At 42.6% G+C, this 59,705-nt stretch overlaps 4 protein-coding genes and 1 long non-coding RNA gene across 9 annotated transcripts; 2 read left to right on the top strand and 3 right to left on the bottom strand.

The window, feature by feature from the left end:
* Window positions 1–8,217: 8,217 nt before the first annotated feature.
* LOC133893610 (protein THYLAKOID ASSEMBLY 8-like, chloroplastic) lies at window positions 8,218–10,763 on the bottom strand. 2 transcript variants are annotated; one of them, XM_062334677.1, is made up of 2 exons: window positions 10,289–10,763; window positions 8,218–9,096 (listed from the first exon to the last, which is right to left on the bottom strand). In XM_062334677.1, exons 1-2 carry the CDS (start codon window positions 10,667–10,669, stop codon window positions 8,692–8,694), a joined length of 786 nt encoding a protein of 261 aa, XP_062190661.1. In that variant the 5' UTR covers window positions 10,670–10,763; the 3' UTR covers window positions 8,218–8,691. The 2 variants fall into 2 exon arrangements, with proteins under 2 accessions (XP_062190661.1, XP_062190662.1); XM_062334678.1 differs by having other exon boundaries at window positions 8,218–9,081.
* An 11,073-nt stretch (window positions 10,764–21,836) lies between these two features.
* LOC133892078 (transcription factor UDT1-like) lies at window positions 21,837–23,708 on the top strand. The gene is made up of 4 exons (XM_062332825.1): window positions 21,837–22,293; window positions 22,522–22,692; window positions 23,114–23,287; window positions 23,407–23,708. The coding sequence occupies exons 1-4, from the start codon at window positions 22,054–22,056 to the stop codon at window positions 23,482–23,484; spliced, it is 663 nt and encodes a 220-aa protein (XP_062188809.1). The 5' UTR covers window positions 21,837–22,053; the 3' UTR covers window positions 23,485–23,708.
* LOC133892079 (uncharacterized) lies at window positions 22,556–24,448 on the bottom strand. The gene is made up of 3 exons (XR_009904355.1): window positions 24,191–24,448; window positions 23,028–23,670; window positions 22,556–22,672 (listed from the first exon to the last, which is right to left on the bottom strand). It is a non-coding gene; the product is annotated as an uncharacterized LOC133892079 (long non-coding RNA).
* Window positions 24,449–25,248: 800 nt separating this feature from the next.
* Window positions 25,249–31,145, top strand: LOC133892723 (probable V-type proton ATPase subunit H). 2 transcript variants are annotated; one of them, XM_062333659.1, is made up of 12 exons: window positions 25,249–25,359; window positions 25,522–25,586; window positions 26,506–26,631; window positions 27,184–27,286; window positions 27,368–27,440; window positions 28,224–28,289; window positions 28,374–28,491; window positions 28,589–28,750; window positions 28,921–29,046; window positions 29,130–29,255; window positions 30,140–30,319; window positions 30,585–31,145. In XM_062333659.1, exons 2-12 carry the CDS (start codon window positions 25,557–25,559, stop codon window positions 30,831–30,833), a joined length of 1,359 nt encoding a protein of 452 aa, XP_062189643.1. In that variant the 5' UTR covers window positions 25,249–25,359; window positions 25,522–25,556; the 3' UTR covers window positions 30,834–31,145. The 2 variants fall into 2 exon arrangements, with proteins under 2 accessions (XP_062189643.1, XP_062189644.1); XM_062333660.1 differs by having other exon boundaries at window positions 25,310–25,453.
* An 18,128-nt stretch (window positions 31,146–49,273) lies between these two features.
* LOC133891901 (uncharacterized) lies at window positions 49,274–53,244 on the bottom strand. Of its 3 annotated transcripts, none has more exons than XM_062332604.1 (2): window positions 51,906–53,244; window positions 49,274–49,587 (listed from the first exon to the last, which is right to left on the bottom strand). In XM_062332604.1, the coding sequence occupies exon 1, from the start codon at window positions 53,125–53,127 to the stop codon at window positions 51,910–51,912; it is 1,218 nt and encodes a 405-aa protein (XP_062188588.1). In that variant the 5' UTR covers window positions 53,128–53,244; the 3' UTR covers window positions 49,274–49,587; window positions 51,906–51,909. The 3 variants fall into 3 exon arrangements, with proteins under 3 accessions (XP_062188588.1, XP_062188587.1, XP_062188589.1); XM_062332603.1 differs by having other exon boundaries at window positions 49,274–49,581; XM_062332605.1 differs by lacking the exon at window positions 49,274–49,587 and adding an exon at window positions 49,637–50,903.
* Between the last annotated feature and the right edge of the window lie 6,461 nt (window positions 53,245–59,705).

Below are 59,705 nucleotides of genomic sequence, written 5' to 3'. Positions count from 1 at the left end.
GCTTCTAGGAATCAATGGGGCCAGTACTAAGGTGGATGGGGCTATGGATGCATCAGCAAGTGACATCTGGATACTGGATACCTCTGAATGGTATGGAAGAAGCATAACTGCAACAACAGCTCACCGCATCAGCAATGTCAAATATTTAACTATAGATTATATACACATATAAAATATATCATATATGAATAAGCTATGTCGTGTGTATACTTAACAACTTCGGATACTTCCAGAGATCCAAAAGACATATACTAGGAAGGTCTCGATTAGTTACTCAACTCGAGAACATCTAGTATCCCAGCTAAATTTATGGTACCTAAGCCTCTTTTTCCAGAGGAACATAACTCATCTGCAACTCAACGAAAGCCCTAGGATTACAGGAGATACTCGGTGACTTTATCATTAGTCAAGTTTAGATCTCATCTACTCTTTATAATAGATCTAAACACATTGCTTGTACTCGAGTGAATACAGATACATCATCAACCACACAAGACGTAGGGTATTATTTCAATCGGGAGCCCGAACCTGTATACATCGTGTGTGTCTCATCTCTTGTTCGATTATTAGATCACTAAGACAACCCCGTTATTCTTACAAATATATTGTTTGGGAAAAACCCTCGACAGTTGGCGCGTTAGGTAGGGGTCTTCTACTTTTCAGGATCGACTATGTCTCGAGTGCACATTCACACCGGGTTCTCCGATGCCGGCTTCTATGATCGCTTTGAGTCACCAACGATAGCTCTCGAATTGCCTATGGCCGGATCAGAGATCACGTTCAGAACTATGGTTTTTCGTTGGGGCAATCAGGGTGGACTGATCTACACCAGTATTCTCGAGGTATACCGCGAGGTGGGACACCTTGAATGCAATCCTAAGGAGCCCAATATTCTACAGTTCATAAACACTGACATCGACACGAGTGGTGACAATGGCTCCGTTGACAGCCAGAGAAGCCGAACAGATCGATTCGTATTTATGGCTAGAGGAACTGAGGTCCCACCTGCCGATCTGATGATGGTAAATCCAAACGCCATGGTGCATAATGGCACGACAATCCCCGAGGATCCAACAGCGGCGATCGCCAATGCTGGCAACGTTGGAGATATAACACCAGGGACATTTGCAGCTGGAGCTCTATACGCTCCTAAAACCATCGATCATCAACAAACCACAGGAAGACTGGCATCTTCTTGTCTTCAACGATGACTTCCAATAGGCACGCCTTCACCAGCACCGGTCCTGAGATCGAGGAGCGAACTTCCTCAAGGCAGCCATCATGAGACTTCGTCGGCTCGACTGCAGCCGAGCCTCGGCAGTGACATTTTTAGCACTCCGGATGCTAATGCCTAAGGCCATCTCCAGCAGATACTCTAAAATTTTATCCCCTATAACACTATTACAGCATCCCCTAACACTATTGTAGTATCTTCTATTTTTTCATCTCCAACAGCTATCCTATTTCTTACCTTCTATTACTCTCCTCTTCTATTCGAACCCACAACCATACTCTCATAAACAGTGTTGAGGAGTCTCTATCCGACTGCAAATTTGGCGTCTCCAGCATCCAACCAGCTTCCCTGTAGCAACCGTTTATACGGTTTGCTGTCTCTGTTGGAGTTGCTTCCGGCGGCAGCAAGCGGCAAATCGGCCAGGAACAGTGATGCGGTCTGCCGATGGCTCCTCAATTGGAGTTGGCCTAAGGAGCCCATCTGATTCTGAGATCTCTTCTGGAGTTGGATCCGGCGAATCCTTTAACCCCTATGGTTAATCAGGTAAGGACCCTACTCTATACGGCTCAGATCCAAGTTGCTCGAGCGAACAATCCTAGCACATATAGGTCCCCCAGCCAGCAAGGTGCTGGTTCGAGGAGCCACGGACGCGAACGCTCTCAAGTAGAAGGGTCGCAAGCAGGCAGCTCAGGAGGTCAACCCTGAGTACAACCCTGTAGGTTGAATAGCAACTGCCTCGTCCATGAGCGTAGAAATTAGAGAGACCTAAGGAACCTCATCCACCACAATAGATGTGACTTACGGGAGGTTATCAATAACAACCGTGAGGAGCACCATGAGGATGATCGATGCTACAACGATCGTAGATCTCTAGGACAGAACGATCGACGTGATTCCCTTGTTCAAAGGGACGGGCAAGACAATCCTCCTCCTTCGCCTCCTGAGGAATTCGATGGAGGTTGCGAAGCCTTCATCCCAGAGCTCCGCTCGATACAGTGGCCCGAGAAATTCAAGGCAGGCCCGATCCAGAAGTACGACGGGAAGCTCAAACCTAACGAGTAGTTGCAGATCTATACCACCGTTATCCGAGCTACGGATGGCGATAACAAGGTAATGGTCAATTACCTACTAACCACGCTTGATGGACCGGCAAGGTCTTGGTTGTTGAACCTACCTCCCAACTAGATCCGATCATGGGCCGAGTTAAAGGCTCGGTTCATAGCCAACTTCCAGGGTACTTTCGAGCGCCCAGGGTACTTCCAGGGTACTTCTCCATCAACTGAACTAAGGAAAGGACAAGTTCCTCTGAGACTTCATCCAACGATTCAATGACATGCAAAACACGATCTCGGATATTTCTGACAAATCGGTCATCATAGCCTTCAAGAGAGCGTCAAGAACACAGATCTGGTTGGAAAGCTTGCTACTCGGAAGATCCAAACAGTCAAGGAGCTCTTTGAGTTGATCGACAAATCTGCAAAGGAAGTCGAAGTTCAAGCACATGCCAAAAACCCTCAGCCTGGCAAGGACAATCCCGAGTCCTCAAAGAATAAAGGGGAGAAGGGCAAGCCTGGTGACAAACACAAGGGTCCGAACACGACCGTAACCGCAGTCAATAAGAGCAAGTTGCACAACACCGGTGACAGTAAAGGCCTGAGTCGAGGTGGCAAGAAGTGGTGCCCTATTCATCAGACCAATCAGCATCACTTCGACAAATACTACGTCCTCAAAAAGAAGGTCGAAGAAAAGCTCAAAGTCGCCGCTATCGAGCACCACGGCAAACAAGCTAAGCCAGACGCTAAAAGGTGACGAGCCCGAGTTTCACGAGCCTGGCCAAAGTTTGGCACACATCTTCGGAGGATCCGCCACGTACGAGTCAAAAAGACAATACAAGGAGGTCGAATGAGAAGTCAACCTGGCTCTCACCGAGCCTACTCAATACGTCAGGTGGTCAGAAGTACTGATTACCTTCAACCAAGTCGACCATCCGCCCGCGGTCTCACATCCTGGTCAATATCTAGTCGTGGTACAGCCGACTATCCTCAACATCAAAGTTTCTTAAACCTTGGTTGATGGGAGTAGTTCGCTTAACCTCATCTTCGCCAAGACTTTAGACAAGATGGGAATTGAGAGGTCAGAGCTCAAGAAGGGAGTTGAGCCTTTCCACGACATAACCCTCGATTCATCGACGATTCCCCTTTTCCAGATCAAGTTGTCAGTCACATTTGGCACGCCCGACAAATTCTGCACAAAGAAGCTTACCTTCGACGTCGTTGATTTTGAGATGGCATACAGTGTAATCCTAAGCCGCTCAATGCTGGGTAAGTTATGCATACCAGACACTCAAAATCCCGGGCCCTAAAGGGGTCATAACTGTCAAAGGAGATCAATGAGCAGTAGCCAAGTGCGACAAGTAGAGCCTAGATATGGTCGTACACTTTTGTCCATCGCCAATTACTTCAAAAGGTGCAGAGTACAAGCACCAGAAGCATCAAGCCACAGGTGACTCCAGGCTTGTAAGCCTTGCTAGCACATCACAGTCCAACGATGCCACAAAGGAAGAGACCAACGATAGCGCCAAGGACAAAAGAACTTATGGTGGTGTCAAGGCAGTGCCCCTCGACTCGTCTGAACCAACCAAGACGGTCAAGGTTGGGGCTGGTCTTGACCCCAAATAGGAACTCGAGCTTGTTGTTTTCCTCCGGACAAACCAAGATGTGTTTGCATGGTAACCGTCCGTTATGTTCAGGGCCCCTAGGGAAGGAATCGAGCATCGACTAGTTGTTAAATCTGATGCCAAACCTATGGTGCAGAAGCAGCGAAGATATGCTGAGGATAGGAAGCAAGCCATCAAGGAAGAAGTCGACAAACTCCTAAAGGCGGGCTTTATTCGAGAAGTTCGTCATCCTACGTGGCTCACGAATCATGTCCTCGTCAAGAAGGCTAATGGTAGGTGGAGAATCTGTGTCAACTTCACCGACCTCAACAAAGCCTGCCTCAAGGATCCTTTTCCTCTCCCACGCATCGACCAGATAGTCGACTCCATGGCAGGTTGTGCATTGTTGTGTTTTCTAGATACCTATTCGGGGTATCACTAAATCAGTATGGGAGTTGAGAACGAGGAGAAAACTACTTTTACTACTTCTTTTGGTGTATTTTGTTATGTAAAGTTGTCTTTTGATTTGAAGAATGCCAGTGCTACGTATCAAAGATGTATTCAAAATTATCTATAACCCCATATTGGGCGTAATGTAGAAGCTTATGTCAATAATAATGTAGTTAAGTCTAGAACTGAAGATGCATTGATTAACGACCTCAAAGAAACATTCGACAACCTCAGGAAGTATCGCATGATACTTAACCCTGAAAAGTGCATGTTCGGCGTGCCGTCTGGTAAGCTTCTAGGCTTTCTGATGTCAAGTCGAGGCATTGAGGCTAATCCACGCAAAATTGAGGCTCTCGACCAGATGCGGTCACCTCGAACACTGAAGGAGGTTTAAAAACTAACAAGATGTATATCATACTTTAGCCGTTTCATTTCTAGGATGGACGAACAAGGGATGCCATTCTTCAAGCTGCTGAAGAAACACGACGGTTCGAGTGAACGAACGAAGTGAAGAACACTTTCAAGGACTTAAAAAGGTATTTATCATCTCCATTAATTCTTACCCTTCATAATGAAACAGAGGAGCTCTTTTTACACATTGCAGCTACCTTACTAACAGGACCACTGGTGAAACTCCGTTCTTTTTAGTCTACGGAGCAGAAGCACTGCTCTTGACCGAATTGCAGTTTGGGTCCCCTTGAGTGGAAAATTACTTAGAAGAGGGGCAAGAGCTATTACGAGTGGATGAAATTAATTTATCGAGGAGTACTGTGATCAAGCATCCATTCGAGCAGCTAAGTATCAGCAAGCGTTGGGTAGATATCACAGTCAGAAAGTCCAGCCCAGAAGACTTGCTACTGGAGATCTTGTCCCGCGAAAGGTGCAGAAACAGGCTCGACGCCATAAGTTATCACATAACTGGGAAGGATCCTACATAATAGTTGAAGTTACTCGACCTGGATTAGTACGGTTATCTACTCCAAATGGTGAGATACTCGACAACTCATGGCACATCGATCAATTCTGACAGTTTCATTCATAAATAAGGTAAGTTGTAGGTAAGTCGATTACATTTAATCAGATTAACTAACCTATTACATACTTTTTCTTTTTCTCTTGACCTATGTGGCAAAAATTGAAGATCAACCACCTTCAAGAGTTCAGAAACGTGTGGACCCCTATTCGCCCTTGAACGAGTCGAGAAACCTTTTATACTCTTCCTTAGGGCAGCAGCTGATAACCCTAAGAATCGGATGCCGGCCAGCATAAGGGCCAAGAAAAATGGCCGACGCGAGGACCCTGTTGGAGCTGCTGACCGGCTTCGGTGAGCCTAGTGGACCATCCGTGGGTCGAGGAGGTGATCTGGCGGTTGTCAATCAAGAAGACAACCGCACTTTCTTTGCCGGAGGCTCGGGGGCTTCATCGTCGAAAACTTCGTCAACAGCCTGGTTGATGATCTCGTCAAGATCACCACCAGCTTTACCCCTCTCTTGTGTCATTCGCATCGCTTGTCACGCGGCATAAGCGGCAATGAAGCGTTGTACCTGCTGGGAGAGAGGCCGGCCATCCCCAAGTGATTATCTGTGTTCTCTTCCTCTAGGCCCCTCACTCGATTCTTCCTCGTTGGAAGAAATGGTGATGTCGTTGGGTGGAACCATGGCAAGAGGCTTTGGGTAGAAAATTCCCTTTTTTCTAAATCCCGAGCTCAGCTCGCGAGACAGCGGTGGAGTGAAGGCCATAGCTTCAAACTCTACAAGTTCTATCGGGCAAGGAAAAGGAAGAAAAGGAGGAGACGGAATGGAAATAAACAACATCAAGTTCCCTCTATTTATAGCTATGGGAACAGATCGTACTATGTAAACAGACCCGAGAATCGGATGCCGGCCAGAATAAGAGCCAGAAAAAATGGCCGATGTGAGGACCCAGTTAGAGCTGCTGATCGGCGCCGGTGAGCCTGGCGGACCCTCCGCGGGCCATGGAGGCGATCTGACGGTTGTCGACAGAGAAGACCATCATATTTTCTTCGTGGTCGAGGGCTCGGGGGTTTCATCGCTGAAAACTTCATTAGCAGCCTGATCGATGATCTCGTCATGATCACCACCAACTTCTTACATGCATGTTGTTCATGTTCATGGTACTCCAGCTGTTTCTTCTCCTAGATCCAACCACGAATCTAAGAAGCGTCCCATTCTGGATTGAATGGAACTGTGGTCAAGACGCAGGACCAGTGCATGCTCGAGCTGTAAACAGCAGGCGAACACGCATGCACGAATGGTCATAATGTCAACTTATCAAGAAGGATTAACACGGGGACAGAATCAAAACAGCACGGATGAAGCTTCTTCTTCACCCGGGACACACGCATCGCTGCGACCGACCAATTCATGACAACCAGCCCTCTCATGCAACCAAAACTGCAGAGATCTTCAGACGCATCGCCCAATTCTTTATGCGCAGGAAGCCAAATATTCAGATTGTTTTCTCTGAACCAGGACGGAAGAGAAAAAATGAGCATGAGCTATCCATCGTTGTTTCAGGGCCAATGATCCTAACATTATTTACCTTCTCATCATCATATGATTCTGACATTATTAATCCGCTCATCATATGATCCTGACATTGTTAACCTCCTCACCATACGACATAAATCGAAGTGATTGCTCTAGTTAAGATCTCCATTTGGGAGCAGATCTCCTCAGAGCATCTGCAATTTCAGTGTTTTGTATCTTGGTCATCCAAGAGATTCCTCGATGCTGCTGAGTCAGACATAAGTTAACATATTTTTGCCTTGGGTTGTTGCAGTAGTGCTTGTTGACAATGAGTTCGAATGCAGTGCGCTCGTCAGGCCCAAGTATATTTGACACAAGTAGGTGTACTTTCACTGTACTTCTAATCTTCTGCTGGTGTGGATCATGTGCTCAACTTGGCCTCGTCTCTGGTTATATCAGTCAGGTGAACTCTCAGTGTCAACGGTAGGGAACTCAATAGATCTGAAGATAGCTGCTTCACTGTCAGATGAATGTTACAGCTAAGGTGTGCTTCTGGACTTCAGTGTCAATGGTAGGGAACTCAATAAACTGGCTGATTTTCAAAAAGCTTGCAGGGAAACTCCCTTGGATTCGGTAGATGTTTCCTTTTCATATTTGAAGAACACTGGAACTATCCTCTTGAAGTCTTGCTTACAAGAATTATGTGTGATTCGTCAAGAATAGTAGAAATTTGTTCATCGATTGGACAAACTGTACCTAAGACAGCAATAAAACATCACCGAGCCCCAGAATGGCAAAGCCAGTCATTGACAGTGACTGGCCAATAATCAGCTCGATCGGGTACAGCGATCATTCAGTGCGACATGGAGAATAATAATGATCAGGATTCTGGAGCATAACTAACAGAGCACACTAAAAGAGCATGGATACAGTACTTTAGCTCACCTTTTGGTAGGTCCATATTTGTTTGATACAGCACTTAAGCCCGGCTTTTGGTGGTCTGAAGGAGTAAGTAAAGTATGTGTGTCATTACTAAATTCACTTCTACAAATAATATCCATAGTTACCATGTTTGTTTGATCATTGATGCTGATCTTAATCACAGTTTCAGCTGCCGAAACTATTATCATCACCAAAAAAAAAAAAAAACCTTTCTTAGGCTAGTATCGTGCCATATCCATTTGCTTCACTTCTATTCTTAGTCCCAATTCACCAGAGCCCAATTGACCATAGTCAAAAACTCAAAAAGTTCATGACAGGGAAATGAGATACCTTCATGTTCATCAAAAGTAGGTCCCTCAAGTGGTTAGGGAAGGAACAACATGAATGTGGCCAGTACAATGTTCTAACAACCTAATCGTACAAGTGGACCCAAACAAGAGCATATCTTTCTGTTACTTCTCAGAAGATCACGCATTAGTCATTACAGACACAAAGTTGCGGTGGTTCAGGCGAATAAATGGCCTGATCTTTTACAAGATTGCCTTAACAATAGAATTTGTGTAACGATATGGACTAATACAGAGATTGCCTTAACAATAGAATTTGTGTAACGATATGGACTAATACAGAGATTGCACAAATAATAGAATTTCTGTAACCATATGGGTAACTCATCTGTCCATTAGAAATCAGAATGATCCTTTTGTTTCAGTCCAGCCAATTTATTGCCTCTATGCAACATGATCATACAATCCATAAACACATTCATATCTCTTTACATGACCTGAGTATTTGTTTCCCGCAGCAGGAATCAAATTCTGGCAAACGTTCTTGAGGAACATGTAAAATAATATGTGGATAAAGTGACTGATCTGAATTTGAAAGCTCAGCAGGTTAATGCATCCATAAAAACCTGTACCTCAGCACATGCCAAATATTTCTTCTGGAGGATCATATATATGCCTCTCTGGGAACAATTCTTCGAAATCTTGCTTCACTCTGTTTCTTAGCAGTGGGTGAGGTAGAAGACCCTTCAACAGTACCCGGAAAGGCAATTCTTCCGGCGGATCAGGTGACTGTTTCATGTCCTCATAAATATTCATCGCATCTGATGGCGAACCATATCTCAAGAATCCTCTTATGACTTCAGCATAAGTCTGCGAGTCAGGAAACAGGTCTTCATCTCTCATGTTCCCCCATATTACCATTGCTTCCTCCATCTTCTTGCACTTGGCTAGTGCAACAATCAAGTCCTTGTACATGTAAATATCTGGCTTATACCAGTCCTCCTTTTGTATGATCCTAAACATCTGCAAAGCAAAGGTCTAGAAACTAGTAAGTCCAACAATGGCAACTAGGCAAGCATCAGAAAATACTATTTCGAAATCTGAATGAAAGTGAAGTTGAACATCTGACTATATTTAGTATGAATTTAGTATTCGTTATAAAACTATTTTAGGTGTTGCCAAAAAAATTCTGGATCAACCAGCATGCAATAATTTGCACATCCATTGGGATTCAATCAAAAAATATGACCAAGCATCTCCCTGGAAATGATGAACTTGGCTAACCCCCCATGATATTACAGTGTTCTTTTTGCATCACAGAGCAATGTATCTCTATGTGTTCAGAAATATCTGCATTTATTTCATCTAAATTTATCATTTGAAAACCTACTCAGCCTATTGTTCCAAATTCAATCCACAGCACAAACCTCTCTCTCAAAAAGAGGGGGAAAAGAGAAAGAAAACACTCCAGATGGAAGCAAGCATGCACAAACATAAGAGTATACTACAAGAATTTTAACACCTTTGGAAAAAAAAACATCTTGCATCTGAAAAGTACAAAAAAGAAATAAATGCAGTTGACGTAAAGAAAAATAACTTTGGATATAGCACACAACTCAGAAAAGACCAAATCAACCTATTCCTGATATATGAATCATAAGAGGCATGATTCATTTCTCTTGAGCAATCAAAAGACTTATAACCATAATCAAAAGCTAATGTCCACCTTCTTAGAGCAAACCAATTGCACCAATCTTGCCTGACCAATTCACCACCAATTCAAGGTGTGTAGTCTTACATGATACTACTTCTGACATTCATTCCTAAATGTCCAAATCCACCCTTTTCAAGCAATCAAACAAACAAACATTTCAATAAAATTCAACAGATAAAATCTGACGAATTTATGCCCCCATTGAGAAAGTGAATTCATGGTGACACAATGAGGGTCCAAATTTAACACATATTGCCCCTGTAATGCATTTCTTGCAACTCCACGTTTATCAGTGTTAACTAAGCAACAAACAGTTCAGCAAATTGCTCATATGGCACCACAGAATTTCATTTTGCGGGTCAAAACGTATCTCTGTATCCCCTCAATACCTTGCACTACACCACAAAATTCACCCCTTATAGTGAATTAAAACGACCACTTGAGCAAAATCAAGCTCCCAACCAGCCCTCCACCCAAGAGACCTCACAAAAGAGAGAGGCAGGGAACAGGCCTCACCTTGACGGCCAGATCGACCTCCTCCTGGCGCTCCAGCTCGCCGAGCACGGCGAGCTTGTCGGCCTTGAGCAGCCGCGCGACGTGCCGCCGCACGAACTCCGCCAGCTTCTCCTCGTCCCCCTTGAATCGCTTCAAGCCCTGGATCGCGAACAGGGCCTCCTTCCCGATCAGCTTCTTGCTCCGCCACAGCGGCCCGCGCGGCCGCCCGTCGTGGAACGCGCGCCGCCAAGCGCCGCCGGGTGACGGCGCCGGCCACAGAGAGGGTCCCGGGAGGAGGCCGTGGGGGGAGGAGGAGGCGGCGGAGAAGGGTGGTGGGATCTTGGGGCTTCGGCGGCGGAGGTGGAGGAGGAGGCGGGCGAGGTGGGCTCGAGGCGTCGCCATGGCGGCGGCAAAACCCTCGTCGTCGTGCCCGTTGGTTGGTTGGGACTTGGGTTTAGAGTTCGAGCCGTGGCGGCGGCGGCGAGACTACAGTTGGGTCTAAGAACATCCTTAACCATATTCTTTTGGTTTCGTTTCCTTCTCTATTCGCTTTCTTATTCTTATTCTATTTATTTTTTTTCATCTTCAACAACTTACTTTTAAATAAAATCACGAATAAAAAGAAGAGAGAATATCGTCCTAAAGAAAATGACTTTGAAAATTCTTTCGTAACCATACAAGAAAATCGTTGAAGCGTTAAAGGTAACGAAAATTCCTTCACGACAGGATTTTCGTACCCAAAGTAAAATCATAGGGCATAGTCTAACACTGGTCTTGACTCCGGTTTAGATCGGATTTTAGATTTCCAGCCCAATTGGATTTCTAGTTTTTTGTTGAGATGGAAATTAGATTTCTCCTTTGATCGGGAGCAGCTGTTTGACGAGAAAATTACACCATGATCTCTAAACTTGAATAAAATATTTAGAGTGTATTTGGTTTATAGCCAAACCTAACCTTACCAAAAATTTGGTCATGCCCTTTGGCCTCTGTTTGGATTAGAACCAACATTTGGCTCGCCCAGTTCATTTTCCGTCCACCCGGAGCAAAAATATGGGCGGTGAAATCGTCCGCCAAAGAATTGGTAGCCAACTCACACGTCGTCCACTGATCATCTAATCATCACCTATAAAAACAACGCTACTACTCACTTGCTCACTTCCCCTCTTTTCCACTTGGTTCTCAGCTAACTCCACCTTAATCGAGCATGAGTGCTGGTTGGGGTTGCCATCCGGCGGTGCTCCCGATTGAGCGGAGGCTCCTGAATCTAGTGCTCAAGTGGATCTGAGGACAAAGGAAAAGGTCAGTAAAAAAAGCTAGGTTTCCTCCTACGATTTCATCATAATCCCACCCTCAAATTTGATGTGTACCTAGCAAGGTTTCCCTCCTGCGATTTCATATCAATCCCCTCCCAAAATTTGTTTTGTACCTACTTCTTTCTAGCATTTTTGGATGGACTTGTAGTCGATTATTTCCCAGATTCTTAGTACAAGGCTCATATTGGTTATAATGATATTATTACTAATTCTCGTGCTCTCCTTACTGAACATGTGCATGGCCATGACTTTTACTGACGATTAAACCTATCTTGTTTGGATGCATTGTTCTGAATAGTCTTTGTTCCGAATGATCTTTCCTTGCTGATTCAAATATATTTCTTTCTCCAATTAGTCACGAGTTTGTTCTTTGTGGTACTTTGCTAATTCAATCTAATCCATGGTTCGATTGAGTTCTTTAATTTTTTTCAGAGAGCTTCTTTCATTATTTGCTTGTGCTAGAAATGGAATAAGTTGGTGCTCTAAGTTTCTGAAGTGAACTCTTAATAGGCAGACAATCATTTTATCGATTGAATCCAGTCAGGATCTTAGTCCCACTTCTCGTTGCTACTGTAGTCGATTATAAATTGTAAATTTAGCTAATCTGCTTCTTGATTAGTATTATTAATTGTCTCTCCAGTTGAAGTTTTGTTTCATTTGCCAGATGGACAAGGAGCAACAACAATTATATTATTATTACTGCATGTGTTATATGATGTGGAGGCAAAGGGCTTTAACTGTTCTTGTTCTTCTATTAGCTCTATGGTGGAGGAATAGTGATGGTAGGAGGAGTAGGGGTTGACGTGCAAAATATGGTCCATTAGTTGATAGGGATGTTAGTAGGACTAACACACTTACTAGGTTGACCAATGCCTCGGATTCAACATGCATTAAACAATTAAGGATATCTCAATCTGTATTTCATAAGCTATGTACCAGGCTTAAAGAAAAGGGGGCTTTTGTTAGACACATTTCATGTTTCAGTAGAGGAACAAGTAGCAATATTTCTATACGTGGTGGGATAGCACCACACAAATGCATCTGTAGGGTTTTCATTTTGGCGATTTGGTGAGATAGTAAGTAGGTACTTCAACGTAGTCTTGCATGCAACGGGTCAGTTAGCACACGATCTCATTTTAGATCAACGGACACACACACAAAGATCACAACTAGCCCAAACAGATTATATCCCTACTTTGAGGGAACTGTCAACCAAAAGATTATTTTTCAGAGTTGCCCTTACTTAAGTTTGATGTGGATTTTTTTTTCCTCTGTAAATAGCGATGCATAGGAGCACTATATGGCACTCGTATAAGGGCATGTGTGCCCGCTAACATGGTGGTAATATTTAGGTGACACAAGTCATACCCTTCTCAAAATGTGCTAGCAGTCGTTGACTTCTACCCTTGATTCACTTATGTCCTAGTAGGGTGAGAGGGCTCTGCACATGATTCTCTTGTGTTACAAGATGCCCCCTCTCTCTCACCTAGCAGGCCTAAAAATACCTAAAGGTATAAAGAGAAAATAACAGTTCATGTTAGACTGACTCCTACATCAAATTGACTTTCACTCATTGTTAAAAAAATATATGCAGGAAAAATTTATTTGGCCGATGCTAGGTATGCTGTGAGGCCAAGGATATTGCCTCCCTACCATGGTGTGCGGTACCACTTAAATGAGTTTGCATGATCTCATGATCCAAATACACCTAAAGAGTTATTCAACTATCGCCATTCATCACTTAGGACCATAATGGAACAAGCATTTGTTACTCTTAAAAATCGCTTCAGGATTCTTAGTCAGAAACCATTCGTGCCTCTAAAATCCCAAGTTAAGATTGTGGTTGTTTGCTACTTTGCACAATTGGATCTTGGAAAACCGACTAGATGAATATGTTTGGGATGAGTCCACATGGTATTCTCACTTGCCTAGAAGTAGTGGACGGGTACATGATTAGGATGTTGACATACGTGAGTGGGCTGCTAGGCATGACTTCATAGCTCAACAGATGTGACAGGATAGAGAGAGTGATCGTAATTGTGATGCTATTAGGACAAGAGTTGTGCTATGATCATGCTTCGGTTTTTATTTCCTTGTTGTATAAGATTTATGTACCTTATGACATTGTAATATTTAATGTATCAGACTACTTGTATTGGATTCATGTGCTTGATCACTACCTTTGCATTTTGATAAATGGTTCTGTTTTCTTTAACCCATGGCATATGTGTAGATATGGGGAAGCGAAAGATCATTGTAAAGAGCGAGGAGGACTCTAGCTCTCGTGATAAGTGCATAACCTGGAGCGATGACACAACAAAGTACATGCTTGAGTGGTACATTGAGCTGCGTAAGGACAAATATGCAACTTTCAAGATTAAAAAACAACACCATGTTCAGTGCGTAGATGCTTTAATGCCAAGTTTGTTCTTGGTGCCACTCAAAACCAAGTGGATTGACACTACCGATCATGCAAGGAAAAGTGGGGTTGGATCCATCAAACTATGGAAAATAGTGGCATTGAGTTTGAGGCTACAATATGCAAGTTCACTCTTTATGAGTCAGAGAAGAAAAATCTGAGTGTAAGTATTTAAAAATATCTTTTTAGCAACTCAGCTATGTCTTAAGTCTTACAATAAAAATATTTTTTATGATATCTTTGATTGCCTTTGTGTAATAGAAAACAGCAATCAACTACCTTACTAGGTCTATTTGGTTCTTTCATCTATTGGAAGAGTTGTTGTCTTATCAGTCCCAAGCTGATGGCTCACTTGCAGCAGACCGTACCACTATCAATGTTACTAATGACAGTGATGACAACGAGGGTGTAAAGGAACTTGAGGGCTATACACATATAGGCAATAGTGATGAAGATGCTGACTCCGACAGCATTGTGCATCACAGTCCTAAGACTGACTTGGATGGCAAGCCCTCAAGCAAGAAGTGTAAGCATGAGAAATCACCTAGCAAGAAGTTAGCGAAGAGCAAAATATCTAATAGTGACACGACAACTAGTATTGTGATGTTGCTTGACTCTCTTACAAAGCCCCCTACTATTCATGTGCAACATGTTGTGCCTGCAGACCCTTATGCAAATCTTTGGAAGAGGATAAATGATCTTACCATCACATCTAAGGACAAACATGAGATTGTGGCCCATCTATCTAGGCCAAATCAACATGTCCTTTGCAGCTACCTCAGTTGTTCACCTGATTCAATGCTAGATGAGTGGGTCATTATCCTCTTTGAGCATCAACATGGAGGGGCTATGGGTGGCAGCACTGCTTTCTAATTTGATATAAGTTGGTCAAGCTTTTGAGAGTCTTTTGTGTAGCAGATGACATGGGGATGGTTGGTGGTGATGCACTTGTGTTAGTGGGACACCATATTTTGTTTATATTAGTTAGGGATGGCTATGATGCCTTAAATAGTCCTAGATGGAATGCTGATTTGGATGTGAACTTCACTTTTGCTTCATGGAGGTGTGATGCATGTAGTAGTATTTGAGCTTCTAAATATATGGAATCTCAACTGATTGAATGTGAACTTGAATCTGAAAGCTAATTTTAAGGATATTATTGATCCAATTGTATGACACGTATTCTTGTTAAGATTGCTTGTTCTCTTGTAATGCTTAAGACCATGTCATGCATACATGGTATTGTAAAGGAGGTAACCTCACCTATCCATCATTTGGGGTCAGGGTACTACAAATTGGATCCAATTCAAACACTAGCCAAAGAAAGTTGCCAAAAGTTGGCAAGCAAGTTGGCTCCAAACCAAATGGAGGGCAAACTATTTTGCCAAGGTTGTCGAAACCATGGTGGCTGCAAACCAAACACTTATCTCTTACCAAATTTTTGGTCATGTCATTGATTTGGTCATGACAAAATTTTGTTAAGGCAATTTGGGGCACAAACAAAACAATCCCTTATTAGCTATGAGAAACTTGCGAAAACACTCAATGGCTCCTAAAAATGCCATTTTTATTGGTGTGGCAAGAAAAAAAAGTTGGTTTGGATGACATGGACATGGATGAGATGGTCAAAACCAACACCACAACGACACTAAGTGATGTGGAAGGAGCTTCTTGCATTTTCACTAGATGGAAGTCAGGTTGCCAGCGGTGCATCCACCGGGGGTTGAGGTGCTCAAGCCGCTTACCCCGGGCGCACTTAAGAGTCCCCAGGCCTTCCCTTTCATTCTTTCAATTTTTAGTCATAGAAGAGGAGAAGGAAAAAAAAAGAAAAATAGGAGGGGAGGAGGAAGAAGAAGAGAGGGCTCTGGATTCACCATTGAAGGTTGCCACTAGAGCAACCACAAAACAATGGAGAGCAAGCCATGGGTATGGCAAAAAACCAAGAATGTCACATGTTTCTTGTAAGCGTGTCAGTGTATTCATCTGATAATGTTATGCCATGCTAGTGCGGCTGTTGTCTTCTCTAGCGGGATAGTGGCAACGACATCTTCAATGGTGTGCGGTAGGCTTCCTCTAGTTTTGTCTTCTCCTATGTCGGCACCGGTGTCCCAAGAAGATACAAAGTGTTCACATTCACTCATATGTATATGCTATATCAATTTATGAAAGATACAAGGGCTATACAACGAATGAATACATCTGAATCTCAAAGAAGCACGATGTTGGATGATGATAGTGCGCAACTGCCCTTTTGTTCACAAAGATTCGTTGCAGTACTAGAGATATAAGTGAAACTAAGGTACAAATTCTCATACCAATGCTATGATTCACCGCACTTTTGCTAAAGTTTAGCATGGCATATGTACCCATTCAAATTATGCTACTATACAGAGATCTTGCTGTATCATCTGTGAACACAAATATATGAAAATTATCAGGATTCATTATATGAAAATTATATTGCTAGATTTGTCTCTAAAATTATTTCATAAAGTATAATATTATTTTCACATATTGACATAAAGTTACATAGAGTAACGATCAAAATCGTCTCTCCGAGACCGTTAAAAGTCAAAGCCATCAAATAAAAAAGAACAAAGGGAATAATTGTGAGGATTTGGTATTTGAAGCTACTGAATTTGAAAATGGAGCAAAGACATCTCCAACGAAGGCAATATTAATTGGTACTCCTACAAAGTGTGTATGATCACGGAGGGCAGTAAGTTTGATCTGCCAAAATGCTCCAAACCAACGTTTGTACCTAGGGCCGGTCCTGCGATTTTGGTGACCTGGGCAAAAATTAAAAATGGGCCCCATTGAATTGAAATATCAATATATATATAATATAAGATAATATTCGGTTGGTAAAAAAATGTTTCCGATAAATAGTTAAAGTATATAAAAAAAAGACACTCACGTCAAATGTTTTCTAGAGACCATTTAAACAATTTCTTTTAATATTTGTAGATGCAAAGTCATTGATAATAGTATCAATATCAATTTCATCCACCAATTAGCACATGGTGACGTGGAACTCCCAATAATTTGTATCCCCGAGATCCTAACCCATGCCGTAAATTAATGGCTTACAACTTACTGCAAAAGTGCAAATCTTACCAATTAGGCCTAGTCACCGGCAAAGATAATGTTATTGCTTCAAAAGTGCAATCGATCAAGTCATCACGTGTTGAGTGCTAACGTGCTAATTGTTAAATTGTACATGCCATCAAATGCAATCTAAAGACCGGCCCTACTTGCATGGCCTGCTTCAAAGGTGCTACAAATATAGGCCTTTGACTAAGGTATTGAGTATGATAGAGTCGTAGAGCATGGTAGTTGGGAGAGTATTAGGTTTTGTGTATGAAAGTAGTAGCACACAAAAAACATAAGGTGAAAATACACACATGAACAGAGGAGAATAAATCTGTGTTTTGAAAAATCATGAGCTGCACATAATGCCAATATGCCATACGGAATTATCTACCTTAATTTGAATAAAGAAACTAGGAGTATAGATTAATATGTTATACAGACGTACGATAGAGCGGACATGATCGCTAATTGGTACCTTGAGAGTTGAAACTTCAGTTTTCAGACTTCAGGCCTTTAGGTCACCGCCGTCAACCGTCAGCGGCGCTGGGCGCTGCGGCCAGCAGCCTGCGGCGGCAGACGCCAGAGACCCAAACGATGAGATGATGAGTTTAGGAGACGAGAAGACACTAGATCAGATCGTGAGATCGGCACTTTGGCTAATCGGCAGACGTGTGCAGCGTGCTATTGGCTAATGGCTATTGCTAACCGCAAGCGCAAGATATGGGCTGCTGAAAGCTGAATTTTTGATGATGCACTACATGATATGGGTCATATGGCCTCTGGGCTCTAGCCTGATGGGCATATGGGGGCCCCTGGGTTTTGGGCCCAGGGTGGCCGCCCCGCATACCCCTAGGGCCGCCTGTTTGTACCCCTCACAAAATCTCCCTGAAATAAACCGGTTCATGGCTTCATGCACCAGATCAGGACAAACACTTATAGACATTAATTTACAGTGTACGCTCAGTTGGTTAGGGTATGTCCACTGGATTCGAGTCTTAAACTCGGCACACGTGCTCGTATTTTTTGAAATTAAATCTCAAGAGGAATAATGCATATACATGTGGGTGCATTCAGTGGTTAAAGCGTGTGCCTCGTGCTACGTGAGATTATATCTCTAATCTTATATATACATGTGCTAAGACGCACTCATGTAGATATGTGTGGTCCTGAGTGTAGTGTAAGTGCGTGTGTGTATGCGAACCTTACAGTGAACACTGTCATTTTATCTCGTCAACCTTTGGACTATATATACCCATCACAAGCTGCAGCTCCAACATTGCAAAACATACACTCTGCTCACGAAACTTACCGGCAGGATCGAAGTGAAACTTTGTCAGAGTAGAAAGCAATGGCGGGAACAAACAAAGCCTTGCTGTGCTTTTGGCTCTTGATGCTGCTTGCTTTGTCATCAGGTGTATTATCTCTGAAAACTCCAATGCATATCTCATCGATCATTTGGTAATCAACCAGATAACTGGTCATTGAAATGATTGAATTATTACTATCTATGAGCTCGATTCATTTCACTGGTGCAGGAGAGGTTGGCGTGGCCGACGCCAAGAATTCCTGCTTTCCGCTGTGGCACGGCATCTACGTACAGAACAAAGGCTGCATCAAGGACTGCAAGAAAGATGGTAATGGCTTCACCTGCGGGTACTGTATAGCGTCCACATGCATCTGTTGTTAGGTTATCCTCAGCAGATATCTTAAATTTTCATCCTCTAAAACACTATTACAGCATTCCCTATCACTGTTACAGCATTCCTTATTTTTTCATCTCCAGCAGCTATTCTATTTTTTACCTTCTACTCCTCTTTTTCTCCCTTCGGACCCGCTGTCAGTCTCTGTGAACAGTATTTATTACAGTACTGCTACAGTAACAGGTATTGTTTTTCTACCTCCGGGCCCACTGGCAGTCTCTGTGAGCAGTGTGCTACAGCTGTGCTACAGTGATGCGGGTGCTACAGTAGCTCCGCAAATTTGCAGTCCCAAATTCTCTCTCCGCAGTACTGTAGCAACACGGTAGCGTACTGTAGCACCGGGTACCGATTCTGCTAGAGGTGCTACAGTACGTGAACAGTGCATCGCAAAATCACTGTAGCGCCCGAATTTGCAAAAATACCGCCTCAGCTGGAGATGGCCTAAGCCGAATAACGGGACCCAAATCGCTGCTAGTACTCAGCTAGCCCACGACCGCAATTACGCCATATGAAACAAGCCAGGCAGGAGGTCAGATGATTTTGATGTTGCGCTTGGGAAACTTTTGGTGTTATTATATATATAACTCCTATTTAATACCCAACACGTTAAAATAGAGATTTTTTGTTAGTTAGTTAGTTTTTCGGTTTCAGAATGAGTGTTTTCTTGTTTTTTAATAGAGATCTTGCAGTTATCAGTTCTTCTATTTTATACTACGTGATTTCCTATTTTGTATTAAGAATTTTACTGTTTTCAATTTTATTGTGGTTATAAGGTGTGATTTCTGGTTTTATAAAAGGGAGTTTTCAATTACGGACTGATTCGACGAGGTTAGATTGGCCGATGTGTTAAATACTTAACTAAGGCGTGATGTGTAATATACATGTGCCGTAATTATGGCTGCATGCATGGAACTAAATGACTGAACTTGACAAGCCACAAACCATACGCCCACTGAATGCATGCATGGCAGCTGGGATACCTAATAGACAGGGAGTACATACTCCTCATTCGATTTATAGTTGATCTTATTATAACTGAAGCATATACTACTTTCTGATGTATATATTATTTTTGCACGAGTTCTTAAAATGACTCGCCCAAGTGTACTCCACGGGAGCCAAAGATCACGAATATATATATATATATATATAATAAAGTAGTATATGCTTCAGTTTATAATGAGATCAATGTTATTGATCAGAAAGTAGTATCTGCATGTGGTGTGAATCATTGGTTACATTTAGGAAAAGAGAAAAACAGAGGTGATAGAAAAACAATTTGTACAAGCTTGAAAAATGTTATACTTGATTAAGCCTTAATTAACGAGACCATTAGCCCTAAAATCATACACCATCTTAAGAGAAAGTATATGGACATGTACCTGTGTTCGGTGACGCTATTAGTGCTTGACGGTGAGGTCGAAGAGCATTGGTGTAGATGTGAATGCTACCGATGGCACGATGGCGGTCTTCACCTTGTTGACTGCACCCTCTTAGGATAGGATAGACTAGAATATGTAGGGAAAGTTGAGCCTAACGTGAGAATCATCATCTCACGTCGTCGGTCCTCCTCTTTAGTTTACATAGCGCAACACAAGATGGGACCGTAACCATGAGTTGGTTAATGCTCCCGATCAAAGCGCACGAGAGAGAAACTGACTCCTCTCTTTCTCGATTACATTAGAGAATACGTCAAAATATAAGGCCAAGATCAATTTAAAAAAAATGGGTTATTCATTTTTTCTATGGTTGGTAGCCAATTAACTGATGAGAACGAGAAGGCCTCAAACGCAATAGGCCTTTTCAAACTCCGGAGATCTTTGCTGCACAGTATGCGTACACCAATAAGCTTCGCTATCCTCGAACCTCTGCGACGATCCAGATGTCCTCCTTCCTTCTACAAATTCCCATGATCCTACCATTCTGTACACTGTACACTGACCCAACCACACCTCCAATCCAATCATCACATTTTTCTGTTACCAAACTGCTAAAAAAAGGTCTCGTCAAGGACCAAGTGAATGAAGTGATGTACATTTCTGCAAAACGTTACTGCAGCATCTACCGTACAGGAACAATGGAAAGCGAGAACAAAGTAGCTGTTTCAGAGATCTCGCCGCCTTTTTCTGCACGCTCCGATATCTTCATGACCCTCCCATGATATTTGAAGGAAAAAAATCACTATTTTTTTGGACGTATTGGGTATTCAGATCATTTATTTTGTAAGATTCGTATTAGAGAAGTGAATGAAAAAATTATAAGATAAATTAGAAAATTAATGAATAGATGGATATCAGATAAGAGATGAATAGTCGGAATAAACTGTGTATCCACACATCTCATCCTGCGGAGTTGCCTTTTCCCCTTATCTTTAGGGTGTATTTATTATAACTCCTATGATTCAAATTCTCTGAAAAAAATAATTATATGAAGAAAATTAGTCAGAGAAAGCAATTTTGTCAGCTCATTTTAGAAAATCACTACTACAAAATCACTCTAAAAACTACAAATTACAAATTACCGTTTGATAGAACTCCATAAATATACTCTAAGAGCTATTTTAGAAAGTCTACCAAACAAGCTCTTACTCTTTGTTTTCCCATGAACTCCCATGACCCTAGCCAAGGTGCAGTGCAGAGTGACCCAACCACACCTCGAGGCCTCACATCTTTCAGTTAGACCATCTCTAACGGTGTTTTTTTTTTCTACAAATCCTATTTCATTCATGAAAAGATTCTAGTTTTCTTTAGCGTTTCAACAACTTTCTTTCAAAAAAAATTCTCTCCCATTCTCTCCATCATAAGATTCTCTCCTTAAAAATTATTGAAAATAAGAAAAAATAGACACCTAAGATTCTCTCCTTAAAAGTTATTAAAAATAAGAGAAGATAAAAAACATAAGAATAAAAAGAAAAATCAGAAAATAAATAAAATATGGTTGAAGATGGAGATGGCAAGCTCGGGGGTCAAGAACCTGGAGCCCACAGCGTAACCAACTGGGGCAAGGGACACCCATCAGGCGAGGAACCGCTCCACCCCCCAACCCCGGGAACAAGGGCAGGAGCTGGACCAACGCCATCTCATCTCGGTTGCGTTCAAGCCCCGCCTTGGCGTTGCCTTTTCCTCGTGGGATTCCTCAGCCTCCCCGTGCTTATAAGCCACCGCAAGTGCCGGGCGTTGGGTGAGTGGGAGCAGCGAGCGCAGTGCAGTGCCGCACTGAACTTCCACTTCGTTTGTGGTGCGGTGCGGGGAGGCAGGCGCAATGCCGCGCCGCCAGAGGGCGCGCAGCAACGAGGAGGTGAAGGCGGAGGACTTCGTCAAGTCGGTGCTCAACTTCAACGGCGGCGGGGGCGCGGGCGGTGGCGAGGAGGAGGAGGCCGACGGGGACGGGCAGCCGGCGACGGAGTACAAGTCCAAGAACCTGATGGCCGAGCGGCGGAGGCGCGGCAGGCTCAACAGCAACATCCTCGCGCTCAGGGCCGTCGTGCCAAACATCACCAAGGTGATCAACGGATCATGCTTCCTCTTCCTCCCATCAGTGGTGCACAGATACAACCAACGAACATGAACTTTGATTTTTTTTTTCTGGAACAACCACAACCACTGAGTGAAGATGAGCTTGCTTTTGTTTCTCTGAATCTGAAATAGAGTTGAGAAATCTAATTATCCTCGGATACATGCTGAATTCAGTCACCCTGATGTGTTGCGGTGATTTTCTATGCTGGTTCAGATGAGCAAGGAGTGCACCCTGTCGGACGCGATCGATCACATCAAGAAGCTCCAGAACCAGGTCCTTGAGCTGCAACGCCAGCTTGCCGACTCGCCCGGCGAGGCCCGGGAGAAGCAGGGCAGCGCGTCATGTTCTGAATCCTTCGCCGCCACTGAAAATATGCAGTATCAGGTAATAGCTGCTGCCATGAATAATTAATACCAGAATGGTTCAACTATCAGAAGGAGAGTTATAAGGACAGCACTGGAACTAAAAAATTCAATTCAGACCAATTGGGGCCACATTTTATAGAATATGATTACTCAACTTTACCACGATTTTGCAATATACTGATCTAGTACTTTTCAATATGCTTGGATTGATATTTTTTTTTAGTCGAATAGACTCTTTATCTGATCTAGTAGAAAATTGTGTAACTTCAACTATCAACCTATCATTTATACAGAGGTTAAGCTCTGAAGTTTCTTAGAAAGAGAGAAAGCTGAAAACATGAAAGCACTGTTTACCGGTTCATTGCCGATTTTCACCTCAAAATGCAGCTGCAATGCGCCGCTGATTCCTCACAGACTCACTACGGCGTACATCTCCACAGGGTCAGGTGGAGTTGGTTCCTCTTGGGCCACACAAGTACCACCTCAAGATCTTCTGCAAGAAGGCCGGCGTCTTCACCAAGGTGCTGGAAGCACTATGGAGCTACAATGCGCAGGTCACCAGCCTGAGCACGATAACGTTCTATGGTTATGCAGAGAGCGTCTTCACCATTGAGGTAAACTGTTCCCAAAAGACTTGCCTGCAACTGAAGCCTGTGCATTTCTACTGTTCTGTTAAATATGTCATTGGGAGTTTGCTAATGGTTAAATCTGTCATTTCTACTTATATGTGTAGGTGAAGGGTGAGCAGGATGTTGTGATGGTGGAGCTAAGGAGCCTCCTGTCCGGCATTGTGGAGCTCCCAAGCAACTGAGATTCTGATAATAATAAGTCATAGAGCTCATGAGTTTCAGTGGAGATAACTGATTTTTTAGGAAGAACTCTAGTGGTAAAGTGTTTGTGCAGGCATTGTAACAAGCGTACATGTCAAACTGGTAAAACTGACGGGAGAAGACCGGATTTTGTGTTGAACACATAGCACAATGAACTTGTGAGTTCCCTGAAAGAAATGAACATGTAAGTTGTGACTGTGAACAATGCCGTAATTTCTCACCATATGCTTCTTTAGTACCTTTTTCTCCTTTTCTTTATCTTTGAACAAAATTTAGTATTTTTTTTTCTAACTTCCTTAAACCTGAAGTGCTCTGTGCAGACATTGTGCGCTGTACTAATCCATACATACAACACTTGAGATTAAGAGTGCAATGTATGTCGTAAGGGTACAAATGCTGTGCTTAGCTAAGCTTTCATAGAAAAAATAGTGAAAAATATCATATTTTGTTAAAATGAAATTAAGTTCGGGCAAATTCCGTTACACGAATAACTGGATGCAGACCATATTTCAAATGAATTTCGCGCTACCTCAGCCAGGACCAAATCATGCATGAATGGTTCTACAGGATTCATCGGGTTCCAAGGAAACTAAAAACGTGTTCTTTGATATGGGTAAACAATCAGGAGCCAACCATCGCAAGATTTCTACAGAACTAATCTCAAGGTAGCAGAAACAGCTGCGGCACCTTGCAGCTGCTGATTGCTGAAATGCCGAAAGCCCTCGCGCATAACCCGCGACGGAGGTTCGCTGACTAACTCCAGCCCGGCTACCGCAGGTCGCGCGGCTGCGGCGGAGGCGCTCCACGGCGACGAGGCCAGAGGAGGGAGGGAGAAGAAGCTAACCGAATCCTGCGGCTGCGGCGGCGGCGCTCCACGGCGACGAGGCCAGGACTATTTGCCACTAAATAACCATCGGTTCTACGATTCGCCACGAATATATTAGATTTCATTTCATCGTATCGAATAGCGACTTTTTTATTTTATGCTATCGCCTCTGTTAAATAGGCTGTGGAATTTCATTAGATGCTATAAAAAGAATATTTTACTCTATTTTAATATTTTGTGTTAAAAGATAATTTCTTATATTTGGTATGTACTGACAACAGAAATTTGATTAATAATTCATAGTGATAGGCGAAAAATCACCAAATATTAAAATAGGAGCAAAATATTCTCTTTACAGCGAGGCCTATAACCTGAACAACGGAGGTGATAGCATAAAAGAAAAAAATCTCACTATTCGATGATATAAAAGGAAATTAGTTATTCAGTGGTGAATCGTGAAATCCGTCGCTATTTAGTACTCATTTTGATCATAAGTATTTATAGGTTTTAAAAGTTTACAATCTTCAATGAATCATTATTTTTTATTAGATTATAGTTCTAATATCTAATAAAAATATAATATTATGAAAGTATTTTTAAGATAAATTTACATATATTATTTTTATATTTTCAAAATAAATATTATGGAAACTATTGACTATTAAATTTTAAAATTTATCCAGATCTTAATAATAACGATAAGTATTTATGATGGGAGAGTAGCAAGTAATTCATTTTATTGATAACCTAACCGACTCCTATTCGAGGCAGTCCGAAACAAAAACAAAGAATAATAGAAAACTGCTTTACGATTCGCGCGGCGGGTGGATCGCGATCAGACGCAGGCGCAGCGGAGCACGACTGCTCCACGTGGCCATGTAGCGTGGGCCCCACACCGGTGAGGACTCGTCTCTCTCATTTAATTACGCCCGTCTCTGTCAGATCTCTTCTTCCTTCTCTCGCCTTCCGCATCGGCACCGCGAGCCTCCCGATCCCCCCCTCCACCTCTCCGCCTACCATCGCGCGCCAGGTGAGCGACAGCGAATAAAAATCCGATCATTCACTCGATCCTACTACCGTTAGCGCAATCTCTCGCGGGATTTTCCGGCGGCCGGGCTCCGTCGGTTAGATCTGATCTGCGTGCGGTGATAGAGGGGGCAGCTTCCGATCTCATCCGAGTTTGCTCTTGCAGGCGGGTTCGGGCGCGGTGATTGTCCTGCCGCCGCGATGGATCGCGCCGAGCTCACCACCGAGCAGGTCAGTGTCTGGGATTGTTTACCCGCCTTCCAAACCTGTTCCAATGTTGAACTGTTGATACTAGCTAGCTTTCGGATTGGTTTGTTGGCTGTGCGGGTTGGTTTGGTGGCGCACATTAAGAGGCTGTAGTTTCGTTAAAAGGATGCACTTTTCGGATTGTGATTGAGCAGCTCAAAGAGTAAAACTTGATAGATTACGTTGTTGGGGTACTTGGTAGTAGACCACATTTTTCACTATGCCATTATGTGCTTGTTGTTTTGTTGCAACTTGCAACCTAGGCTGCCATGTTACTGTGGCCGGTATGAAGTCCGGACGCAAATCTAACTATTGTGAATTGATTGAGTTCTGCTAAATCTTCCTTGTTGGGCAAAATCTTCCTGTTTCCTTGTTCCAGAGATGGACCTAGGTTCTAAGCAACAGTGAACTATTTGATGTGTTCTCTGCCTTGGATATGCATCATACAATTTGTTGATTTCAATTATAGGTACTGAACTACTGATACTACTCCCTCCGATCCCATATATAAGTCTATTAGAACATCGACATGGTCTCCAATATGCCACTTTGACTAACATATCTATAAAAATAAATTATTTCAAATACAAAGAGTTATATATTATGATAGTATTTTTCATGATGAACCTAGTAAAATCAACCTTATGTTGTCAATCTTTATGTTTTTTTTTTTTTGCTATTGATGGTCAAAGCTAAAAAAGTTTGACTTAGGACAAACCTTAATGGACTTATATTTGGGATCAGAGGGAGTATCGATTTGACGCAGGAAGTTTATAATTTTCTTAGCTTCTAATGAAAATGTTGTAACCGTTAGTGGATGACAAACTTTTCAGTTGCATTACGTTAACAGAAAGACAAACTGTCTTTTTTATTAATTATATGCATTCTGGTTTTGCATGTCAAGGTTCTCAAGCGGGACATTCCATGGGACCATTACATGTCAACTAAGCTGATTTCTGGGACATGCCTTCAGCTTTTACGGCGCTATGACCACAAACCAGAAAGCCAGCGAGCTCCTTTGCTTGATGAGGTAAGTTGCTTTGTGATCTTAAATACTATTGTATCACTGTGGGTAAAGGAGCTTAAACACTATTGTATCACTGTCATTCGTTTGTCATCTTTCAGATTTAGTATGTTGTAGTTGGTGCACTATGCGTTTTAAGGTCGCAATGTTCACCTTTTCTTACTCTTTTGTGAACTTTCTTCCTTATGATTTTGGGTTTCAACACACTGCCTTTAGCTTACATTTGAAGTTGCTGTAGTGATCGGATTTGCATATTAGTTATGCAATCTTTGTTCTATATCAATCATTTTAAGTAAATCTATTTAGTGTGTTAGACAACGTTTGCATTCAATATTTTGTAGGTTCAATTTCAAACAGGACCTAGTTGAATCCCCACCCTTTTTCTTTTCTGTTCAAACAATTTTTACTGTCTATACTGCCTTATACTTGTAATTATATGTTGGTTGAACTGACTTTTGTTAATATTTATGCATCTGTTTGTGTAAATCTGTAAGTTTATGTTTGGTTATCCCCAAATAGTTTCATAACTTAATGATCCTTAAAATTCTATTCTTACAGGATGGGCCAGCCTATGTCCGAGTTTTCCTGAATATCCTGCTAAGTATCTCCAAAGAGGAGACTGTTGAATATGTGATTGCCCTAATTGATGATATGCTTGCAAGTGCGCAACTATTCATCCACTTCCTTTTTTCTTATAAAAGATTACACCATTTGATTACATTGTCGTTTCCTTTGTTTTCAGCGAATCCTAAACGAGCAGCATTATTCTATGACAAATCCCTGTCTGGTGAAGATATTTATGAGCCTTTCTTAAGTTAAGTATTCTCTATTTGCTTAATTCTTCTATTATTTCTTTATCATATTAATGGAAGAATTCTGCACATTTCATTTTCTGAGCAAATAGATCCGCATACGTTGCGACTAGTTTCTTGTGCTTCCAGCATCACTTTTGAAAAGGATTTGGTGAATGACAAGACTTTGTCATTAGAACAGGGCACCTTTTGTACAACATGGCCTGTCTTGTTTGAGGAACACCCTCTCACTAGGATGACTTCATCCATCTTGTATTGGGTAGATCACTCAACAAACTTTGTGGGTGGGAATGGGGTCATACAACAGATTTTATGGAATGACCAAATGCCACAAATCTTAGCAACTTTTGTCGGAGGCTCCATTCGCATTAAAGCAATAGTCTGTAGTTTCAGATGATTCTAGGATGAGGTTATTTGTCATGTCAAACCAAAGAGCGTTAATTGATCATCATTACCGACACATGAAAGTTGACACATGAGTTTAGTAGCTTGGATAAGCCCATCCTGTGTGGCGACATCCGAGATGGTTGCACTTGATAATTAGTTAGGCAATCCCCTCCAGGTCCCCCCCCCCCCCCCCCCCCCGGGTGACATCACATTGTCCAGGATCCCACTGTCTAACCCCTTCAAAAGTTCAACTAAACTTGGACAGTAGACCATCGTATCAACCATCTCACACCATGCCAAGTGGGATGGGCTCATTCAGGCAAAACTGACGCCAGTTCTTACCCTGTTTTAGTTTGTTCTCTGGCTGTCATATTTTGCTCACAAAATTGCAATTTTCAGATTGCTCTGGAAAGGCAACTGGTTTGTACAAGAAAAAAGCTGTAAAATATTGACCGATATAACAAGGTAAGTTCTCTTAATATTTAAATGCTTATCATGCATATTTACTTGTTCTGTATTCTGTAGAATCTTACTTTACTTCGGTTATAGTGCACGACCTAAGCTTCAGAATGGCATGCTTCCAAATGGAGAGGCTTCAAATTCAAAGAGCAAGCTTACATCAACACATGATGTGTTAAGAGGTTTGGTTGATTGGCTCTGTTCTCAGGTCTGAATACATGAATTGTTCTAGTTCATTATCGCTTTGTATATGTATGAAACTGCCATTCAGGAGTTCTGAAATTCGAGTATGATGTGTTTTGCAGCTGAGGGATCCTACCCACCCGAACTGTTCTATTCCTACTGCTATCCATTGTCTCTCCACTTTGCTAAAAGAGCCATACGTTAGGACATTATTTGTTCAAGCTGACGGTGTGAAGCTGCTCATTCCTTTAATATCTCCAGCTTCTACACAACAGTCAATTCAGGTGATTGCTTGGCCCTAAACATATAAAATGGAGAAATTGGAGATGTTTTTGAGAAGATATGTATCATTAGGAGGAATCTAACAGTTCAATTGTAGATAACAAGCGTAGCTGTTTCATGTTCTATAATTTTTGAAGTAATTTTCTCATCTTTGTTCCTTCTTGTTGTGTAGCTCCTCTATGAAACTTGCCTCTGCATCTGGCTTTTATCCTTTTATGATGCAGCAGTTGATTATTTGTCCACTACGAGAGTTATGCCAAGACTTGTAGAGGTTGTCAAAGGTTCTACTAAAGAGAAGGTGAGGTTTGAAGTTTTCATGTCTTATTATGTCACCATGTTTACTTCATATCAGAAATATTAACATAATACAAAAATTTGAAGGTTGTCAGAGTTGTTGTCATGTCCTTCCGTAATTTGCTGGCAAAGGGTGCATTTGCTGCCCAGATGATCGATCTTGGATTGCCACATATAGTACAGAATTTGAAAGCTCAAGCATGGACTGATGAGGTGAGGAGCTTTTGAAACCTTTGTTTTTTTATAAATATTCCATGTGAAAGTATATGTTTGGAAAGTTGGAACATTTAAATCTAAAGTATTGTTTGAATAGAAAAAAAGAATGTGGGGACTGCTATACGGCAAGCATATATTTTCTTGAAAACCAACCATCTGAAATAGATACTCCCTCCGTTAAAGAATGTAAGGCGTATTTTGTTTCGAAAAAGTCTAGATTTGTATGCCAAAATACTTTTAATATGATGTTGAATTGTTGATTTTATAGCAATCAACAACATATTATAAGGGAAATTAACGGTCAAAGTTTACTTTTGATAACTTTTTCAAAACAAAATATGCCTTACATTCTTGAACGGAGGGGGTACCATTTTTATTATTCAGTGGAAGAAAAAAGTTGCACTTTACCTGCATTTTTTATTTATGTCTCATATTTTTCCTCCTGGAACTGGGGTTAGGTGAAACTATTGCTTAAACCTGGGTTTTCTTAATGTTAAGGCAAAAGACCTGGGGGGTGAAGTACAATTTACTGAAAAATGTATATTTTCTATATCTCAATTTTGAGCATCAATCTTGTTTTTGTTACTTTGAACTGTAACTGCAAAGCGAGTCCTCTCTGTAGTTTTTGTGTGATCTGGTCTCCAACTCCCCTTGGCCACCCTGGTAATTGAACAGAAATTTGTTTGGTAACACTTCAAGGAGTTATGACTTGTGCATTTTTAAGCACACAAATTTCCATGATCTGTAGCTTCAGAGATTGGAACTTGTGAAATTTATGCAGCCATAAATATATTTGAATATATCAAGACTATTATGTACTTAGTTGAGCTTCCTTGTAATATCTTTTGCACTACAACGATTTGATTTACCTCTGCACCCAGGATTTATTAGATGCACTGAATCAACTAGAGGTTGGACTCAAAGACAACCTTAAAAGGTTGAGTTCATTTGAGAAGTACAAACAGCAAGTTCTTCTTGGTCATCTTGACTGGTCTCCAATGCACAAAGATCCAAGTTTCTGGCGCGAGAACATCAATAATTTTGAAGAAAATGATTTCCAGGTATGCCTAATCCTGTCCTGAATTACATTATTCATAAGTGTCTTATAGGACTGCCAGTAGAACTTCTTGAGTCTTTTTAATGCCTGTGACTGGTTCAGGGCATCTCACTCCATGCAAACTTGTTCGTCGAAAAAGAAAACAAAAAAGATACCAAGATGTTCCGATAATCCAACTCAAATCTGAGCTATCTTGGGTAGTTCAATTTGGATTAGACAGGCTTTTAGCTCTGTAAGTGTGATGGAATTACACTGTGAAAAAAATGCAGATTCTACGTGTCCTCATGACAGTCATCGACACATCGACAGACACCATTGCTCTAGCTGTGGCCTGCTACGACCTTTCACAGTTCCTTCAGTACCACCCTTCCGGCCGAATAGTGGTGGTGGACCTCAAGGCGAAGGACCGAGTTATGAAGCTCATGAACCATGAGAACGCCGAAGTGAGGAAAAACGCGCTACTCTGCGTGCAGAGGCTCTTCCTTGGTGCGAAGTATGCCAGTTTCCTGCAGGCTTGAGACCGAGGAGTTTTTGTATGTAGATCCAGAGAACCCCAGCCATTTTTCAGAATGGCCGAAAGATGATTGAGAAAGAAAGACCTCGAAAATTCTTGTCCAGTATACCCTATTGCTATTTGATTTCTGGAACCGATGTATAATAAATAAGCAGCCATACCTTGCTCGATGTAATAAAGTGTCTATGGGCTTGTTGAGTCTTTCGTTTCTCTGAACAGTGCTCTCCGAGGTGAAAAAGACACAATGTATGTACATTTTTACATGTAACCTTGGCAGACTACTACTTTTTTATTCTGCTATTTTTCTACTCGACAATTACTCGTGTCGATACTGTGTGGGTGGCTACTTGTTTGTAAGTGTTCCCGAGATATTTATTGTTCTCCTGCAGAGCTAGTAGATCCCTGTGGCCTCTTGAATTTGCTTATGCTGGAATGACGCTTTTGGCCTTTGCTCGTTAATTTTTTAGACTACGAAAAAATAAATTAGAATGATTTAACCGCAGTTTGTAGGAGGATACTGGATAGTGGATACGTCTTTAATTCCTCGATGTGACGCAAGCTATGGGATCACTCGAATCAAGTCAAATTAAATCGATATTTGACCTGCATTCATTCAAGTTCGTTATTCCTTGAACATTCGATATGCAAAGACTAGGAGCATAGGCGTACCACTTCATAACCGCACCTAGCACGCATGCATTATCTATGTGAAGAAGGCAGGCAGTAGCAGCATACTCGCCCTTGTCAACCTCTCTATATGTGTGGGGTAGAGCTCCAACTCTAGTAATTATTGGAGCTAGAGTTGTGCATACATCAGGATCTTTAGTGATCTATTTTATTTTTATTTTAATTTAAAAATATAGACTTAGATCATTTTATCTTAGCTTCCAAACTCAAGATCTAACATAGAGCTAAGAGTAGGAGCCCCGCCAAACAGGAAATCATGCACACACCAGACCGAACTAGTCAATTTGACAAGAACCATGGACAGATCGCCTCGGAGGAGCAACGAGTTGAAGTCATTGTTCGCTGCTCGCTAGCTGATCGAAGTTGCTGAGTTGATCAAGGAACAACGACCGAGTTGAAATCGATAGTATGACCGAATCATGGGTAGGATCAGGGTGCCGGTGGCGGCTGCTACCGAGGTGGCGACGCAGACCGCAACAGCGGCTGTCAAAGTCCGCGATACTAGGCTTGACGAACTCAATCTCAGAGAGGAAAAAAGTCAGTGCTTTGGGGATTTTTGGATTTATGGTAGCTACTAAAACTAGTAGATAGAACTAGGGTTTAAGTTTGATCACATTGGATCATATGCAAACCTAGATGGAGCTATAGTTGTTGACAGGCATTAGGGTAAATCAAAATTTCAGTAATAATTGACTTATTTTGACCATGTTTGTACCCTTTAGACTAAAATTTGCCACTATAATGCACCATCATTATTTCGATTCTAGCTCCGTCACTGCATTGGATACCACTCCAAGTCTCCTGACATGGCTTTATAGATCAGCCAGAGCTCTGTGGAGGCAACGAAAGCAAAAAGAAGGAATGACAAAAGTAACAGTAGTTGACGGAAAACAGTAAAACGGCAATCCAACTGGTTGAACAGCAGCAGACATCCGATCTTCATAACCCATCCACGCCTTGATCTTGGCCGTTGGCTTCATACCCCTTCGTATTGACTTGGTCTTCGCTGGTCTCATAACCATAGAGCCTCACAATTTCCCCCTTCTTAAGGATTAAGAAATTTTATAAGGACCGCGCGCGTAGGACCCTGGTGAGATCCTCATCCGCGTCGTGCACGCGCGATCGCACGGCAAGCGCGCGTGCATGCCTACACGTGCGGGGGCACGTGTCGCGGCGCTGCGCGGGTCTATACGAAGGACCTGACCTCATAAGATTTCTTTCCCTTCTTAAGCAATCCTTGTACTCAAGGATGAAAAGAAGGAAAACTTTGCGAATAAATTCAGCATCCTCCCATGTGGCAGCTTCTTTTGGTAAATTAAGCCACTCAATTTTCCACTGAATAACAGGTTCATTGTTGCGAGGTATGACCCTGCGCTGAAGAATAGTAACAGGTGCAACCTTAATGTTTCCATCTTTGCCAACAAGAGGTAAGTCAGGACTTGGAACCACTCTGTTACCGATATGCCTTTTTAACTGACTGACATGAAAAACCGGGTGCACCTGACAGACTTAAGGTAGTAACAGCTTATATGCAACTACTCCTACCTTTTGTAGGATTCTAAAAGTACCATAATACTTGGAATGCAACTTCAAAGACCGATGGAGACTCAAAGAATTGTCTGTAGGGCTGCATTTTGAGGTATGCCATGTCTCCCACATTGAAATTCCTATCAGACCTCTTTTTTTATCAGCATGATGTTTCATCCTGGATTGGACCTTTAACAAATTATCTCTGACAACCTGCAATGCTAGTTGTCTGTTCAGCAAAAAATTTCTTGCCGGTTCATGATCTGAATGGCAGCAATGATTGGTGGAGGAAATCCATAAAGTGCTTGAAATGGTGTCATTGTTAATGAAGTATGACAACTTGTATTATACCACCAATCAGCTAGTGACAGCCATTGATGCCATCTCTTGGGACTTGCAAAGCCATGCACCTTAGATAATTTTCAAGACACTGGTTTATTCTTTCTGCTTTCCCATTAGTTTGTGGGTGATAAGAAGTGCTAAACTTTAGTTGAACTCCCAGACTTGAACAATTCTTGCTACAATTGGCTTGTGAAAATTCGGTTAGTAACAATAGCAGTTGGAAGACTATGGAACTTGAATATATGATATTCGCAAAAAAAAAAACAATTTGAATATATGCTCTGAGAATTCTTTGACAACTTGTTGCGCAATAAATGGATGTTTCAAGACAATAAAATGTGCATATTTTGTTAGTCTATCAACCACTACTAGAATGACATATCTGTCTTCAGATTTTTGTAGTCCTTCTATGAAATCCATGATGATTTGAGACCATGCTAAAGTGGGTATAGGAAGTGGTTGTAGCAAACCTGGATAAGGAAGGTGTTCAGCTTTGTTCTTTTGACATACAACACACTCTTTCACAATTTGATTGACTTGTACTTTAAGGCCTGGCCAAAAGAATAAGAGTTTGATTTTTTTTGATATGTTGCTCTTTCACCAGAATTCCCTTCCTATGCAGATTGATGAAAGGATTGTAACAATTTTTCTCTCAAGTCATTTGGAAAAGAATGGGAGGATTGGACTATTTGTACTGCTGTTTGCTATGGCAGCATCCTTCTTTCAAGTCATGTGCTGGTTCTTCCTAGCACACAAGGATGCGTTTACATGGGGATTTTCTCTATCTTAGAAGTATAGCTGTTACTGGTGTTGCTAAGAGATATATCTCCTCTGTTATTTGTACAGAAACAGGTGCTTAGATATCATGAAGTGACGAAATACTTCCTAAAAAAAGAGAAATATAATACTACTTAAAGGAGTATATACCAAATAAAGGAAGTAGAATACTACTTTGTGGGAGGTATATACTCCTTAAAAATTAGTTGAATATTTGTTTGAAGGACTGGAACGGCGACTACATGGGAGGTGAATAGGAGCCCTTAAAATTCTTCAATAAGAACAAGACCTATGTCCAATTCGCACCCAACGCACATCAAGAACGAATCATAACAAAACACAACACAGAGCACGGCGGAAACATCACAAAACTGTAGCTCGAGAACCCAAAATCCAAACTTGACCTATTAAACATGGTCCAAATCCAATGAAATTTTAGCCAAGGCTTCATATGTACATGGTGAATCTTTGCCCAAAAGATCTCAAATAGACCAAGATTTCACCCTCGATTTCATAGATTTGACCAAGAACACAAAAAGGGGATTTTTTGAGAAAAATCAAATTCAAGGCACTCGTGTGAGGGAATTGATTTGAAATCACCCTAGATGTTTTTACACACGTCCTAGCAACCTTTTGTCCCAACAAATTCAACCAAAATTGTAGCCAAAAGCGAAGAATGATAAATTCACCAAAACTTCAAGAACAAGAGACTAGGAGGAAGACAAAAGCACCACAATTTTGCTAAACATCTTAGGAATTGAATTAAGATCTAACAAGATTCATGGATACATGACTTGGAAGCCACCCATCATCCTCCCACTATTGATGAGATCAAGTCTAGAGCAATTAACCCTAATCTCTCTCTCTCCCTCTCTCTCCCTCTCTCTCTCTCTCTTGAAGCCCTAACCAAGCCTAGCAATAGTAAAATGGAAAATGGTCTTAGAAAGGTAGTTTGCAACCAGCCACCTCCCTTATTTATAGGCAAGTGGAAATTTCCCAAATTGCCCCTTAAGTCTAATACATGATACACACCCCCGAGGTGGCAAAATGGTCCAAGTTTTTTGTTATCCATCGGATGGATCCGACGCCTTCACGACTTTTCTTTGTCTCCACGCAAGCTTTGAGATGGTGCCACACATCCTCCGACTCTATCCCCGGTTTTGAGGAGAAATCGGAAAACCTCCTTGTACACTTCTCAAAGCACGACTCCTCTGCGCTCGCGTTGGCTCTACGCAAACTCCTCGATGTTGATGCGTGTCTGACCTCCACCTTGGTCTTTGACGCCTTCAAGCCTTTGCGCTCCCACCACCAAGCCGCCTCTTGACTTGCCATCGTCTTCCTGCCTTGACTTGGTCAACGCTGTCTTCATCACTTCTCTTCACACCATGTCTTCTTACATCCTCCATGTGAGCGATGCAGATCACCCATGGCTTCATGGGCCTCACACGGTCCGTCAACGCCAAGCCTCCACTTGCCCTTCACCACGCATGGTCCATCGGCACCAAGACTGCTTGACCTTCACCGCCTTGCTGTTGTGCGCCATGTCACATTTGTACACCTACACATCATGAGCCAAGAAACATGTTTCTTCGCCATCCTCAATTCTCTCTTCATCACCACCTCCGATTAGCCAAAAACATAATCAAGCACAATTAAAACATGCTATGCAAATTGAAAGCTCTAAATCAACATTCCCATTAATCACTCATTATCATCAACACAAGGACACTTCTCACTTTGTATTCTCATGATTGTTGGAGAATCATTGGCTTGTCGGCTAGCACTTAGCATGTTGTTCATGGAAGTATGCACGCTTGCTGCCTACAATAACATTCGAATAAAGACGCGATGCGTGTAACCATGGCAGCACAAGATGGGGAGCACACTGCACAGTCACAAGCGGCCAGGTCTTGTGGAATTGGAATAAACATGCAGTAGCATCACAAGGGGTCGGCCGCACGGACGCGGCCGTCTCGAGCACACTATAAAATCCTGCTAATATCGTCATCACTCATCACTATCCAAGTTCTCCAATACATCAACCACATGTTCACACCAGATTTTGTAACATACATGCCGCTTGATTAGGGGTGGCAACAGGTCTTCCCCTGTCGGGTTTTGCTAGCCTGCACCCGACCCGAAACCCGATTTGTCAAACCCGATCTAGCCCCGAAATGGATAACAGGTGCAAACCGGCCCCCGGCCCCGAACCCAGTGGGGACTCGAGACCTGGCAAGGACCCGAGACCCGCTCCCACCCTTCTCCTTTCCCTATCTAGACTCTAGAGCTGGCGCATGCGCATCTCACCGCCGCGGCGCTGTCACCTACTCTCCTCGGCCGCCCCTCCCTCTCCCCTACGGATCCCTCACCGGTTCACCACCAGCTCCTCAATCCACCACTCCTGTCTCGTCGACGCCAGCCCTGCCTATCACGACGGTGGCAACGAACGAGTGGACGTTGTGCGACGTTGAGACCACGGGCGTCATCCACCTGACGGCCTCTCTTGCCCGGACCACGCAAAGGAAATCAGAGTCGGAGTTCATTTGTTTCTCCTGTCCTCGCAACAGTCGCATCTTTGCCCTCGTCATGCTGCTCTTCCACCGAAGCGCGGCGGCGGCGGACCCTAACCCTAACTACTAGTGATGGCTCAAGGTTGAAGATGAAGTGCTTCCAGCGACACTTTATTTGCCATCGAAAGATAAGATAGTTTCTTATTTGACATCCTATGAAATAAACTTTTTTATTTGTCATTTCTTCTTATTTTCATTTCTTCATCGTCACTGTCATCTATTTGATAAATAGAAAAGACACATTTGTCTTTAGGGAGGAGGACGACGGCCTCACGCGTGGCTATCAGAAGCTAATTGAAGTTTAAGGGTCTTTAGAGCCGAATATTAGAATGTGATGTATTAGAGAGTTGTAGATAATTTCTTCTTGCTTTCATAAGATTTTTGAATGCTAAATTTGGATGAATAGATCATGAGATATGAATTTTTAAAGTTGTGTTGTTTGCAGACCATTAGGGGAGCTGTATGGTTACATTGTGACTATGATTAGGCATAACAAAAGTCAAAATTAATTTTTTAATACCAAAGTTGTAGAAAATTTTGTGTAAATTTTTTTAGTATACTTATTTATTATGTTTCATATTGAAGAAAAATAGATAAAAAAAATAACAAGGTGACTAGACTGCAGTGGATGTATTAATGTCATGGCTATTTTTTAATATGATTTAGTTTAATATTCATAATACTTTCTAACTTGAAAATACGATATATTAAGTATAGTTTCTATATATAAGTTTTCATCTATGAATATACTTCTTGGTTGCAAGTTTTATATTTTTATACCATATGGACAGTAAGTCGTTTAACATGTGTGACTGGAAAACAATGCGTTTAAAATGTGTGCCTGAGGCCGCTGTCCTCCTCTCTAAGAATAAATATATCTTTTCTATAGATCAATTGGACGATAGTTATGTGGAAGAAATAAAAATTAGAAGTAGATAAAGAATTTTCTAATAGGTCATTTCGTGAGATGCAAATAGAAAATTAACTTATCTTTCAATAGCAAATAAGAAATTTTCTAATAGTTTTTCTGGTAAAATGCACTAATTTCGTGCAGATGCTTGTCCTTGCGTGAAGTTGCTAGTTTGCTGCAGGTTTGAGATCGGTGAGTTTTTGTTCCGGCGGACCCCTGGCCAGTTTTGTACATTTTTGCTGTAACTTTTAGCAAACTCTTATCAGTTTATTCTTCAACTCTACAACATTACTCTTGTGCATATTACGGATAGTTTCCTGTTACAGAGATATTTTTGCATATTCTCCTACGGAGCTAGTATATCGTGGTACGGTCGCTCCCTTTTTCTTTGTTGCTCTGGGTGACTAGAAAGAAATAAATTAGAGATTAAATGTGCTATGGGGGATAAAATGACTATATAATGACCTAGATTTCTAGAGTGTATAGTGTGCGAGGCAGTAAACAGACGAGTACAGAGCAAAACACTTAAAACTCTACTGAACAAGACGCAAGGAGATCAAGATTGTGCTCCATAAATTAACCGCCTTCCCAAAGACATAGATATAGGTATAATAATGAACCATGGAATAAGTATTACCTGTAGCTCCAATAACTCAACTATCAGACTGTCAAGAAGTATACAATCTAAACGCCAGATACCTAGTATAATACGTAGGGCAAGAAAAATTTCTGAGCGAATCCGGGTGTTGACGCGAAAAGATACCACATGCCAAACATTGAACACCTCATGTGCAATCTGCAATCTTAGACCGGAAGCTCTGACCAGGATAATAGGAAGCTCCGATGTGGATTGGAAGTTCCAACGATAACCATCCAACAGGCAGCGCTTAGAAAACTCTAGTCGTGGTGCCATGTCATCGGATCTTTGTCGTCATCGGATCTTCGTCGGGAGGGACCCGTCGAAGCACGGATAGCTGGTGGCTTGTCCTTGGTCGTTGAGATCAAGAAGGGATGGGACTACAGAAACTAGGTAAAAAGATAGATGTGATTGTATTTTTGATTGATTATTTTTTATTTAATTGATCATGACCCTCTCATGTTTAAAGTATGGTAGGTCTTAGCCGTAGAAGATCAGGACTCATAATTCAAACCAAATCATACTTATAGATATGATTCAGTTATGCCATCTGATCTCCGAATTTTCTATAACTAACATATCTTTACTATTTGACCACGTAAGCTCCTATATATATATCCGAGTATCTCTTATTGCAGTTTGATCTTCTTGGATTCGATTACCTACGGAGTCATCAAAAAGTGTGTTGACATGAAAAGATGCTACGTGCCAAACACTAAGTGTCTCATGTGCAATCTTGGACCAGAAGCTCCGACCAGAATAATCAAAAGTTCCGATGTGGATCGGAATTTCGACAATAACTATCTGACAGGTAGCGCCTAGGAACCCTAGTCGTGGTGCCATGTCGTCGGATCTTTATCGTCACTCATACTCGGGATGGTCTCCGTCGGAGTGTGGATAGCTGGTGGCTTGTCATTGGTCGTCGATATCAAGACCAAGTAGCAACAGGAGGAAGAAGAAAGGAAGAGACTACAAGAAATAGGTAAAAAGATAGATGCGATTGTATTTTTGATCGATTATTTGATGATTCAATTGGCCAGGACTCTCTCATATTTAAAGGGCGGCAGGTCTTAGCTGTAAAAGATAATAACTTCTAATTCAAACCGAACAAGACTTACAGATATAATTCGATTATGCCATCTGATCTCCAAACTTTCTATAACTAACATATCTTTCCCATTTGACCACGTAAACTCTCATAGATATGTTAGTTATAGAAACTTTAGAGATCAGATGACATAATCAAATCATATCTGTAAGTCTTGTTCGGCCTTCTTGGATTTGACTACCCGCTCGATACGAACATCTGCTTGCGTACCACCTGCTTGGTCCAACCATGTACTCCAAACTCGACCAATCACCGCTCGGTTCGATCATCTACTCAGAATCCTCATGTCCAAACTTGACCAGCCTCCAACATGCTAGAAGTTTGACTAGCTTGCTCGGAGACCAACATGCTCAGATTCCAACATGCTCGAACTCAACCATTCACTGCCTGATCCGTCACCTACTTGAAGACCATATGCTCAACTCAACCACGTACTTGCAACTGACCAGTCCTTCTTAGACTTGATCAGCTCCTTGGACTATATGCTCGAATTTGATTAGTCTTTGCTCGACCCAACCACCTCCTCAAAGACCATATGCTTGGAGTGATCACCTTGTCTGAGACCACCTTAGCCGGAGACCACCTTAACTAGAGATCACCTGGTTAGAGAACCTAATCAACAGTTACCTGATCGGAGATCACCTTGACAGAGACCACCTGACCGGAGACCTGGTTAGATGCCATCCAAACAATGACCACCTTGTCATCTTCAGCAATTACTTCTTGATCTCATACAACTTTTCCTAATTGAAGTATTTTGCATTTCGATTCAAAACTAAATAGTAATTAAATAGGCATCATCTTTAAATTCTCATCGTCAGCATTGCAATGACTATTATAGATGCTAAATCTTATCATCAACACCTGGCCATATTTCTCCTGGTGTTATCATTAGACTATCCTAGTTCTCCAAAACATCAACCGCAACCGCTCCACACCAGCAGCATGGCACCAGAGAAGCCACACGAACCTGGATGCAAATCTAGTCCTACAACTGAATGGATGCTGTTAGAACTCCACACCATTGCAGATGCAGTGAAAATGTTTCCTTTCCACAGTTCCAGTGCCGATGCATAATTTGAAGGGTGGAGAGTTCAGTTTAGTTCAATCCCTCAAAAGTAGTTTTGACTCAAAAATAAAGGCGCATAATTTATGCGGTGGGGAGGGCACGTACGATTCAGCCACTCCAAACCCTAGCCACACCCTCTCCACCAGGGGCGGACGCATACCAAAATTATAGGAGGGGCTGAACATACTACGTTAATATAAGTTCAAATATGTCACATGCATAAAATTGGCAAGTTTCATTCTTCACGGCAATTTCATACGTAAAGATAAAGATGAAGTGCAAAACAAATCAAAGAAGAAGGAGTACAAGACAGACATGCAATATGCTCGTACCAAATCAATGGATAACACGTGCGTACGTGACAATAGCCCATTAATCTTCATGAGAAGAAATTTGTACACAAAAAAGATAAATTAGTTATAAATAACGACATTCAAATAGGGTGTTCTTTCAAATTAGAAGATAAATAAAGAATGAAGCATACCACTAAATTATTTTTTGGCACTAACATATGATGTTCTTTCATGTCTTCGAACTCTTGTATGATTTTTTCATTGGTAATGCTTCTAAATATCTCCTCCTCGGTGTAGCATATTATCAAATCATTAAGCCATTCATCCCCCATTTTGTTATGTAGATATGTCTTTATAAGTGTCATAGCTGAAAAGACTCTCTCGACTGATGCTGTTGCCACTGGAAGTATCAATATTAGCTCAATGAGCTGATAAACCAATGGGAAAGATCTGTTCTTTCCAGTCTCAACCATTTTTTCAGCAACCTTTGGAAGGTCTCTACATCCAAGAAATTCTTCACTCTCCTAATATTGAGAATGGAGCTTTGAAGTTGATTTCTTAGCAACAAACAATCAGCTACTGTGAAATCTTCGGCATAAATCTCAGCAAGTCTCACAAGCTTCTCCACATCAAAACTAGAGAAGGAGTTTCTTGGATTAAGAGAAGCCATATATACTAATAACTCCATTAAAGCGGTGCATTAAAGCGGTGATTCATCTATGACAAAATGGCATCGATGGCAATAATGAAAATCTCAACATGGTAGAAATGCATATTTGTTACCTTTTGCCTTCTACGTGAATACGTCCCTCTAGCATTACTTCATTGTCCATTTTTGGTACTTTAATATCATTTTTGTCACAGAAAGACTTCACTCTTCTGAATAATGGCTCCCATCCATTGTCCCTCATATCCTGCAAACGATCTTTCACATCCATAATTAAACTCATTGCTTGAACGATGTCTTAATCCTTTCTTTGCAAAGAGCGTGACAAGTCATCTGTAATGCTTAACAAGTCTATCATCAAAAACATGATGAATACAAAATCAAAGCTTTGCATTTTACCAATTAAACCAAATGCTCCACCATTACACGTCGGTTTACTGGAATATTGCTTGACAATCTCAAGCACCTCCAAGATAGCTTCCCACATTTGAAAAATACGAAGCAATGTTTTAAGATGTGAACCCCATCTAGTATCTCTAGGTCTAGTTAGGCTACTTTCCTGGTTCAGTCCTCTTCCAGTGCTAATCTCACCATCCTCCACCTTTTCTAACAACACACCATAATGCTTTGCAAGTAAGACATCATTTCTCATACACGATGCACCCACAGTGTTCACTATTAAAGAAATATAGTTAAAGAAATCTGCAATGACTGGACTAGAAGTTGCAACGGTAACAACCACTAATTGTAACTGATGGGCGAAACAATGCATATAGAAAGCATAAGGATTTTCATCCCGAATCAATTTCTGTGCACCATTAAATTCACCTCTCATATTTGAAGCTCCGTCATAACCCTACCCTCGAAGCCTAGAGATGGTTAACTTAAGACTGGAAAGCATACTGACCAAAGCTTCTTTCAATGCAGCAGTTGTACATCTATTGACATGTTGAAATCCAAGAAATCTCTCTATAACCTTTCCTTGATCATTCACGAACCTACATAACCAAATTTATTCTATGTTAGTATACTTAGTAGTACATAAAATCTAAAATTATACAAAAGTAATAAAAATGCAAAGTAAAGTATGGACTACTAACCTCAAAATCACAGCCATTTGCTCCTTTATTGATACATCTCGAGACTCATCAATAAGCACAGAGAAGTTCCTATCTCCAATTTCATTCATAATCACTGTCGTGACTCGTCGTGCACAAGCTTTTGTAAGGTCCTTCTGAATATGATGAGATATCATTTGACACCGTGTAGAACCTTTCTCATATGCATCCTTAACCATCTTCTTGTTTTTGTACCAGTCAACCATCTCTCTAAATTTACCCTTACTGAGAGAAGTATCGACTCATCATGTCTACAGAAAGCATCACCTTGCTCAATGAGATATCTTGCAACATCTAAAGAAGAAGTCAAGTGAATCTTGTAACGAATTTCATCTTCCTTGCCAGTATTAATAATTTTTTGAGCCACACTTGTTCTTTGGTTCATAAAGTCATCACACTTCAGCCTTGCATTGTTATGAGTTTTGCAATTACCGTGTCTCTCAAAAGTACACAAAGCCTTCTTCTAGTTGACATAACCAGACTTCGCAAATATGTTACTCCCAAAATTTTCAGGCTTTGCTGGCTCAAAGAAAAGATAACAATACAAACAAAAGGCTGCATCCTTTGAGACACTATACTCCAACCAATCATGCTTCTCAAACCAAGTTTTTTGAAAGGATCTCCATTCACCACTTTGCCATCTACGAGGAAATGTATGATTAACTGGTTGAGTTCGACCACTCAAAGCATATGCCCTCTTTACTTGATCTCTAATTTCAAATGCATAGTGATCAATTGGTTTGTGATTCCCTGGATCACCAACTATATCCAAGAAATGAAACTCCACTTTAGACTTCTTTGGTGCACTTATGCCCTCATCAGTATTACTAGTGTTAGCATTGCTTGAACTTGAATAATATGTGAGCAATATTCTTTTGGACATGTTACAAATCTACATATTTATCACAAATCTACCATAAATCACATGCTAAAATATAGATTTATCACAATATTGCATTAAGCATTATGTACCTAATAGGCTAATACCTTTTGCTTGCTGCTCTTGCCATTGCCCACGCCGCTGCTCTGGTCGTCGCCCACGCTGCTGTAGCATTGCTCTGGTCGTCGAGTCATCGCTCACGCCCCACACGTTGCGCGCCCATGACCACAACCCACGCATCGCGCGCTGTGCGCCACGCGCGCGGGTCTCGCCGCAGCGCCACGCCCACGCCCATGGCCCATGCACTGTGCGCTTGCATCTCGCCGCCACAAGGCCGTAGGTAAAGACGTCCAAATGGGCCGTGCCTACTGGGCCGGCCCGAGGCACGGTACTGTAGGCACGGCCCAGGCACGGCATGGCTCGATTACTGACGGGCCGGGCCGGCACGGCACGACGCCACGGGCCGTGCCTGGGCCGAGCGCGCGGCACGACGGGTCGGCACGGCACGGCCCGGTCAAGTCGGGCCGGCACGGGCACGGCCCGGCACGGTCCGGCCCGGCACTATTTTCTATTTTTTTATTTATATTTTTAATTTTTTAGCTATTTTAAAATATTTTTTTTATCTATTTTTAAATATTTTTATCTATTTTTTATATTTTTATTTATTTTCTATATATTTTTTATGTATTTTTTCATTTTTTAATATTTTTTTATCTATTTCGGCTCGTCGGGCCGACCGGGCCGTCGGGCCGAAATCGTGCCCGGGTCGGCCCGGCACGGCACGGTCACCGACGGGCCGTGCTGTGGGCCGAGGGGAAGGCACGCGGGTCGGCACGGCACGGCCCGTTACTGTAGATGGGCCGTTTGGGCCGTGCCGTAGCTGGGCCGTGCCGAGTCGGGCCCGTGCCGGGCCAGCACGAACAGCCCATTTGGCCATGTCTGGCCGTAGGACACCAGGACCTGCCTCGAATCCTCGGTGCTGTACAGCCGTAGGATAGCCAGTTAGGGATTCTTTGGATGGGTAATGGGTTGTAGATGAAATGGGCTATTGGCTATTGGGCTGTCCCTTGTTGGGCTCGGTGGATATGGCCCAGTTTTGAAGTTGCAGCCCAACTCATAGTCACTGATCAGCCCATTCTTTGGTTGTCTTCAACCTCCAGCAGACACTAAGACAGTAGGATCTCCATTCTCAGCCCCCTTTCCTCTCTTTCATGGCCCTAAAAATGAAGGGGGGGGGGGGGCTTAGGGGGGCTCCACAGTGCGGTGGCCGGTAGGGGGGCTCGAGCACCCCTGCTGCCCCGTTGAATCCGCCACTGCTCTCCACCCGACCTCTCAAAACACTAGTCATGCGTGTGGTACTAGCATACCGACGGTCAGCGTTCCACCCCAGGACGTGTGGATACCATAGAGGCACTACTGCAACTATGGCGTTGATCGACTAGATGACTTGAACTCCACGCCTGCCAATTTGACTTATGTTCCAAGTAGGAAGTCAGAATGCACCCGAGTAGGAAGTTGATTGCCTACATCTACTTGAGGAGGAGATCGCGTACGTGGAAGGGACGATTGCCCTATTGAGTTCGGCTACTTCCTCTTCATCGACACACACGATGTTGGGTTGGTCTACTCAAACACTTCTTCTGTTGTGCTGCACGTCAAGTGGTAAAGATCCATAATCCTCTACTCGCATTGTTTCCTGGTTGAACGCAGTAGATTTTTTTTGGTAGCCTACCCGTTTCCCAACAATTACACCAAATGAGCCACATGCTAAACCTTGTTGCCATCAAATAGAAACTCATCATCATCTCTTTAGCTACCTTGTCTTGAGCCTTGCACCTCCTATTGTACCGATCCATAACATTGTTGTATGACTTAAACTTTAGGTTCTTTTCTTCTCTCTCCCTCCTTTAATCCTGGTACCCATTAGAAGACAGCCAGTAATTATTGCAATTCTTTCTCCACCACAGCAACACCTCCCCCATGCCTACTTTCCTCTCCCTCCTAATTTATCCCAAAACATTGCATGAAGGAGATGGCACGCCATACCTACTCATCTTGTTTTTAATCTCTTGAATTTTTCTCTTCTTGTCTAATGTTGTGAGTCATCCTATATCTTTATACAGTTGATGTTAGCAACCAAAACTCTCCCAATTGCATCACCGCGTCTCCTATAATATAGTATTTAAAAGTTAGAATTTCAATAAAATGACATCATTGCTAGAACAATTCACTTACTTGCCAAGTCATCACTGATCCTGTTACCACAAAGTAACCATGGCCGAGCTCAGATAGCACTACAACCTCTCGAGCTGGGATCCTACACTGACACATTATTGGTGGTTCTCGTCACATGCCATCTTCTCATATGACTTGTATTTTGCATGTTCCTCCTCCGGCCAGTATGAGTTTGGCTCATATATGTACTCTTCAAAGTTGCACACAGCCCATCCATCCAGCACCCATGTTAAAATTAGCATACACAAAACAAAATATCATCATTTTCAATGGCATGGTCTCATCTCAAGCAACAAAAGAAAGGAGTATAGGTGAACCCCTCCAGCGGATGCTGTAGCTCAGCACGAACACCAAAATGGCATGGGGGGGGGGGGGTTAGCTGCATGTCAAGTACTAGCTTCCTCCTTCCCCTTCTCTATCATTTAGCATGTGTTTGGTAGACGAGGCACCCAACGCTTGAACTTATGATATAGACTAGTGTAATGATACAAATATGGGAACAAACAAAATTCTCGAGTCATACTTCTTCAAGCCATCAATCCACCGAAAGAAGAAGCATTTCATGTCATCTTGTCAAATTGTGAAAAACAAACAAACAACCATATAGTGCAATATTCCCATCAAACAACTAGCATGCACTTACACGAGAATCCACACAAGTGTAGTAAGCACAGACAATCGTTAAAGGATATCTCGACTATTTGACCTCGATAGGCACTCCACATTCATAGTTAGAAACGGGAAGAGCGAGATGCACTAGAGCATCTCACTCTTTTATGGTTGGATAGTTTCTATTGTCCCACCTTCCAAGCTTCATACCATCAAGCCTTTTAGACTTATCCATGCCTAAATAATACAAAACACAATCAACAAACTAGAGTAAAATGGCCTAACTAACATTAATCAATTTAGTTAAATACTGACCAATTCATCTTAACTATGCCACAATGCGACCTTCAATCTAGCCCTAAATAACATTAAATATGATATTCAACTATCCACTAATACAAAGGAAATAACTAAAACTAATAGAACATCTAATGTACTACCCCTTAATAGTTGCATGCAATAAATTTTATAAGTTAGACAGGTGTTGCCATACATTCACTGCACAATATTTGGCCTCCGATCTAGCCATAAGCGCACTAATTTCAACATTTTCATCATCTCATCACTAAATACTAGCTACCATAAAACCATCTAAAAAGGAAAAAGAAAATTAAATGGATGAGGGGTTAACTTCCTAGGGGACGCTCCCATGAAATGCCTGACGATTTGAGGCCGAATTAGAGAAGAATTTAAGGTAGATTAAGGGGAGAAGGGGAGAGGGGCACAATGTGATCGGGCTCGGGCTGGAGAAAGAAGGCAAGGAAGAGAGGAGAGAGCAAGGTTCTGTAAGGGGCTATGGGCAGACCCGTGACCTGTGCTAGGGGGCTCAAGCACGGGCTTGGCCCAAGTTGCCAATGTACAACACCCCTCAAGCCCATGAAGCACCTCTCCCCTACCACAAAGCGTAATGCCTGTGAGAGGTCAGACCGTGTGTGCTCCATGCGCTACGAGGTTGCTAGCAAGCCTACGACCCTAACCTTGCTGGCGGTAGACACCGGAGGCTAGACGATGCCTTTTCTCGGCTGGTGAATGCTGCTGCTCACTTGCAGATCCTAACATCTTGTTGTGGCATTGCCCACATGCCACATCCTGTAGCTCGATTGCTTGGTCTCCCCACTCCCTAGTCCTCAATCCCTAGCCCCTGCTCATGGCTCGAGCACTCGGCTGCAGGCTGCTTGGCCTCGTTTCGATCATTCGACCTCCGTGCTCCACACCTCCACCTACCACCGCTAAGGTACTGACTGCTCCACGAATGCGGCTGTAGTTAACAGGCTGCTCGGCTCAACCTCCATGGCACTTAGAAATTAGCACCCCTTTGTTCAAATCCTAGGTCCGCCACTGCCAAAGTCTGTCACCCTAGGATGGTTGGCGTGACATGAGCTGCCACATCATCGCCGTGTGTAAAGCGCCCCAGGGGCATTTCAGCATGGTAGGCATGGTCACACCAACACATGTGACATGACAATGTACGATTGCCACACTATGTATCTTGGCGTGACTAAAAAGACTACTTTTTAGAAATCTAGTTCCAAGGGTCTATTAATAAAATATTAATTAAAATAGGCTAAAATTTTTTCCCCTGGTGGTAGGGTTAGGGCAACTGGGAGACGCGATAGCATGGCACCATCCGTTGGCACTAGAGAAGACGACGGTGACCAGCTTTTAGGTTGGGCACTGCACCGTTCAAATCACCCTGAACCATTCCTGCACCATCGCCCCGTCCTCCTCACTGCAAGGAGCTAGGAACGCCTGGAATCTGCGATTCAAATCCACGAGACATGGTTGTGCGGCAGCATGAAGCGCTGAGACATGCCTATTTTAGTATTTGACAAAATTAAGTGGATACTATTGTAAAAGTGCTCGTATTGAAAAATATCATCGGTGTGAGGATGACATGTGAACCCACATGTCATCCTCGTACTCAACAAATTGTCCCTTAGTATTTCTCCGGTGTGATTCATTCCAGGCCATATGTCCTCTACTGTTACTATCACACTTCTATCCTGGTTCCCCAAAACATCAACCAAACGTGATTTTGTAACATATAAACCAGTAACAATTGACGCTTGATACTTGATATAGGAATTCTAGTAAGGAGATGTCTCTTGGTACATGAGACTCAGAGTAGCACCTGCAATATAACTAAAGTTCGATAACTACATCAGACCGAATTAGTTGCAGGCCATACCAGTAGACTAGAGGATACCCCGAAACACCTAGGATTCGTGCAACACAAACGCATGCATCGTCATTTAGCTCCCCACAAGCAGCATGTCACAGAAGAAGCCACAAACTTGGATGCAAATCGAGCCCTGCAACTGCATTCCATAATTCCATCAGAACATAGAAACCGCCATTGCAGATGCTGTGTACGCGTTTGCCTTCCACCGCTTGCTGGTGCCGTATCCAACACTTGTGAGCCTTCCAACAAGCCCATGCTCCACCGCTACTCCTTCCCCCCTCCTTCCCATCTGGTGACTTTCCTCACCGCATCCTCACCCCCACTTCGCCCTCCTTCCTCGTCTACAACGACTCTTGCCATCGGATCCGTCACCGCCAACCGCCGCCTTGCTAACCTTTTGCCAATGACACCCCTACCTTAACCTGGCACCACCAGGGCCAGTGCATCACTCCCCCCTCCCACTCTGCCACCCGCCACTACCACTGAGCCAGCCTACCACCGCAAGCCTCCCTCTAAGCCCGCTAAACTCCAGTGAAACCCCAGTCCTAACCTTAACTCACCGTCACCGAAGAAGAAGCAAGGGGGCCATCAAGACTCCGAACCTTGCAGCACATGAGGAGGCCTAAAAATCGGGTGAGAATGAGGCTTGAAACACTCAGGCAGATTTTAGCTTTTCCGTTTCGGGTATCCTCATGACTGCTTACCTTTGCGCTTAAATCTTTTGCGCTGAACCTCTACCGTCACTGCAAAAGAGTATTACTCCTAAGCGATTCCTGGCCATTTGTCCTCTGCTCTTACTATCACACTATCCTAGCTCCCAACATATCATCGACACATGATTTAGTAACATATACAGCCAGTAACAGTTGGTGCTTGATACAGGGAGTCTAGTAACGAGATGTCCTTGTAACATCGTAGTCAGATGCGAATAAGAGTAGCACCTGCCATATAATCCATACACCAACTAAAGTTCGATAAGTACATCAGACCGAATGATGAGCTGCAGGCAATATCAGTAGTCTGCACTCTGCAGTATAACCCTAAAACAGTATTATTGCAACACAAAAGCCTGTATCATCACCTAGCTCCCCACAAGCAGCGTGGCACCCAAGAATTCACAAACTTGGAGGCGAACCAAGCTCTGCAACTGGAATCAGTTAGAACATAATGCAGATGCACCATAAACAAATATATGTAGAACTATTTTTGCTCGCAGACATGTAACCTATTATTACAGTAAGCATAATGTAGTATGAATAAACATTGACATCATCAGTTTGCAGTTATGAAATAAAACAAAATTTAAAAAACAATGTAGCTCCAACAGATTTACTTTTGCAGTCAACCCTAGCTTTATGTATTATAATCTCTGGTCCAATTTACTTGTCATTTTAGCTCTATCCATGTTGAAAAGGAACGATATAATGCTTGTTCTTAACTATACAGTACCTTTATTAATTATAAATCAAAATATCTAACACTACCACCACAAAGATTATTTGGAGGGAAGAGTTCCCCACAAAACTAAAACAAGTACATGCTAGCATCGACTTGGCATGAGTGCCCAATCTTTTTTCTGGGATCAAGTTCCTTGGCCGAATGCTGTTGATTGACAATCAGTCCCTTTTCCCATAGATATAAAGTAATTCAATTGATCCTAATATGCTTGAACACAAAGATGAAGCTATTTCACGATCATGAGAATGACAAAATGAGATAATGGAATGAAATATCAATTCCTTTGGCACGACTAAACTAGCTATAAGACTTATCTTTGTTAAAAATCCTTGTGAATAAGTGCTACCCCTCTGTTTCCTATTACCTTATATAAGTAATTCTCAGTCCAGCACCTAAGGATGGATTGGATGTCACAAAACTAAATTACTAACAGCACGCACAAAAGTAAACCATTGACAGTAGCTAGACTGGGAACATGAACAAGATCAGAGTCAAGGCACATGCCTGCGAAGCAATAGACTTTAAGCCCATTATAACCAATTTACCAAAGCTCTTTTCAGCTAAGTTTAGGCTTATCTCATAAGCCAGTAGCTTACGAAAATATGGTCAATAAGCCATATATATGCAAGTCCACAATGCTGTTTGGTACAAACTAATACCATTCAGCTCATAAGCGCTTATGGATCATGAGATAATTAGTGATTTCATAAAGCAAGCAGGCTAGCCACAATCACAGTTACATAAACAAGCACTGAAAAGGGTGAAATTCCATAAACCTAAGCCAAACAGCCCTACTCCTTGGCATATTGATGCTTTAGTCAATGTTTGGGAAACTTGCATAAGCATGGCAGGCGGGGAGTGAATGGATAGCAGCCCGAAATTACCCAGACTAATCATTTCTTCAACAAGGTCATAAGGATAGGATATACTTTAAAACTATGCTACCATTCCATTGCTGCATTGCTGTCTTAGAAAAACTAAAGAGAAAAAAATCCTGCTAGGATCCTGCTCATCAAAAATAAAATAATTAAAAACTTCATGGCAATTATACAATAGTAAAAGAATGTATGCCTATATAAATTGAGGAAAGTACCAGATATGGTGTTCAACCAAATAGACATTTGTGAGATTTAGTTGCAGATACGAGGACTGTGACCCAAATACTAAACTACTCTACTTCAAGATATATGATCAAAATGAAAGCCAACAGGGGGTGCAATTTTCCATATTGGTAGTGAAACAGTGACCTAAATGTGCACATATTGTTAGCCAATAACACATGAAAAAGGAAAAATCAAGCAGAGCACAACACATTAAGACATGGGAAATCAGCATCTTCTGTTTGCACCAAGATTTTAAGAAGACAGAATATTTGCAGAATTTAAGTGTTTAACAAGAAGAAACATTTGATTTCCAGCTCTGAAAGGATCAAGTAGATAAATAAGATGTTAAACCTATACTTATCCAACAGCTCGCAGATAAACTATTTGCCTTAAATGGTGTTTTCGAATTATTAATTTCTTGAAACTGATTAATATGATTTTTTTTTCTACAAAAATTCAACAGTGATATACTTCCTATATAGGAAAACAAATAACTACGGATTGCTGCAAATCACTGTGGGAGGTTCCATGACAGATAGTTTCCATAGTAAAATGTTCCATTTACATGGCTCCCATTGTTGAACAACAATGCAAACAGACCATGAATGCCCCTTCCTAAATGTGACTTTACTAACAGCAGAGCATAGCTAGGTACTAGAGAATCATGTTAAAATGAGCAACCTACAAACATTAGCAAATTGTCAAATAGCACACACCCTACATGGTGAACACAAGGATGAAAGCAAGAAGGCGGAACACCCTACATTTGTGAGTTAATTAAGATTAAAAGGTGGAAAGGCAAAACATGCACAATGCAAATATGAATTTATTCTTGCATCACGACACGTGACAGTATCTGAAGTTAAACACAAGAAGCCAACAAAGACAATGATAAACGGCTTACCACTTCATATCCTTCTCGGTGACATGGACGGGGGGAACCCAAAATACGGATAGAAGTAACAATATCCGTACCTTATCCTACTGACCCTCTCAATCTTCAAAGTCTTAATCTCAAGTGAGAAACACACTGCACGTAAGGTATCTCGGCCTTTCGAAGTGCCTACTAGGAAAATGTATCCTTCAGCTGCACCTTTGATGGAACACTTATAATTGGAGGGCAGAGGAATCATACTCTCCATCTGCCACTCATATGCCCCCTCGCCCTCATTTTGCATACTGGTGAAATAATACACAGATGCGCCTGGATAAGTCTGACTAAACATCGCAAGTCTGCCATCCCCTGCCTCCGCAACAACAATGCGCCCCTCATTGTGAACAGGCGGGAGGTCACCAATGGAGAACTCCATCTTGTTCATGGCAAGCTTGAGCAACTTGTTTCCACGTCCCAGTCTCCAGAAGAAGCAGCCATACGCATAATGATAGGTCTCACCTTGGTCTCCTGGTATTAAGTTCAAGCTAAGAGCATCCCAGCTGGTAGATGTGCCAACAATCCAGCTATCAGAGCATCTCGAGAAGACAAAAATCACCGTCTTTGTTGCGCAATACGTCCTGCCCATCACTTCGAATGATGTCTCATCCTCGTCGTCTCCAGAAGGGACAAGGAAGGGCTCGAAACATTGGAGATTTTGTTCCTGGACCTGGACGGAGGCGAGTAGGTCGTCGGGTATGGGAGGCAGCAGCAGGTATTCCTGGGACACGGGGTCGCACACCGCGAGGTCCGCGAGGACGACCCCTGTATAGCCCGCAGGGATGCTCTTGAGGAGGACGCGGCCGTCGCGGACGTCGCAGGGATCCCAGCGGCCCCATGTACCGAGAGGGAGGTAGTCGAAGGAGAAGCCGGCGGCGCAGGCGAGAACGTGGGCGGCAGGAGCGTTGGGGTGGGGAGCCTCAGCCCGTTGGAATTCTGCGGGTTCGGCGTAGAGGAAGCCGAGGAGGAGAGGCGGGTGGAGCGAGCGGTAGCGGCGGAGGAAGGAACGGTTCGCGATGAGACGGCGGAAGGTGGCGCACGCGGTGGAGGCGCGGGCAAGGTCGGCAAAGGAGCCGATCCGGAGGAAGATCTCCTCCAGCAGATCGTCGGCGACAGCCGGAAGCTGCTGCGGCGGCGGCGGCAGCTGCAGCGTGGCTACGAAGAAGTGGAGGATCGACCGAATCAGCGACGCCATTGCTGGCTGGACTCCCGGCTTCCGGCGAATAGGGGAAAGGAATCGAGGGCTCGGGCAATTCGTGGGGCCGATCACAGCACGAAGTCACGCTCGGGCAATTCCCGTTCCCGCTTGTCCGCGTCGCTCCCGCAGCTTCCTTTCTCAAAGTTAGACCATCTCCGATCATATTTTTTTTTATTTCGTACCTTCTCGATTCCTTTTTTCATTTTTATTGTCTTTATTTTCTCAACTTCTAACAGCTTCCATTTGAACGGAATCACGAAAAAAAGAAGAAAATCCCGTTCTGAATAAAATAATCTTGAGAATTTCTTCATGACGAGACAAAAAAAATCGTTGAAACGCTGAAAAGAACAAAAATCTCTTTACGACGGGATTTTCGCCCCCGAAGAAAAACCCTTAGGCATAGTCGTATCGGCTCCCTCTCCCTTTCCCGTTTCATCCAAACCAGATCTAGCCGGCGACCGACGGCTGGTGAGGACGTCGTCACTCGGCTATCGTGTCTCTCCCTCTGCTCTCCCTTGTGCTATCAACTTTTTTATTAGAAAATTGCAAAAATAAAACCCAAATTTACAAAAGTATAATAATAGGTACATGTTGGCACTCCGTGTGCCGATTTCCTACACCGAGTGCTGACAGGTGGTGGACCCGTTGAATCAGGACGGCCATGTTGGCTTTCAGAGGACCCCGGGACCTGTCGACACACGGATTACAAATAGGTCCCATATCACAGCCTGTCGGCACTTCGCATACAGACATGTCCCTATTTATTCCTAGTCATCGTCGATTTTTCTTCCACAGGCCACACACACTTCTTCCATGGGCGAGCGCGATCGACGAGCGACGGCGGTGGCGCGGCGAACGAAGGTAGGTGCGGCGACGACCGGTGGGGCGGCTTATGGAGGCAGAGCAGCGATGCGGTGAACTTCAGTGGCCGACTAGCAAAGGTATACTTTTTTGGTTTTTTTTTGAAAAAATAGGTAATAATTAGTGAAAATTAGGGAGTTAGTTAGAAAATATTAGAAAATACAGGAAATTAGTTAGAGTAGAGTAGGAAAATTAGGAAATTAGTTAGAAAAACAGTAGAAAAATAGTTAGAATAGATTAAAAAATATAGTATGGTTAGAAAATTAGTTAGAGCAGAGTAGAAAATAAAGTATAGTTAGGAAATTAGTTATAGTAGAGTAGAAATTTTAGGAAAACAAGGATATTAAATTTAGAATAGAGTAGGTATGGTACATAAATTAGCAATAGGTTATTTATGTTTTTGAAATTAATAGATTTAGAATAGTTTGACGTTGCATTGTTATGAATTTATCGGTAGTAGAATTAAGAATTTGATATATATAGATGAACACATTTTCCATCGAGGTAGGATTTATACAATAGAAATGTTGTGGATTTTCCCAACATTGTGTTTATAATGGTAGGAAAAAATTGGATCAGTTTGGAATTTGGAGTATGAAAATTTAGAAAACAGTTGAATAGACAATTTAGCATAGAGTATACATAAGTCAGTTCTTTTCAATAGTTCGAAAAAGAGTATAGTTAGGTACACAATTTAGATTAGAATAGTTAGGAGTAGATTTTGAATCTACATTATTTAGAAAATTTATGTAGTTCAAAAATATTTACAATTGTTAGACAATTTATCTAGAATTTTTCAATAGTATGATAATTTAGAGTTAGAATTTTATTTTGAATAGATAGACAATTTATGTAGTTAAAAAATATTTAGAATTTAGGAAATAAGAATGGTTTGAAATTGAATTTTTATGAATTGGAGATATATATATGTAGTAGAAATATTCTGTAGATGTAGGATATGTAGAATTGAAATAGAGTAGTTTTTTTGGTAGCATTAGATTTACAATGGTAGACTGTCAACAGAATGGGTACAGTAGCGGTGATCATCAACACTTTCGCTATGAAGCCTGCGGCGGCGTACCATGCCATGGTACATGAGACTTGTTATATTCTATTGACTTGCATTCTTATAATAATTGTGTTATCTTGTGCATTGCAGTCGGACATGTGTAGGGACATCGATACGGAGCTACTAGACTTTGTGGACCACTGGAAGTCGGTCCCACCTTTGGTTGACTCGGCCGAGCTGATGGTCGGTCTGCATCAGCTCGCACGTCGTTGCCTTGATGGGTTTCGACGCGCTTCGTGCCAGAGGTTACCGAACACCATCGAGCCTGACACACACAAGAGGTCTCTGGCACATGCTCAGACTACGGTGCCATGCTTCGAAACGGAAGTAGCGTCGTCGTCTCAGCCACCACTGGTGTGCTACATGTCGACTCCAGGTTTCTTCTCGGGTGCTATAGTGCTAGGTCCATCACTCTCTATTTCATCACTCAGGATTGCATCTTACAATTTAATTATTATGTGATGCATGACATTTGACATGGTGGTATCATGCATTAGTTCCAGGCTCCTTCGACGCTGCATCTGGCTTGACGCACTCCCTACCGGATGACTGGTTCGCGGTTCCTCCTGACGAGGAGTGCCTATTGCAAATAGCTAGGGCACCTCTACCGATGCAGCCATCGTAGGCCAACCCTAGTACCCTGCAGACGCTACACGGCCTCGCCACCCTCTGCATGAGCCCTTGATGTACTCCACCAACCACATGCATCACAGAGCAGCTTGCTAGCGTAGGCCGACGACCGTGCCCAACAAGTGTGCCCATGGCCATGGCAACGCCCCTTGATTGCAGCATTAGACAATACTTGAACATGTTTATGTTATTTCTATTATGTTATGTAGGATGTTTATGTCACCACTATGTTATCAGCCATGTTTTTTATTACCTGTGTTCTCGTTCCATCCCAAAGCATAGCATCATGCAATTGTATCCGCTTTCAAATCGTATCAGCATGTTGTCCTGTCAGGTAATAAGTCATATCAGCTTGTCATTGTGCAAAGAAGCGGAACATGAAGTAGCAGTGAAAGAAAGTGGGGGGGGGGGGGGAACCCCGGTCTACGCAGTAGGATGTATTGTAAACCGTTCACTTGCAACTTTCCAAATAAAAACCCTTTGCATTATGAACCCTACTACTATTACGCGTGCAACCATAATACAATATTACATTTTAGGGTACAATTTATTCAATTATAAACAACATGGTACAAGAAAATATAACATAAGGCTAAGGCAACACATCGGGATACATTGCTTCTAGTCATACTGACTTAGAATGAAATGCGAAGACTCTCCTGACTCCTAGCATCCCCATCACCATAGTGCAAAGGAGGAGGAGGAAACTTTTTGGTGACACGGGCAGAGGCATGCACTAGGGATTGAGGCATACTGTAGGATTGTCGATGTGGGTGATCAACTCGTCCTCCTTTGGAAGGATTGGAATAGCATCAACCTAATGCTGCAGGTTGAAGATACAGTCTTGTAGGTGATGGATGTACTCCTGGATGCTTTGTTCAACGAGAGGATAGACCCATCTCGTGTAGTGGAAGTTCTCGTTATCATCTGACTCCTGCAAATACATAGGAATTAAAGACTAAAATGTCCAAAAATATGATACTGAACTTGTTAGCACTCTCATCATTCTAAGAGGACATCGGAAGAATCGACCTCCATTAGTACTACCATCATATATTTGCACAACATAGTCGTATCCATGGGAGCACTTCGGCCACTCCTCTTTCAGGTGGTCGTAAGTCCTCAGATTATAGGGTGGCCAAAACTCACTCTTCTCCTGCAAAGGGAAGTTCTCAAGTGGCTCCTCATATGCACTAGGACCAAAGAAAACGAACCATATCACTGGTTCCCTCCCCGCAGCAGTAGACCCTCTAGTTCTCCCTCTCCCACCTCTAGCAGCCATTGTTTCATTGTGCCTACGGTTCAAACTATGTGAACCCTTTTATAGATGCAGTACCATGAATTAATATGCTAACATTACCGTTAAGCCTTACGTACGACACTTATCGTAACATTTAACCCTAATCTAACGATTTAAGATATAAACTTTTCAGACGTAGACTTTTCAGAATTAGATGGCTTTTTAGAACTAGCCTTTTCAAAAGTAGCCTTTTCAGGCATAGCCTTTCCAAAATTAGACTTTTCAGATGTAGCCTTGCCTTTTAGACGTAGCCTTTTCAGATGTAGCCTTTTTAGAAGTTTACTTTTTAGATATAGCTTTTTCAGAAGTAGCCTTTTCAGATTTAGGTTTTTAAGAGAAATCTTCATGGACTCGGTCTATGAACCAGCACTGATTTTTTGTGTAAATAGTTGCCCATGAGGCAACTTGTCCAAACAAACCAAAAGCCTTCTTCTCTTACCAAAATGGCTTCTCATCCTCACTCGAAGAAGTCAATGCTGGATCTATTGCCTGCTGGGGTCGAAGTTCTGATGTGTTGGTGTAGAGACCTGTGTAGGGTTAGGAAGTCCAATGACTTCTCGGACACCTACAGCAAGAAGTTCTTCATGTGCTCCAATTACAAATATACCCACTAGAGGGTAGCATCCATGGTGGCTACCACAGCCAGGTACTCACATATTGCAAAACCAAAACACTATTATCTGTAGTTTACAACTTACAAATTTTTCCTTTTTTTGCTAGTCTCTGCCACCACTATGCGACTTCATACAGTGGATCGATACTGAGCAGAATGAAGTAGATGTGTTCCTCTTGCACACCCAACACCAGATGGCATGGAGACGATTCCATAAAATGGAAGCTGATGAGAGGAAGGCGACCTACAAGAGGAAGAGCAGAAGAGGAGAGAAGAGTAGAACCACCTCAAAGCGGAGGCACGTGAAGCAGATAGGGAGTAGAAGCATGAGAGGGCACGTCGGGCTCGTGAAGTTGGTGAGGACGGGAAAGTACCTACATTGCACTAGTAGAGTTTCAGCAGTAATCATCTAGTTTTAATTTCTTAAGGCATGTTAGATTTAGAATCCATACATGTCTAGGCCCTCGGGCCCACTGCCATATAGGAAATTGGCACTTGGAGTGCCGACAAGTCCCTAGTCAGCACTTCGCATGCCAACGGGTACCTATTCTTACAATTTTATAAATTTGGATATTATTTTTACAATTTTCCAGTAAAATAATATTATTAAAAATTATGTGCTATCTCCCTCCTGCTTTCCCTCTCCCTATCCTCTCTCACATCAGGTCGGCTAGAGATGGCAATTAGACTCGTGAGTTTGGGTACCCACGGGTTCTGCACCCAACATGTCCGGATTCAAGTCTAATTTTTCACCCATGGATGTGATAGGTCAGGTATCTGAAATGGATCGGATCGGACTCAGGTTTTAAATTTCACCCACGGGTGCTTACTTGCCTGGCTTGGCTTGTCTCATCTCGACTTGTGAAGAATAAACATACTAGCTACTGCTACTAGCTAGCATGGTTGCATACGCACAGTGGGAACATCGATGGATGCATGCATGCTATCATGAACTAACCATGCAAAAGCAGGTGCAGCAGCGACCAACCTAGATGAATAGGCCGCCAGGCTCTTATGCCCAGTCCCCGAGGCGCACCGCGGACACCTCACCACTCGATGACCTTGCCTACCACATTCCCAGCACCTCGACAGATCGCGGCATTGGGCGGAGAGGTAGTCTCGAGTAAGGCAATTGAAGCAACGTCCCCATAGCTTCTTCATATAGGCGTCTCGTAGAGCTGGGGCACCTCGCGTCTCCTCCAAGCGGCGTGCCCACCCAGGGTGGCCTAGGGCGATTCCTGCGCCACCAATGTAGCCCTTTCACCTCTTGCCACCTAGCCTCGGCATTAGAGCCTTCGTGGATCAGCCGATGCGTTGTCGAGGCCGCAAGCCAGGACTAAATATCCCGGTTGTGGGCGATGTCCTTTGGGGGAGAGATGGCCGTCCGGCCGGCATGGCGCCCATCCTCCCGAACAGTCACATTAGAGTGGCCTCATCGTCCTGGTCCATCCTCTGCAACTATGAACCTTGGTGCCCGCTGGTCACCGGGACTAGATCTATCGGGTAAGACAAATCCCACCATTACGGATCTCAAAGCGGGATTCACCATATGATCTTTACTCTGCAGATCTTTGCCACAACAAATCTCCAGGCACACGGGTCCTCCTTTGATATCGTCCTCCTCTTCTTCTTCCTCGGGGCTCCACGATTCAAAATCACGAGGCAGGTCAAGATAGCTTCCTAGATCTAGATTTTGGGGACGCACAGGGTCATGGATATCTTCCTGCGCTGCAGTGGTGGTTGGGGAGAGGGTTGACAGGCGATTGATTTAGGCATTGGGCTGGAGAGAGGTTTGTGTGGCCACCCACGAGGTGCCGGCGGCGTGCGTGTGCGCCTTCGAGGTCGCCTGCAAAGTAAATCTGAGGAAGGCTGTCCTGATCCTTGTGATGATGGTATGTTCAATACTCATTCTCATATTGCATTGTTGAGCGTTCTTGATGATTCCATATGGCTTAGGTGCTTTACGCGTATCTCAATTGGTTACGGCTAATTCCGCACTCACTGGGCGGCAACCATGCTCAAGGGACCCGTCAATAGAAACAGGTATGTTTGTATATATCTAATTATAGTTTGGAGACGTGATAAACTGACAGTCCCAAATA

This window comes from Phragmites australis, chromosome 15, assembly GCF_958298935.1.
Source record: "Phragmites australis chromosome 15, lpPhrAust1.1, whole genome shotgun sequence".
NCBI classification, from domain to species: Eukaryota; Viridiplantae; Streptophyta; class Magnoliopsida; order Poales; family Poaceae; genus Phragmites; species Phragmites australis.
This window is presented reverse-complemented; position numbering and strand designations above follow the sequence as displayed.

Coding starts and splice junctions, on each gene's coding strand:
- LOC133893610 (XM_062334677.1), bottom strand. CDS start 10,669: ATGGCGACGCCTCGAGCCCACCTCGCCCGCCTCCTCCTCCACCTCCGC. Junction 9,097..10,288: donor AGGTCGATCTGGCCGTCAAG/GTGAGGCCTGTT, acceptor ACTAGTTTCTAG/ACCTTTGCTTTGCAGATGTT.
- LOC133892078 (XM_062332825.1), top strand. CDS start 22,054: ATGCCGCGCCGCCAGAGGGCGCGCAGCAACGAGGAGGTGAAGGCGGAG. Junction 22,294..22,521: donor TCGTGCCAAACATCACCAAG/GTGATCAACGGA, acceptor ATGCTGGTTCAG/ATGAGCAAGGAGTGCACCCT. Junction 22,693..23,113: donor CTGAAAATATGCAGTATCAG/GTAATAGCTGCT, acceptor ACATCTCCACAG/GGTCAGGTGGAGTTGGTTCC.
- LOC133892723 (XM_062333659.1), top strand. CDS start 25,557: ATGGATCGCGCCGAGCTCACCACCGAGCAG. Junction 27,441..28,223: donor ATTTATGAGCCTTTCTTAAG/TTAAGTATTCTC, acceptor TGCAATTTTCAG/ATTGCTCTGGAAAGGCAACT. Junction 28,751..28,920: donor CTACACAACAGTCAATTCAG/GTGATTGCTTGG, acceptor CTTGTTGTGTAG/CTCCTCTATGAAACTTGCCT.
- LOC133891901 (XM_062332604.1), bottom strand. CDS start 53,127: ATGGCGTCGCTGATTCGGTCGATCCTCCACTTCTTCGTAGCCACGCTG.